The sequence below is a fragment of the Mastigoproctus giganteus genome, chromosome 9 (assembly GCF_048544385.1).
Source record: "Mastigoproctus giganteus isolate SK-2022 chromosome 9, ASM4854438v1, whole genome shotgun sequence".
Lineage (NCBI taxonomy): Eukaryota > Metazoa > Arthropoda > Arachnida > Uropygi > Thelyphonidae > Mastigoproctus > Mastigoproctus giganteus.
In genome coordinates, this window is record NC_143583.1 from 82,240,145 (window position 1) to 82,312,233 (window position 72,089).

Below are 72,089 nucleotides of genomic sequence, written 5' to 3' on the forward strand. Positions count from 1 at the left end.
AACCACAGATGCTCGATGGGATTGATGTTTGCGTAATTTGGGGGCCAGGGACCTGGAAGTCTTCTCATGTTCCGTAAACCAGTCTCGCACAATCCGGGCTGTGTGGCATGGGGCATTATCCTGCTGAAAGAGGCACCGCAGAGGGCAAGTCCGTTGCCACGAAAGGGTGTACCTGGTGAGCAATGATGTTTAGCTATTATTATTATTATTATTATTGTCTTTGGTGGCCCCTAGACATTTGTCCAAATCCACGTAATATCCCAGATTTTATTATCCTTATACAGGATACCCAGCCACCAGAGAGCAGTCATCACCTAGGATAACTGCTACTTGATGCTCGTCCTTATGAACGTGGAGCTGGGCCTAGGTCTACTGTACTGTCTGTGCTGACCGCACAAAATTCCCGCACACTCTGGTAGAAGTGCTAGACCAGAGGGCGCCAGCAATCCCACCCCCAAAGCCGCCCAAGCCTGGGGGCCAGAAAAAAAAAAAAAAACAACTAATAAAAAATAACATTTACAAAAAAATAATAATAATAAATTTTATATTAATAAAATAAACTAATAAATCTCTCCTCCCCGCACAGGTATTCAGGAATCAAAGCTTCCTACTCTTATGGGCAGAGAGAAAAAAAAAACACCTTCCTGGTCCACAACCCGCACTTAGTTACTTTCATAGTACCAGCAAACACAATAGAAAAATAAATAAAATAAAATAAAATAATAATAATAATAAATAAATACTAAAAAAAAAAAAAAGAAGACCAGGGTGGTAGGGAAAAAAAAAAACCTCTACCCCCACCCAAATCTCACCCTGGCAATTTATCCCGCACTATGTTAATTTCCACACTGCCAGCAAACATACAAAAAAAAAAAGTAATAATAAACTAAATAAATAAATAAAATAAAATAAAAAAAAAAAACCAGGATAAGAATAGGATGGGGGAAAGAGAAAAAAAATCCATACAGTAAACAGCTATTAGTCTGCAAATATCCAGGCTGATAACTGTCTTTTTTTTAGAAATACAGAAATAGCAAACCTTTGAAAAGCAACAAACTTATTATAATCTGACAAGTAGTTATTTTCATTTCCATATCTCAAATCACTAATTACATTCTTTAATTGAGCTCTGTAATTCTCATACAAGACATGGCATCAAGTTTCTTCAACACCACATATATAGTAAGGGTTTGACTTTAATCCAAAATAATATAATTTACTATTCAAAGAACCGTGCCCTGTTAACAAAAAAGAAGTCTCATTACTAGAAAAAAAACCATTTGTTCAGTTTAAAACATGAAAAAGAAACATTTGGAATAAAAATGATGTTTAGCTAGGTGGCAGACATCAGAGTGCCCGGCACATGGATGACTGGACCCAGAGTATCCCAAGCATAACATCGCCAAAGCATGCCACCGGCTAAGTTTTCGTCACACGGTGCATCCAGGCGCCATCACTTCCCCAGGTAAACGACACACACACGTACCCGGCCGTCCACATGGTGCAACAGGAAACGTGATTCATCGGACCAGATCACCTTCTTCCAATCAATCAAGATCCAGTTTCGATGCTCGCGTGCCCACTGTAGGCGCTGTCGCCGGTGAATCGTGGTTAGCATGGGCAGTCGGAGCGGTTCGCGACTACGCAGCCCAATTTTTAGCAGGGTTCGATGTACTGTGTGTTGTGAAACATCATTCACCAGCGTTCCAATTACCGGCGAATTGCGCCACAGTTGCCGTTCTGTTGCCCGGTACCATCTGGGAGAGCCTTTGCTCACCTCGGGCATCGATGAGCCGTGGTCGTCCAGCGATTCGTGGGGTTCCCTCCTCTGAGCACTTTCGGTAGGTACTAACGACTGCTGACCATGAGCATCCCACCAGCCGTGCCGTTTCAGATATGCTCAGACCAGTCGTCTGGCCATTTCAATTTGGCCTTTGTCAAACTCGCTTAAGTCCGCTGCCTTTCCCATCTGAAGAACAAGAGTAACACTGATTAACCGAGCTCAGTATCAGGTGTTCTTTATACCGTGTCCTGACCTGTGCACGTGCCGTAGTTCACCTACAGTTGCTTCGATTTGCATTACGACTCGCTGGTCATAATGTTTTGGCTCATGGGTGTATGTTACAAAATTATTAAAAATACGCGCACTTTTTTTTATAATCATTATTTTAATATATTCTTTTGTTGTAGAAATAAATAAATGGAATTCTGAATGAATTTTAAATAGCGGAAAAAGAGAGAGGGAATTTCATCATTTGAATAATTAAAATTAAGAAATCCCCTCTACCATACAATTTTAGTATTGCTGTCATTTAGATCTGTAATAGCTTTCAAAGGTAGCTGACTAGAACGTTGAATAGCGGGTTATGACCTTGGAGGTACTGTCATGCGTTGTCGTAAAGACATTTCATCATGGTTACTGTATGATTACTGTGTCACACTTCAGACTGCTTTCTAGAGGTAAGACCTAATTTTCAAAATCTTTGGTATTCAATATCCTTAAACAAAATTTCGGTTCTAGCCATTCCAAGCTTTGATTTCTCCTTCATTTGACCTCCTTGTTAGATAACGTTCATTTTCAAATTTGATTTTGAAATTCTGCAATATAACAGTAAGAAAATAATCGAGCACTCTGTAAAAACAAATTTAGTAAGCTTGAAATCTCAGGACTATATATTGGATTATCACGTGATTACCGAAAATATAATCTCGCTCTCTCATTTTGATTTTTAATCTTTTTTCGTTGAGGAATTAAACGTTCCACTTGGCGTAATATAGATATTGTCTGTGTACTTAACACTGAAAATCAAAATATAGAGTACAATATTATTATTCAATTACAACGTCAATTATACTTACAGGATTTCCTCTGTGTTAAAGTTTTGTTATTTTAATTACAGTTATTCGTACAAAAAAGGAAAGAACCTTTTCATATCACAATGGAGTACACGAGTATATTGTGGGTGAGCTTAATTTTCATCTGCCCAGTAATAGCAACGCCTCCACCACATATAATTTTTATATTAGCTGACGACTTGGTAAGTTTTCTTGTTTCTTACTTTGTGATATTATCGCGCAGTTTTCATTTTCATAAAAAAAAAGAGAAAAAGTCAAATAAACACAAATGGAATACTGCTCAAGAACGTGAAACAACTCGATAAAATAGTACACATAATGCGGTCCGGTTTGAATTCTCTGTATTTATCAAAATTGGTATTTTTTTCTGTCTCCTTTTTCGCCGTTACTAGAAAGGAGTGCTTTAAAAATAAATTTGTATTTCTCCCAAGGACATAAAACTGTATGAATGAGCTTTCGAGGTTAAAAGTTTGTTTTCTAATTTCGTCTGGACAGAAATTTTTTTTACTGCAGTCTTGTCTACATGATTCTGCAGTACTTCTTTAACCAGTGACTCCAATATTTTTCCCGGAACAGAAGTTAAACTAACAGGTCTGTAATTATATTAATATGACAGAGCGATATCCCAGTTCCTTATAAAACGCGAAGTGAAGAGACGCCATTTCAATAAAGCGTTTCCTGATGAATTAGTGGTATTAACAAGTGCTAGAGATAAATCCACCATGACATATTGAAAAGCCTGTAGTGATTTTAGTTGGAATACACGGTAGTATAAAAGCTTCATACCCATAGTTCCGATCTTAACTCGATTGAACGCTTTTGGTATGAACTGGACAACACTCACGCAATCAATGGCTGAATTGGAAGACAAATTGAAGGAGGAATGTACCAAAATGCCAACTTCTTGTTATCAAAAACTGACTCGGAGAACACTGACGAGGATACAGTGTGTAATTGAAGCCAAAGGTAAGTCGATATTACTTAAACATTGTCATTGTATGAGATATTACATCGTTATTAAATATTGTATTGATGAAGGGTTCTTTGAAACATGCAGGTGCCTTGCCATATTTCAAAGTATAGTGTACATATTTGCTCATTTATGCAAATTAAAAAATTTGTTTTAAAGCAATATTTATTATCTACAAATCAGAATAATATCAGCTAGTTCTACATTAAGCTACGATGTTCAAAAAAGGTCAATTTTTGGAGGGGTTCCCCAAATAGGAAATAAATGATCCATGACGACATTCCGATGATTGCTTTTTTAAATTGACTTAAGGTTTGTTTCATTTTAGCATAAATAACAGAAATGATTCATTGAGGTGAACTGTGTTGAGTTATTAATGGAAAGCGGATTGAGATATAGATTAATGATAAGCCTGTGAAAGGGCCTAAAGGAGGATATGCACGAGGGTTGTTTGAAAAGTAAGATACACAATCTTTTGAGAAAAGACATTTAATCATGAAAAATTCAAATTCTTATTTTAACGGCACCTTCGCTTGTCATTAATATACGTATCGCGCATTTGTCTATAGGAATGTACGTTTAAGGCCGACTTGCGCTGACCCAAAAATCCTGAATAACTTATGGCATAAAACCCTACTTCATACCTGAGATCGGCTAACTACAGCCTCGATTGAAGAGGACTTCTGAAATTCTCCCAGCCATCGACGAGAATCGACCTTCACAGTGGCAGTGGCAGACAGTGATGTGTCATGCTGACAAAGCTGGTACGGAAGACACGTGTTATTGTTAGGGCGGCTCCTAGAACGTCAGTTCAAATCCGCCTCGTATTACTGGTCATCTTTGTGTATTTTATATATGTTGTGTTGTTATTGTTGTGATTTACTGCCCTCTTGTCTATCTAGAAGCAGCGATCACTGGGAAAGCTGCTTCCAGATACTCGTCCACACCACGGGAAGGTGGGCCAGTTCCGGTAGATGGGATGCCTTAGGTCTCAGTTATTGACGAAATAAAATAAAAAATAAATTAATTAATTGAAAAATCATAAATAAAAATGAATAAAATAAAATAAAAAATAACCACACTAGGGATCCCCTCCAGAGTTAAAAAAACAAAACAAAACTCGCCACGTTATTCACAGTTAATTATCCAAAGTTAAGCCAGTTCTTAATTGTGGAAGCATACTTCTTAGATCAAATGCAGCTTTCGCAATGGTTTGTAATAGTTGAACTTTATCTCGTTCCATCAAAAGATGGAACGAGATATCTCGTTTCCTCCTGTCCAGGAATCACATTCATAAGCAGATCAACTAATTATAGATCGCGCACTATCCTACAAACTACTTTCATACAAAATGTGAAAACAATTTTCCTTGGATTCACAAAAACACAATTCAGTATTTGTTAATCCTAGTGCAAATAGTTTGTCATTCAATGAGCCATGGCCTGTTATTATATATAGCAACCCCAACCCAGGCGTAAACCATTCAGCTACTCTTTTTTCTAGAAGTAACGTCACATCAGGAAGAAATAACTTTGTCACCCTTCCCGCAGTTCCAGTGCCCCATCTCGTTTGCCATATGTTAATTATCCCCTGCACACACACACACACACACACACACACACACACACACACACACACACACACACACACACACACACACACACACACACATGGCCTCTTTTCCCTTTTAATATCTACCTCAATATCAATTGTAACGTTATGAAACGTAGTGGGTATCTTCTTCTTAATCCGATAACATAGTCCTCGATATATCAGGAACAAGTCCAAAGGAACAGCCCGGCCAACACATGAATTGCTGCAGTTGATACGATTCTACACACTCTCATCATGCTGAGAAGTATTGATCTTTGTATAGAGTTGAGTTTTTCTTGGAACCTCACTAACACAAGCGCGATGAAACCAAGCACCTACTACATGTGTTGTCATGTGGAGAAATACTGCTTTATAATATAACGATAGAGTCTTGTGGGATAAACCCCAGTCAGACTTAGAAACACAAATTACAGCACCAGAGAGCACTGTTAGTTTATAATCTATTACTGTTCCTAGATATTTAGCTTCAGCTGTTATTGATAGCTGAATATCATTTAAGTTGAGGTCCTTGAGGTTGTCACAGACATTCTTTCATATATGCCAGACAAGCTGCACTTGCTACCTGGGAGTCTAAAATGCTGATGGAACTGATATTCGGGTTACACTCAAGTCAAGTGGACCCAATTTCGGCGACGTCCGGACGGTCTGTGACAGCCAAATCCTCTGCTTGCACCTTCACGATGGTGGGACTGTTAGTAATCCTGGGTATAACCTCCATGCACAAGTACATGGTGGGTGACCACCCAGGTGTGAACCAACGTAAGCAGGGGTCGAGGTGTGGCGCCCACATCACATGGAGGACCGCCGCCCCTCTATGTTACCAGGCAGTACTAGGTGGTAGATGACTCTCATCAACCGGTGCAATACCACCACTTTGCTTATTGGAGGCTTCAAGTGGTGGAACCCAGGTTTAGTCTCTAGAGCTAAGTTCCGGTCAACCCTTCCCTATCTCTTCCATCATGCAGTATGATTGATGACTTTTGAGGTTATGATGAACATCGTGGCGAGATCCAATATTCCTTACATTTCGAGGGTACAGCTCTAAAACGGCGTTCGCAGGCCGGCCGCTAGTTAGTTCACCGGACCGAACCTGTTGGTAACTCTCTATGAGGCTTTCGGATCAGCTAGTGTATAATCTTGCTACCTCTACTCTGCCAGATAGTGACTGGAGCGAGTCCGAGTAGTGTGTATGCGGGGAGCATTGTCGAGGCCACGTTATGTCAAGGATCTCGGAATATTCTTACCACGTGTACGCCATATCCAAAAATTTCATTACTTCATACAGCATGTTTCTTACTATTGAATACACCATGAATTGTCAAACTAATAGAGCAAGCTTATCTGCGAAAAGATAAAAACCACCCAAGCACTTCCTAATTCATTTCACAAATGTACGTGTCTCAATTCTAATCTTAACGATGTCCATTTCCACTTGCAGTCTGCCAAACCCCATGTACTTTTTCTGACAGAATGTCAGTTATCGGTTGATTCAACTACTGCTCATCTCAGTTGCCCAAATTATTGGGGTTATGCTATTAGTTAAGAAACACATAAAAACCAAGGAAGTGAAGCCAGTCGACATCGCTGGACAGTGCAGTGTTGAGTCAGTTTGGTGTGACATAAGCATTGGGAGATCAAAATTGAGAGTAGGAGTGTGCTATAGGCCTAATGACTCTGATGAGTATAATAAGAAACTGTACAGGGAAATAGAGTGGGCCAGTAAATCAGAGAGTCTTATAATGGGGGATTTTAATTTCCCAGATATTGACTGGAATTTGGGGGCTGGTTACTCACGCACTAGCAGGGCTTTTGTGGATTTATTGGATGATTGTTTTCTACATCAGCATGTTCGGGAGGCAACTAGAGGGAGTAATACTCTTGATTTGATTATCAGCAGTGATTCTTCATGCATTAAGAATCTGCAGATAAATGAACCACTAGGTGGCAGTGATCACAGTGTGCTGAAGTGGGATTTATTCAAAGAGGTAACTACCATTAGGGGTAAAGGGAAGGGTTATTGCTTCCGTAAAGGCGACTACGATGGACTGAGACAGTATTTAAATTCTATACAGTGGGACCAACTGATGATGTTACCAACAGCAAATTCAAAATGGGAAGCATTCAAAGAACTTATCTTGGCAGCTACTAGGCTTTACCTACCAACTAAGAAATATTGTTCAACGTTTAGGCCTAAATGGATGTCAGATGAACTAATGAGGCATATGGCAGAGAAGAAAAATGCATGGGATACATACAAATTAACACATGACACAGAAGCCTATGATAGATACAAGTTGATATGCAACCAAGTTACAAAGGAGGTTAGGCAGGCGAAGGCAGATTACGAGAAATCCTTGGCAAGGGATGCAAAGAAAAACAGCAAAGAGTTCTTTACTTATGTAAACTCTAGAAGGAAGGGGATGAATCAGATTGGTCCACTTGATATTGATGGGTCAACTGTTGATGATCCTGCTCAGGTAGCTAACAAACTAAATGAATATTTTGCATCGACATTCACACATGAGGAGTTATTCAGCAAGGGGAATGCCAGAGGTATATTCAACTCTAGCAGTAAGCTACAGAATCTTGAAATAACTGGGAGTAAAGTGGAGGAGAAACTGTTGAAGATAAACACAAGAAAGGCACCCGGGGTGGATGGGATCTATCCAGTTATATTAAAGGAGGCAGCAAAGGAAGTAAGCAAACCCTTAGCCATAATTATGAGAGCTTCCTTGGACTCAGGGGACCCATAGACTGGAAATGTGCAAATGTGACCCCAATTTACAAAGGAGGATCAAAGGCTGACAGAAGTAATTATAGACCTGTGAGCTTAACTTCTGTTCCAGGAAAATTAATGGAGGCACTGGTTAAAGAATCACTGCAGGATCATTTAGACAAGACTTCAGTTATAGCTCAGACACAGCATGGTTTTGTGTCTAAGGGGAAGTCTTGCCTGACCAACTTGATTGGATACTATGATGCAGTCACAAAAGAACTGGATGCAGGGAATAACTTTGATATTATATACTTGGATCTTAGAAAGGATTTTGACACTTTTGCACATGGAAGACTGCTACACAAATTGGAGCAGTGTGACATTGGAGGCAAATTGCTGCTATGGATAAAGGGGTGGTTGAGAGGGAGAAGACAGAGAGTGGTAATCAATGGACACTGCTCATCGTGGACTAATGTTATTAGTGGAGTCCCTCAGGGCTCAGTGTTGGGTCCATTTTTGTTTTCTGTATTTATAAATGATATTGATGATGGTATATCAAGCTTAATGTCCAAGTTTGCAGACGATACAAAGGTTGGCAGGGTTGTCAAGGACACTACTGACACTATGCTGCTGCAACAGGATCTGGAAAGGTTGAGCAGATGGGCTGAGAGGTGGCAAATGAAGTTTAACATTGACAAATGTAAAGTACTACACATGGGAAACAGCAACTCCAGAGCAACGTATCAACTCTGTGGTACTACACTGACAGTGGTAAAGAATTAAAGGGACTTGGGGGTGGTTGTGCAGGCAGATATGAAGTTCTCTGAGCAGTGCAGATGGGCTGCAAGAGTAGCTCATGGAGTATTGTCAATGATATACAGGAATTTTTCCAGCAGGGATAAGGAGGTGATTATTCCATTGTATAAGGCAATGGTCAGGCCACACCTAGAGTACTGTATACAGGTCTGGAGGCCTCATTTCAAGAAGGGTGTAGAGCTGCTGGAACGAGTACAGAGAAGGGCAACAAGATTAGTGAATGGAACAAAGGGGTGCTCTTACGAAGAAAGGCTTAAGTTTTGCAAATTACAGTGTCTGGAGACTAGGCACCAGCGAGGTGATCTGATAGAGGTGTATAAAGCCTTGAATGGTTTGAGCATGCTCAATGCTGATGGGATTCTTCCTCTAGCTCAGAAAAATCACCTGAGAGGGCATAAATTCAAATTGAGGAAAGACAGATGTAGGATAGACGTGCGGAAATTTGCCTTTAGCCAGTGGGTGGTTGGTTGGTTGGTGGAACAGACTTCCATCCCTTGTGGTGGAAGTTGATAGCCTAAATAAGTTTAAGGCTCAGCTGGACAGGTATTTTGAACGAACAGAGGGGTGAAGTGGAAGTGGGTTTTTTTTTCTTTTTTTTTGGCTGATGCTGCATAAGCTTGCTTTCTTGCATCAAATGCCTCTACTAATGCTAATCCTAATTATACAGCCAACACGCTTGATCTTTTTCTTACAAAGAACCCTTCTAAGTACTCGGTCGAAGTGAGAGGTCCTTTAGGCACTTCAGATCACAACTTCGTGATTGTCTCTTCTCCAATGGAACGTTTATCTCATGGCTATTCTCAACCTCGTGTTATTTGGCATTACAAGAATGCAAAATGGGATGACCTGCGAGATTTCTTTTCTTCTTTTCCTTGGTCGGATTACTGTTTCAAAACTGCTGATGTCAACGTTTGCTCAGATCGTGTCAGTGAAATTATTCTTGCAGGAATGGAATCCTTTATCCCACACTCCACTTTAAACTCTCGTCCCTTATCTAAACCATGGTTTTCCAATAAATGTTCTAAGGCTGTTCAAGAGAAGAATGTTGCATATCGTAATTGGCTTGTTTCTAATTCTTCTGTTTCATTTTCTGCCTACACCAAAGCTCGCAACAATTGTAAAGCAGTTATTAATCACTCCAAACTAGAGTTTGAACAGGCTAAGAATAGAAAACTTGCTTCTTGCCCTAATGGTAGCCGAGCATTCTGGTCCCTTGCCAAAGCTATTGGCCGCAACTTTTGCCCATCTCTGCTCCCACCTCTGTCCAAACCAGATGGTTCTGTTGTCACTTCAGCCAAGGATAAAGCTGACCTGCTACCATTCCATTTTTCTACCAACTCATATATTAATGAACTTCGTAAAACACCTCCCACCATTCCCAACACGCTCCATTCCATGCCTCCTGTGGTCTTCCGTCAAAAGGATGTCAGAAGGAATTTGACAAATCTTGATGCTAGGAAAGCTCCAGGTCCCGATGGTATTTCTCCACTTGTTCTCAAAATCTGTGCTCCTGAACTTACTCCTATGCTTTGCCGCCTTTTTTCACTTTCTTATTCGAAAGGTGTTTTTCCTTCTGCTTGGAAATTTGCTCATATCCAGTCAGTTCTTAAAAAGGGTGACAAATCCCTCCCATCCAAATATCATCCCTACTCTTTCTAAAGAAATGGAGAAATCAATTAACCGCAAACTCTTAAACTATCTAGAAACCTTCCTTCTGATTAACGATCGCCAGTATGGATTCCGTCAGTATCGATCCACTGGTGATGTTCTGGCTTATGTTACCCATTTATGGACTAATTCAATGGAAAGGTTCGGTGTAACACAAGTAGTTGCTCTTGACATCTCAAAGGCTTTCGATCGTGTTTGGCATAAAGGTCTTCTAAACAGGCTTTCATTTTATGGTTTGCCAACTGTTTTTAGTAATTGGTTATCCAGTTTTCTCTCTGATCGCTCACTGAGGGTGATGGTAGATGGCTCTCTGTCTTCTAACTTCTAAGATTGACATCATCTTCCTCGACATGAAATCGGCTTATGACAGAATACACCTCCCGGCTCTTTTTACCATTGTGAAACACTACTTCGGCCTGGCGGAAACCTTACTTCAAATTTTGAAGTCTATTTTACTTCCTAGACATCTGTCTGTGACCCACAATGACTTTCAAGAAACTATTGACGTCTCAAGAGGCATCCCACAAGGAAGCGTACTGTCAGCTATCCTGTTTGCAGCAGTTTTGGAGCCTTTCCTTGCTCTGAATCCGAACTTTGTTTCTTATGCCGACGATCTGAAGTTCTACGTGAGCTCAGATCATAATCATCAGATTCATGATATCAACCAACAAGCTTCTAGGCAGATATCGAACTTGGAAAGTTATCTTGCCACAATAGGACTGCATCTGAGCCCTTCCAAATCAGAACAATTGACGATAACCAAGAAGAAAGCCAAAACTGATATCCAAATCTTTGTGAGTGGGGAACCGGTGCAAAAGGTGACCTCTCATACTGATCTTGGCCTCACCTGGGACGTTGGGCTCACATTTCAGCCTCACTTTGCCAGGATGAGGCAGAAGACGTACGCTGCTCTTTGGGCAGTGCGTCAAGAGCTCGTTGGTGTGCATCAGCCAGCGCTGCTTGTTCGGCACATCCTGAGGTGTATTACGCCGATTCCTCTCTATGCTTCAGAAATTTGGTCATCTGCCCCTGCCTCATACCTTCAGAAGTATCTCAGTTTAGAGTACTGGTTGCTTAGATGGATGAACAGGGTTGTAGGCCACCCCCTAACTATCTCCAGATCTATCCTACAAGCGAATCTAGGCACCACTCCCTGGAGACATATCATCATGACAAAAAATGTTCTCACGCTTGCACGGCTTATAACGAGGCGAATTGACGCTCCATCAGTATCCGCATTAATCTCTGGCCCGAAGAGGGCAAGAGGGAAGCACCCCGACTCCTGTCTCCCTATACGTCTTACGCTGTCAAGCATTGATTCCCTGAGGAACATGTTTCCAGCCAATTGTCTTCGGATCTTCAATAAATTTAGGATCCACCCTGATAGGTTCTGTGAAGACAAGCCCTACAGGAAGAAAATCCTCAAGAACTGTTACCAGATTATGAACCTATAATACTCACCTGCTCCTGGACAGACCTTTAATTTTTTTTTTTTTTTTTTTATTTATTATTATTTTTTTTTTAACTTGCCTCTTTGTGTATGACAAAGACTTTCTGTCTTCAAGTAATCATGTATATTACTGTATATTTTGTATATTTTTGTTTATTTAATCTGTTTATTTAATTTTTGTTTATTTAATCTTTTGGTTTATTTAATAAGTCTCGGGTCGAGCACGAATGTACCCTTGTTTATTGTACATTGTGTTCCTCGCACCTTAGTCTGTATTCACACCCTTCTGGCACAGAGCCGTCCCGGGGTGACCCAAGGTTTTTTGGGATATAAACTGATTTTAATAATAATAATAATAACTTTTCCACTAATGCCGGTGTCCCCCAAGGTTCAGTTCTTTCCTCCACTCTTTTCCTCCTGTATATTAATGAACTTCTTCCATTGACTGGAAATCCTATCCATAGTTTTGCCGATGATAGCACATTGCATTCCACTTTCCAATTTAAGAAACCTTGTTCTGCTCAATCAGCTTCAACTTCTCGAAAATCTGCTACCAATTCCTTAAATGCCGATCTTCAGGTAATTCTCCAGTGGGGCAAAGACAACTTAGTTGATTTCAACCCTTCTAAAACTCAGTCTTGTCTTATATCTCGTAAAAAGGGTTCTTCTGCTCCTATGCTTATCTTTAGTGACACTCCGATTTCTAGGCAAAATGATATATCTCTTTTGGGGATTACCCTGACTTCTAATCTCTCTTTTGGCACAAGCACATTACAAATATTGCTTCCTCTGCATCTAAAAAACTTGGTTTTCTCTTTTGCTCTCGGCGTTACTTTTTTTCTAAACAGCTGTTCACTCTGTACAAATCGTAAATCCGCCCTACCATGGAATATTGTCCCCACATCTGGGGTGGTGCCCCCAAAACCTCTCATAGGCTTCTTAATTCCATTCAGAAGAGGACAGTTAGGTTAATTAATGATTCATCTCTAACAGAGTCTCTCCACTCGTTGTCTCATAGCCGTACTGTTTCTGCTGCATGCCTTTTGTTCAGATACATCCATGGGCACTGTTCTTCTGAATTGGCTTCTATAATTCCCGCTCCCTCTTTCAAAACACTCCGAACACGTGCCGCCACCAGCCAACATCCATTTACTGTCCAACTTCAAACTCACAGAACCAACTTTTCATCTTCCTCATTTATTCATTCAACTGCCGTTTTCTGGAACAACCTTCCTTCATCCGTATTTCCTGAAAATTACAATCTACAGAAGTTCAAGTTCAATGTCAACAAATATCTTCTTTCGTCTTCTCAACCTCCAACCCAAGCACGGTACTAAGTACTATAGGTTCTAACACCTCTCGTGTTTGGGGTTTACATAAAAAGAAAAAGAAAAAAAAAAGTTTATTTGTTGAGGTCGACCAGGGTCCAATTTGCTTTTAAACAGTTCATTTTAGTTGTATATGGATCAAAAGGCCACTGTAGCCTAGTGGTCAGGTGCGCGGGTGCATAAGTACAGGTGCTTTGAGTGACTGCGGTTCAAACCCGTGACTGCTGAATACGGTGCTGTTTCTTGTATTCTGTCTATCTTGTGAACTCCTCTGACCGTTTGGTCATCCCGGAGTATAAACAGAAAATTTATTTATATTTTTTAATAGTTAACCTATAGTTTTGTGCCCAGAGATGCAAATCAGTCAATACAATATCAGCATTACGTTCAAGACTACTCCTAGAATTCCCAGCCACTGTAATTGTTAAATCATCAGCAAAAGCTATTGTCCTACAGTTGGAAAAAGAGCGAGCTAACCAATTTTGCAAGACAAGGTTCCATATGACAGGACCCAAGCACTGGTGTAGCAACCCTTTTTCGGGCCCGGAGGCAAAGAACATGTTCGGACCCCCACTTAATGAAAATTGTAAAAACAGGAGACAGTCAAAGATGCCGGGCCCCTAAAGGGCCCGGGCCCGGAGGAAATTGCCTTGCCTGCCTTCATGGTAGCTACGCCACTGAACTCAAGACTGAACCTTGGGGACAACCACGATAAACCTGCTTTTACGAAAGACGCATTTAATCACAGAAAAAATAAAATGGCACATAGCGTAGTGCATTCCTTTTCCACTTAGTCGCTTACCACATTCAGACAGTTGGCTCGCCGTGTCGCGAATGCAGTCTTAGTGCGGTTGTAAAACTCAGGGACATTGCCTTTTAATCTAGTTTCAACACTTCATTACCGAATCAATTCCCGGCCAATCATTTATTTTTTCAAAGCCCAAACAGATAAATATCTGAAGGAAAATGGTCGAGACTGTGTTGTGGGATGGAAAACAGCTATCATCGGGAACGCTGTAATTATTATCGTGTGCAAAGAACAGTTTGAGGTATCTTATTACACCAAAAATAGAATTATTTTTTTGCACATGCTTGTTTGACTGTGCACATCTTGAAGTTGTCGACGAAAAGGGTTTAGTGCCTTTGGATGAAGAAATCGGATAACTGCACGCACATCTTCATTCATCCTTTCAAATAGAGCAGCTGTTTTGGTCATGTAATTTCAACAGAGAGGTATAGCATCCTGGAACAAGTAGACAACAAACGTTACACAAGTGCAATGTTTTCTTACCGGAGAAGGTACGGTTTCTCCCACAAAAAAAAAAATGTTACTTTAATTTCATCTTACTTTAACTGATGTGTAAAGTGGTAGCAACATTTGAAAATTTATGAAATGGATTTTCTGTTTATACTCTAGACGGTTATAGAAGGTACAAGATATTATTCGAAACCTGTGTGGCCATCAGTTAGTTAATGTAGGGGGTTTACTATACAACTTATGCAGCGTGAGTAATATAGTGAATGTCCTTGTTAACTCATTAGCAACACACTCCTTTCATAAGTACATAAATTTCTTCACGAAAATTCCCAGTGGAGTTGTGTGACCAAAACCAAAACTGTACAGTCATAGAGACATGAGGTGAATGATAAGTACGCCTAATTATCTCATAGGAAATTATGCCCATTATTAACTGATGTCCTTAACATATACATGTACATATACATGTACATTGTACATTTGATATTTTTCCTACTCGTGTTGATATTCTCATTGGTATAAAATCTCAATATCTTTATCAATTATCTCTATATAATACATTCCCGCATAAAAGTTTGGAATTACACCGCATGACATCAGCTTTCGTTAAATTTTTGAAATTAGCTATGACTATGATAATGTAAGATTTAATGTAAAAAACAACTTATTACACAGCATTTTACGATTTTTTATTAAGCCTTATAAAATTTGAAGTGATTAATTTTAACAACTATATTGATTTTTCATTAAAATAACCTCCACGAACCATACGCAGACGTGACATTCTAGCCATTAATTTATTAAAAGAGCCTCTTGACTAACATTAATCTAAGACTTCTAAGCGATATGCAAAGTTTCCCATAAATTTTGTGAAGCCGGGCAGACTTCATGGACTTGACTGTCCAGATCGGTGTTTCCCAACCTCTTTTTTTACCATGCCCCACCTAAGTCTTTCTAAAATTTTGATGCCCCCTATGTAACATATTTTTTATATTCAAAAATTGAATTATTCCCTAAATGAAGCCTAATTACAACTTGTTCAGGACACAAAACTTAGGTTTTAGGAAGAAATCATTAGGAAATTATTAAGAAAAAAACAGTAAGTAAATTTTCAAAACATATAATAGACAACTAAAATTCAAGTACAAAATAATGTATATGAAAGATTTTTCTATAATATTTTAATTTTTAGTAATTATTATTTAATTGTTTAATAATTTCAACATTCCACGTGAAGTCACTTCTAGATGAGTGCACTAAATTTAGTGAGACCCTTGTGCTTGATGCTTGCCGCAGAGAGATTTTATATTGGGCTCCAATTTAGTCAGCTTCAGTCTCAAGTCTCCCCGTTCTGTGATATCCAGTCGATTTCTTTTCTTTTGTAACAAATCATTTATGGCACTAAATCCACATTCAGCTAAATATGAAGATGGAAACGGTAACAATAGCTCTCTTGCAAAGTTGGTTGAATTTGGGTATTTAATTTCCGTTTCATCACAAAGCCATGCCATCGCTCCTTTTATATTGAATAAAGTTTTAACCGACTCATCATTTTGCATTTCTGAGAGTTCTTCTTGGTACTGCATTGATACATCAGACAAATCCACTAACATTGGTTGCATCATCCAGGTTGGAAAACCAATTTGTTTTAAATCAGAAAACCTTTCTTTTAAATCAGCGGACAGAATTTTCAGATGATCGACAATAACAAGTACAGCGGTATCAGTCACTTCACATTTTTGCAGCCAACGAAAATGTTCAAAATTTTTGTTACAAATATATTTTTGACATAATTCAATAAATGTAATGAAATCAAATATCTTCGCTTTTGCATCGACGAGAGTTTTATTTGTTCCTGGAAGTTGTTTATTTAATATATTTAGTTTTTCAAAGATATCGGCTAAATAACTCACAAATGCTTTACCATCGACCGTTGACAGATGCTTCATTTCAGGTTTGTCACTTAAAAAGTCACTAATAGTATCAAATAGTTCCATAAATCTTTTCAAGTAGTTCCCTTTCGAGAGCCACCTTACTTCAGTGTGAAGTAAAAGTCTCACATGGTCTGCATTTTGTTCTTCACAAAAAAGCTTGAAGAGACGCTCACATTTGGCATTAGCTTTAATAGCATTGACACACTTTATAACTGATTTTAGTACTTCATTAAGAACAGGCGAAATATTTTTAGCTACCAAGTTTTCCCTATGAATAACATAATGCACAAGAAGCATTTCTGGATTCTCATCTTTCATCAATTTTAAGCAACCATTTTTCTTGCCCATCATATTAGGAGCACCATCTGCAGCACAAGATGTTATATTTTTCATTGGTATATTATTGTAGGTAGTGGTGCTCTTTGGAGGTAGTGGTGATCTCTAATGATTTACAAAATAACATTTCTTCAGCAAAATTATCTTTATCAATATATCTCACATAAGTTATCAGTACGGCTTCACTGTCTCTCAAAGTTGATTCATCCATTTGCACTGAGAATTTTCTTGTTTTCAGCTTTCCAACAAGTTGTATTTCAATATCTTCACTCATTTCATCTATTCTTTTGCTAACAGTATTGTTATTGAGTGCATAGCTTTCACGTCTTTGTCATCTTTTTCCAGAACTGTTTTAAGAAATGTTGATATTGATGGTTTGATTAAATTCTCTTCTATAGTATGATTTTTCCCAGATTTAGTAATGAGTAAAGAAATTTCATAACTAGCCTCAAGAGTACGATTGACAGTTGCAGTATGAGCAATAAACAGAGACTTTAATGTTGCTCTTTTTTCAAAATTCTTCTTTAAAGTTTGAAAGTAATTTAAATCTGAATTTACACGAGCATTATGTTTCGCCTCAAAATGACCTCGCTTCATTGATTCGTTGGTTAAGCATTGTTGGCATAAAAGACAAAAAGGTGACCTTTGATTGTGGACAGCGGGTATGAAACCAAATTTTAAGTATTCCTCTGACTACTGACGAACTTTTTTTTTACTTGCACTACTCATTTTTCTGTGCAACTGAAAGAAATAAATATAAGATAAATCAAAAACTAAAAATAAACTATGTATTAAAGCTAATTTAATTTTATTTTAATATATCAAAATTAATTATTAGTACGCTTTTTAAATGAATAAATCACACAAATTACTGAATTCGGGCTATTAAATCTGTGGTCTCTGTGAACAAGCAGATTAGTCTAATTTGTCAAAAATGAGATAAGTTCACTATAATAAAGTACTGTATTTATTATTTACTATTACGTGACACGCAGATATTTTCGTTATTGTAGTTTTAGTGTGAGAAATAAATATTTGTATATTCGAATATATGCATGTTTATATGAGAGTATTATACGAGTCGTTGTCTTGTGGAAATATAAAATTTCTTCATCAAAGTCAAAGTATTGCATTATGTTCAAGAATGTTTTTATAGCCTACTTTTCTTAAAATTCCTTCAATTCTAATGATGTCACCCACTCCAGAAAAGCAGGAGCAATTCCCGACCATGATGGAACCACCACCACCACGCTTGACTGTAAGCACTAAACAATTGGCACCATGTTTTCTTCAGTTTATTGTCGAATGTTGATGGCCCTTAGCCCAAGCCAACCATTTCTTTCGATTTTACAGCTTTAATAAGGGTTTTCAGTTGCTACAAGACCTTAAAGTCCTGCTTGTTTAAGACGAAGTTTTAAAGTGGATGCAGACGTAGGAGTTACTCAGTTCCTACGGAACTCAGCTCGGGTTTCAGGCGCACAAAGTCTCGATTGCGTTAAGAAATCGGTGTTATCGTCTTATCTTGTACTTCCGTTGTTAGGCGCGGTTGTTCCTGATCCTGATTTGTCCTTTAAACTGCCATTCTCCATGAATCATCGAATGGTAGTTTTTATGGGCCTTTTTTTAACCACGTGGCTGAGTTAGTCGTTTCCAGGCGAGAGTAGCATGGTTTTTTCTCTCCCACTCTTGGGTTTTTCGTCCAGCAAACAGAAACTCGACCTCAAAACACACACAGTTTTCAGACAATATATACGGCAATATGGCCGTAGTCGCTGATGCTCCTACAATCCTACTACAACTACAACAATCCTTATTTCTTGAGATGTTTATCACGAAATACACAAAGCAAGGTGTCGCGGAATTTAAGTCCGTGCTCTGGGTTATAATAGAAAGAACATGTGCATGTATACTTTCATGTACACTAATGCCAGGAGCATTGTAAATAAATTTGATGAATTCGAAGTAACGATTAAGTCATAAAACGCAAACATTGTAGCGACATCAGAGAAATGGTGTCACTCAGACATAAGTGTTGCTGAATTTGAATATGGGGAGTACAATGTATACAGGAAGGACAAACAGGACCGCAGGGATGAAGGCATACCAAACAGCTATACCGAAAAATAGAGTGGTTCAAGGAACTGGATGCAAAAAATAATTTTGATATCATATACTTGGATTAGGGGCCAAGCGGATGTGCAAGCGGAATACACGAACCCACCAACGGCTTCACCGAGCCTTTCCATCCCAGTTCCACTCTCAACTCCATGTGGTGGCCTCTGGGACCTGAGCAACCTAGAGGAAGGTTGGGTTTCAACCCCAGCGGGATTCTAGGTCAGGTGCAGACGAGAGAAGGAAGGGCCTTCCCTTCAAAATGCTATGAAGGCAGGGCCTATATTTATAGTTACCAGTAGGTAGGCTGGTAATCCCAATTTTGGTGGCGGAGGTACCTAAACAGGTCAGCGGCAGCAAACGCAGCTTCAGCTAGAAGAAGCTACTACCATCAGGGAAAGCAACGGGAAAATATCCTGTAAAGTAAACATATCCCAAAAAATCCAATGATGAAGACTGAACGAACTGGGAAAGACAAAGGTGGAGACATCAAAGGAAGCAACCAGTCACTATACTGAATTACTGGATGATGATGATACTTGGATTTCAGGAAGGCTTTTAATACTGTTCTACATAAAAGACTGCTGTATATATTGGAGCAATGCAGCATTAAGGGCACGCTACTGCTTTGATAAAGGGATGGTTAAGTGGAAGAAGACACAGAGTGGTTATCAATGGGCACTGCTCTTCGTGGACTAATGTTATCAGTGAAGTGCCGGCCCCAATATTTATTAATGATATTGATGAAGGTATATTAGGCCTAATATCAAAGTTGGCAGATGATACAAAGGTTGGTAGGGCGGTTAGCAACAGTAATCAGGTGAGCTACTGCAACAAGATCTTGGAAAATTGTGCCAATGGGCTGAGAAATGACAGTTGAATTTACAAATGCAATTTACTGCATATGGGTAGCAGTAATCTCATAGTAACTTATCAACTGTATGGTACTACACTCAGGGTAGTGGAAAATGAAAAAGACCTGGTGGTATTTGTGCAGACAGATATAAAATTCTTTGAGCAGTGCAAACATGCTGCCAGAACAGCTCATTGCGCTTTTGTCAATGATATACTGAAACTTTGTAAGCAAGGATAAGGAGGTGATTATCCTTTTGTACAAGGCCATGGTTTGGCCCCCATCTTGAGTATTGTATACAGGTCTGGAGGCCTTACTTTAGGAAGAATGTAGAAATATGTGCTGGAACCGGTGCAAAGAAGGGCAACCAGATTGGTGAAGGGAACAAAAGGGTGCTCTTACTTACAAATACTTCAGTTCTGCAAATTGCGGCTTCTGGAAACTAGGCACCTGCACAATGATCTGATTGAGTGTTTAATGCCTTGAATGGATTGAGTAAGCTGAAGGTGGATGACATTCTTCCTCTTGCTGAGTCTACACGCACGACATGAATTTAAGTTGAGGAAAGATGGTTGCAGGATAGAAGAGCGGAACTTTGCCTTCAGCAAGCCTTGATTGTTGTAATACGCTTCCACCTGTTGTTGTAGAAGTGGATTGTTTGAATAAATTAAAGAAGAATTAGACAAATTCTTGGATGGTATGGATGGGAGAAGTGTGTAGTGTTTTTTTTTTTTTTTGTTGATGCTATATAAACTTGCTTTCTTGCATCATTTTTCACCCTTTTACTACTAGTACTACTGCTAACTTACACCAAACTCTTTCTGAATGATGACCTTTCGATTTTATAAGTTACACCTCCATACTCCTCAATCCTCAATTTATATACTGAAAAACATTCTAGAATCATCTACAATATTCTATAATATTGAAACAACGCTCCCGATTTCTAAAATATTCTAGAAGCAGCTGCAACTTTCTACCGCATTAAGTATTCTATACCTTTCTGGAATATTTTCGAAATTTCTTAAAACATAAATATAAAAACTTAAACAAAAAAACTTAAATATAATTAATTTTATTTTTATTTTTATACATAATAGAAAATATTTTAATAAAAATTGATAAGTTGTTACTATTTAAAACAAAAAAACTTTGAATATTAAGAAAAATGAAACGCGATTCCAAACTTTTAGGCCAGTTTGTATACGTTTATAAATTAGTATACTTTTGAGTTACACAGAATCATTACAGTTTTTGGTATTTGCTGCTTAACTTTTCAACAGAAATTTAGATCAATATGAACTGTAATTTTAATTCGTGTCAAGTTGAAAACTCAACTTTTAAAATTTGAATCACACTGATGTTCGTGTGTATTAATATGTATTTGGTGAGTTGGTATATTTCAGGGATGGAATGATATCAGTTTTCATGGATCACCAGAAATTCCAACGCCAAATATAGATGCTCTAGCAGCTGATGGTATATTACTAAATAACTATTACGTCATGCACACTTGCACTCCGTCTCGGGCTGCTCTCATGACAGGCAGATATCCTATTCGAGTTGGTAAGCTAAAAGCTTATAATTAGATCTGTGTTAATTTAACTACACTGAGTGGACAGAACTCAAGTAACGTGTAGGCCTACCTTTCGCCCGAACAAGGGCAGTCACATGGCAAGGCATTGAGTCCACTAGTTCATGAAAGCGTTCCACAGGTATTTCCATCCATGCTTGCTGCATCGCTGTCCATAATTTCGTCGAATTCCTGAGTGGAGGATCCAAAGCTCGAAAGGGCCTTTCCACAGCATGCCAAAGATGCTCTACAGGGTTCATGTCCGGTGAACGGGGAGGTAAATTTTGCGGTATGCTGTTCGAACCATGTTCTAATCACCACGGCTCTGTGGGGAGGCTCAATATCCTGCTGGAAGAGTTCATTGCCCTGTGGGTGCACGATGACCATGAAGAGATGCAAATGGTCTGCAAGGATAGACACTTAACTTGGACTGTTCAGAGATGCATCTAGACGTACAAGCGGTCCTAACGTGTACAGTTAAACACGCCCCAGATCATTACCAACCGTTCACCTGCCTGAAAAGTTCCTTGTTGACATGACAGGTGCATAGCTTCATGTGGTTTCCACCAGATACGCACCCTCCTGTCCACTCGAAATAACTGGAAACGGGACTGATCGGACCACGAGACCCATCTCCAATCATCCAAGGTCCAGTGCGGATGTTCTTTCGCCCAGTTGAGGAGTAGAATCCTGTGTCGTGGTGTTAGCAATAATGGGACTCTGGTGAGTCGGAGGCTCTCATAACCTATTGTGGCCAGTGATGCCTGATGGTCTTGGTGGAGACGTTTCTGGTACCTCCATCGTTGAAGTCGGAGGTGGTTTGTGCCACCGCCTTCCGGTTGGCTGAAACAATGTGAGACAGACATCGACGGCCACGTTCATCCGCCACCTTTCTCCGCCCACAGCGCTGTCCACGATGAGATGTTATTCTGGAAATGACGTATTTCCGATACTCTTGATACTGTCGAACGGACGGGAATAGTGCAATTTGTGTACCACCTCCCCGATAGAGTGACCCATGCGTCGGGCACCCACTATCATCCCTCTTTCAAAGTTGGTTACCATACTGATATCGAATTACCGTCTACGTGAATGCAGTGTACTTATATACTTGCCAAGCTGTGGATTCGTCCACTACCGAGAGGGATGACAGCGCCGCATTGCACAGGAACCACGTATCCCATGAATTCTGTCCTTTCAGTGTACAGCCCAATTAATATAATTTATCGATTTAATATAAGTATTTGAGAGTTGACTGAAAAGTTTGATCTATTTAATTTCTCCTGTCGAGACGAAATTCGTCTGGACAGGAAGCACTTTGATGGACTTTTTTCACACTGTGACCGAAGTAGTAGTCAGTCTCGTGCGAGAGTTGTACGTTTTTTCCTACCAGAAACTCGTCTGCATGAATAAAATCAGGCGAAACGACTGTAGACTTCACACAACTTATTACTATTCTGTCTCCTCATGGCCTTGGTTAACTTGGCACAATTTCAGATTAACCAAAAAAGTTTAGCCATTAATTGTATTTTGTGCCAAAGGAGATTGCAAAAGTCACTTTTTGTCACTGATGTTTGTAGTGTTCATGTTGCGACATGACATCTCTAGTTCGCCTGAATTCAATCAAGAACCCTGTTATTTCAGAAGAGGTTAGCCTCAAAAGAAATGAAAAAAATGTGCGCATTCCTTTTACAGTATCTATAATTAACTTCTCGAGATACCGACCTTCCTATACTTTTCGTTGGTAGGTAACTTTTTGGTCAGTTCTTTTTAATTCACAATATTACATAAACATGCATAAATTTGGACTTTAAATGATTTGAATATTATTTATTTTCAACTTAATCTTTCTAATTTTAGATGATCTCGATTTTCAGATCTTGGATGATGTAAATGGTATAAACTTTCAGCCTTCATTAAGTGTTATTAGTATTAACATCAGCATTGGAAAATAATGCAAGGAAGCAAGCTTATAGAGCATCAGCCAAAAAAAAAAAAAAAAATACCTACCTCATCCCCTTCAAGAATATCTCTAGTTCTTCCTTTAACTTATTTAAAAGATCCAACTCTACAACAACAGATGGAAGTTTGCTCCAACAATCAACCACTCTCTGGCTGAAGTTAAATCTCTGCATATCTATCTTGCAACCACTCTTCATCAATTTGAATTTATGCCCCCCCCCCTCATGTGTATAGTATCAGCAAGAGGAAGAATAGAATGCCATCAACATCGAACTTACTCAATCCATTAAACGCGTTAAACACTTCAATCAGATCTCTTCGCAGAGCCTGGTCTCCAGATGCAGCAATTTGCAGAACTGAAATGAAGTCTTTTTTGGAAAGAGCACGCTTTTGTTTTCTTCACTAATCTGGTTGTCCTTTTCTGCACTCGTTCTAACAGAGCTACATCTTTTGTAATCTAAAATAAGGTCTCCAGGCCTGTATGCAGTACTCAGGATGCTGCCTGGCTATTGCTTTATATAATGCGTTAATCACCTCATTCACATTCTGCTAGTAAAGTTCTTATATATCATTCACAAAATCCCATGATCTGGCCTGGCAGCCTGTTTGCACTACTCAAAAAACGTCATATCTGACTGCATTACCCTGAGTGTAGTACCACACAGATGGTATGCTGCTCTGGGATTACTGCTACCCGTGTGCAGAACCTTGCATTTGTCAATGTTGAACTTCAGCTACCATTTCTCAGCCCATCTGCCTAATTTTTCCAGATCTTGTTGCAGTAGCATACCTTGATTACTGTGATTAACCATCATGCCAACCTTTGTGTCATCTGCAAACTTAGGCATTAAGCCTGATATACCTTCATCAATATCATTATTATCTCATTAGTGGAAGAAGATAAAGCCAACTACTATAGCACTCAGAGAACGGCCAGAGAGAAAAACTGGATAAACAATTGTCAAAATCAGTTGGCAATAAATAAGATGGAAGCTTGACGTTTATGCCAAACCCGATCAAAAGCCTTTGAAATGTCAAGAGAAACTGCTTGAGTTCCACCGAATTTTTCCACTGTATTTGTCCACAGTTAGGTAACATAAGCCAATATATCATCATAGGATCGACACTGATGGCATCCATATTGGCGATTATTGTTCGGATGGAAGGTTTTAAGATAGTTTTGGAGTTGGCGGTTAATGGATTGTTCCATTACTTTGGAAAGACTAGAGGTAATTGCAGTAGGATGATAATTGAGTGGGAGGAATTTGTCACCCGTTTCAGGAACTGGCTGGATATGATCAAATTTCCAAGAAGAAGAGAACAATACCAGTGGAATAAAAAGTGTAAAACGGCGAAATAGAACAAGAATAAGCTCCAGAGCACATCTTTTGAGAACAAGTGGACAAATATCATTATGATCTGCAGCCTACTTCGCATCAAGATTGTACAAAATTCTTCCTTCTTACATCCTTTTGAAGGAAGACCATAGGCGGCATTGAGTAGCATGTACTAGGAACAGTAGGAAGTAGCTTACCAAGATCGTCAATACAAGAGTTAGAAGAAAAAGGATGCTAGTAAATTGGCTTTATCTTTAGCTGAGATGACTTGAACCAACAGATTTTTAACAAAGGTGGGATTGGCAAAAGTTGCGGTCAGTAGCTTCGGCAAGAGACCAGAATACTCGATTATCGTTTGGACACGATGCAACTTTTCTGCTCTTAGTCTTTTCAAAATCTACTTTGAACTGATTAATAACTGCTTCAAATTTGTTGGTAGCAGAAAATGAACCTGGAGATTTTCACAAACCAGTTGTGATATGTAATCTTCTTATCTTGAACAGCTTTAGCACGTTTAAACCACATAAAATTTAATTTAAACTACACGACTTGTACACTATAGGAAACAACTTGATCTACTTAAATAACCCAGGACACTTACTTTTTAAAATGGCGAGTAATTTGCACCTTTGGGCGGCAGCTGTTAACTACTGTAGGTCTTTCCTACAGTAGTTAACAGCTGGGTAAAAGGAAGGATTTACCGAGGCGCAGTTGTTCAGGGCCCCTTTGCATATAGGCCGACCGGGCTAGCCGGGTGGGTGAAGTGCCTGCCTGGCAACCCAAAGGTCGCGGGTTCGAATCCTGTCTCGGGCTTGGATCAGAGTAGTGCAAAAAACCTTGGGTCCATTAAGGCCACAGAAGCCGATGCGTCAACAACTAACAAAGAAAAAAAAATTGCATATAGATTTAGGTAGTTTGGGAGCCCTGGAGCATTTCCTCAGAGCTCCACAAAATAAGTTCGCGAGCAGCCTGGAACAATGCAATTACTGTTGGTCTAAATCTCCGGGATCTTATTTTGTGGGCCTCTAAGGGACTGTGCTTCAGTACCACAAACAACCTAAATCTATTTGCATATACTCTATTGAGTTTTCTTCAGCGACAAAATTGTTGTGTTTTTGATGGACAGGACATAAGAGTTGTCAATTTTGTCGATTCCTTTTCTTACAGTAAAGGTACAGAAAGGTAAATAATATAATTAAGCTATTTTTGATAATGATATTTTGATTTAGGCGACGGTTAATATATGTCTTTAAGGAACATGATCATATGAAACTTCAACCATGCCCTCTGAGAAAAGCTATCACATCTATATAATGTGACGTGATGCCGAAGAGAATTAGATAAAGAAATAAAATAATGTATTGTACTCTAAAACGCAAGTTTTAGATTAAAATTGTAATTAGGGACTGCATTGTCCCTGATTACAATTTTATTTTGCGCTTTATGGGATTGTCTATAATTATTGAACATATATTCACCATTTAGTTTATCTTTTAAAATGTGATTTCTCATAAGGTACCAGACTGATTTAAATGGAGAAAAAACCCTTTCTTCCATATTCTCGAAAAATGTAAGCTAAATATAAAATAAAGTAAATTGAGCAAAATAAAAACATTTTCAGCAGATGCTGGTATTTTCATCTCTAATGAATTATTGTATTTGTTCCTTTAAGGATTGCAGCATCTTGTGTTGAGGTCTGCTGAGCCATCCGGCTTACCTTTGGAATTCAAACTCCTGCCACAATACCTGAAGGAGAGAGGATACTCTACACATGGAATTGGAAAGGTATTGTAAATTTTGAGATTCCTTTTGTGGAAAGACTGCTTCCCCACCTCCTTTTGGTTGTTTCTTGTATCAAAAGTAACCTAACTTTTTCCTGTTTCCTGTTTCTTGTTTTTCCTTTTCCTCCAGAGTCTGATTTTTCATTATCGGAAATGAGGAGATCAAAGAAGACTGTAGATTTCAAGAAATTTTGATCAAGAATTGATATTTGAGAGTAGGCTGAGAGGGTTTGTTTTCCCTTTGTCAATATACGCGAGTCACAAACGCCCAAGTTTCTTGCCTCCCCCCCCCCCGTTGCTGGACATTGTTTCTGTAACAGGGTGCATACTCAGTCTTTTTGAAATTTTGAGGGATGAAGACTTAATTTTTTTGGAGAAAAATCCATCCACTTGCAGTCCAAATCTGACTAACTTCTGCCATTCACAAGAGGAAGTAACTTCGATTCGATTTGAGCCAGTGGCCGTGGCCACTACATTATTGGCTACAGCTAGCGGAGTAGTAGAAGATAGCCACTACCTGAAAGATGGTACTGCACCTCTGAATAGTAGTTATCTGATTTACGTGTTAAGCACCATAGCATCTAAAATTGCATGATATCAGTATATTGTATCTGCAATTGCATATATTTTCGGGTCGGCTTGCTGTTTGCTGACGTGCTTCTGGGCGGATTTTGGGAGGGAGGGTAAACTATGCAGACTTACCTGAGACTAACTCAGCCACGTTGTGCAAACCTCACATTTAGAAGTTGAAACTTCAGTTGATATTTTTCAGACAATATCTGCAACTGATCCAGTACATTTTGAAGCAACATGTTTAGTTCTGGTTTTGGTCGTAAACTCACCTAACTTTAAAACTTCCCCGGTATCCATTGTCTATGTCACTAAGCAAATTAGAAACAAGAGAGGCCCCAAAACTGATCTTGAGGTGCTCCAATTACTTCTCTAATCCGTACTGAATAATGTCTTTTGGTTTGTGAGCTGCACACACTAATGCATCATGGATCCCAAACACCTCTTCTTTAAATGTCAACCTTCATCTCGATATCAGAAAGCTAATTTGGGTTCCTAGTTTTAATTCTTTTAATATTTTAATTTCATAACTTTCACAAAACGATGCGGAAAGTATGTACTTTTATCAAAGAGAAACTTAGCTATTTTAATTTTCATTTCTTTTTAATTCTTCTTCAAGTTCATCAAACCATTCAGATTAAGAGGTGAGTCTCAAAACGTATAATATTTTGTTATTGCACTTATTTAGTTTTCAGATTTCTCTTTTAATAATAGTATTAATAAATACTAGGGGGGGATTCGACCCTTGCTCGTTTTGCTCGCCCACCCCCGCGCACCCTTTTCTACGTAAAATGTAGAAGTAAACGTAGTAAGTCAAATCTTTTCTACGTAAAAGACACACCTGTCGAAACGCTGATCGATATCTAATCAGGTAATGACTATGTAATTATTTACCTGTGCATTTGTACTGCACGGCATTCTCAAGGTCGAATAAATATCACTGTAAAACTCCAGAACGATGTATACCCTCCAACATGGCGGCAAGCAAAACATTGGGAAAACAGTGATTGACAAGTTGACTCCCATATTTCGACAAACGGACAGGAACAAAGCAGTGATTGGCATCTGCCAATCACTGCTTTGTCCGCCCACTGCCCTCCTAGTTGATATGCCTAGGGTCTTTTTCCCCACATTTGCTGCTGTTTTTAAATCAAGAACTCGTTTTCCCATTTTAAAACAGCGGGATGGAGCTATAAACACTCTACCTAAGCCAACTCCCCCTCTCCTGGATGACACAAAACAATCAGAAAAGGGAGTTGCCTTCACCTGTAAATTATCGTAGTCTTCCTCACTTCCATCGAAGTACCTGCTGGAGTATACTATACTGGACTTCAGCCAATATATCACTATGTAATTATATACCTGCGTTTACATAGGGATGAGGAATACATGAGGAATATTTTTGCATCCGAAAGAGCAGGACTAAAATATTTAACTGAAATATTTACAAAATACTAAACCTCGGTAATTACAAATATACAATATACATTGATATACAAAAAATGTTGCAATGGAACATCCAATGTTAGACAGTGAATTAGTGCACAAGGTTGGTGAACGTTATAGAGGCAGTTGTCAATAATTAATTGCATTTGTAGTGACGTAATTGCCTCGCCCACTTCTCCCATTGGCTCGAATAAATATCACTATGAGGAAAACTATTTTAATGTATAGATAGATATAGGTGAGATCCTAATGATATTTAAGTTACAAGTGTCTAGCTTGAAAAGTTTAGGTAACATTTAAGTTGCTATTATAATAAATTACTCTGTATAATTTATATTCTGACTCGATAATGATTTAATTTCAGTGGCATCTTGGTTTCTTCAAAAAGGAGTATACACCAACTTATCGAGGATTCGATTCATTTTTTGGTCAGTGGGCCGGACTTGGGGATTACTATGATCACACCTGCCTTGAGCTCGCATGCGATAATCAGGACGAAATTAAGGTAGATATCGTTATAATGACTTCACTACAGAAACCTTTTCTTCGCAGTGGTTATATTTCTATCATAATTGTAAAATAAGCACGTGTGCAAAACTTATTGTATATTTTTGTATGCGACTAATTATGGTGCTCATTGCATCACTTGCAAAATTCACCGGATTTCTGTGAAGTTTCTCAATATATCATATATGTTTTGTAATAGCATTACTCTATTGCATCATCCGTCTCTTGCAAGCTCTGCTAGGATCACACAATCATGTGTGATCCTAGCGGCAGTATGTGTATGTGCCACGAGCCCAGTATTCTTTCCTATCACAATGGCTAAATTTCCACAATTAATACCGCGTAGGAAAACTGTTGTTGCTGAGTTGAATGCAGAGGGACATTCTACGCATGAAATAGCTAAAAGGATTCAGTGTAATCAGTCACCAATTGCAGGTTTATTACGAAAATTATCAGAAACTGGTAGTCTAAACAAAAAGAAAGGACGCGGACGTCCGCGAATATCTTCTGCAGCGCAGAACAGATTTCTGGTCTGCTGCGTGTCCGAAGCAGAAGATCCTCATCGACAGATCTCAAAACATCATGGAAGAAGGATATAGGAGTAAAGGCAACTGCTACATTTACCGATGGGAAAAAGCGTCTAAAGTGCATAGATACCTTTTCTCATCGGGATTAACAGCACATGGCCTAAGAAAAAAGCCACTTTTGACGCAAAAAATGAAAGTCCAGCGTCTAAAGTGGGAAAAAGAGTAAGCTAGTTGGTCTGAAGGTCAGTGGAAATCTGTTATTTTCTCTGACGAATCAAAATTCGGCTTGTTTGGTTCGGACAGCCAGCAGACTGTTAAACAAAGAAGAGTTTGGTTGAATGGTTGTTGTTGGGTTTTAGGAGCATCGGCAACTAAGGCCATGTTGCTCCGTAATTATTGTCTGTAAATTTCTTGTGTTCTGAGGTCGATTTTCTGGACAAAAACCCGAGTTTCCGCGAGAAAAAACCATGCTACCCTCGTCTGAAACCGACTAACTCAGCCATGTTGTGAAAAATACCCATAAAAATTCCTGCCGTCATCGCCGGAACCCGAACTCAGGTCTTTTCCATCCGTTGTGGGGAAGACGGCGATCCTACCAACTGTGCTACCCACGAGGGCCGAGGAAAAGTAGAAGAATTCGTCCTGACTGTATCGTTTCCACTATGAAACATTCTGCATATCGAGTGATATGGGGCTGTATTTCACATAGAGGAGTTAGTCGTCTTGAATTTGTGAAGGGCACTTTGAATACTGATATGTACAAGGACATTCTTGAGACAAAATTACTTCCCACAATTAGAGATCACTATGGGGATGTTGCCAATTGCATTTTTCAGGAAGACTCTGCTTCATGTCATAATCCTTCAATCACAGGGGGTTGAAGGAAGTCTTTTGGGATCATAGATCGGACCAACAACGAGCTGGAGGATATTATAAATTCGACCAGGATAATTACTTCCAGGAAAACACAACACCAATCTACCAAGCCATAAGAAAGATCAACAAACGGCACACAACAATCCACCTCAACAAAGGGACCACACTCATACAGAAAGAAGAAACAAAGACAGAAAGATCGTCGAAGATGGCACTCCATGGCAGACAGTACAATGACCTCCGTCAAGACTACATAGACAAAATTTCTTCCAATGCTTGGCTAACGAACGGAAGGCTTGTCTCCAAGATCGAAGTATCATGCTCGTCATTCAAGACCAGGCAGTCAACACTACGAACTGCGTGAAATATATTGCCAAGGACCCTGGAGTAACAGATAACACATGTCGATGGACATGTGTTATCTGTTACTCCAGGCCCTAGAAACAATCCAGCACATCACCGCATCCAGATGATGTGCTGGGTTGTCACCCAGACGGATTACATTCACAGACATGACCAGACGGCCAGGATAATACATCAGAAGCTAGCGCAAAAATACCAGCTGATCAAAGAAAGTTTACTGTATTACAAGTACGAGCCTCAGGCCGTACTAGCGACTTCTGTTCACAGACTATACTGGAACCGTGCGATAATAACGGACAATACGATCTCGCACAACAGACCAGATATAATTTTCATCAATATAAAGGAAATTGCAACCAGCCTAATCGACACAGCCGTACCCAACACCAGCGACTTTGAGAAAAGATATCAGGAAGTACTCAGACCTAAGATAGGATGTAAAAAATTATGTGGCATATGGAACAAGTAACGACCATCCCATGTCAGCCACCGGCATGATGCCAAAGAGCCTACATACGAACCTATCAACAATAGGTCTCCTAGAGAACACCTTCAGAGAACTCCAAGAAAATCGCGATCTTGAACACCTATAGGATAGTAAGAGAGTTCCTCCATCAATAACAGTAAGCGGGCGTAACAATCACCCTGAGCACTTGGTACCAGTACCCGTCACGGGGCGAAAAAACCCCAATAAAGGAGAAAAAGGTTTTTTTTTATTATAATAAATAATAAAATAATTATAATAAATTATAATAATAATAAACTGGCAATCCATGGATTCACTGAGGGCTACTGAAACCAATTCTGTACAACTTTGGCTTTGTACTCTGTAAACATTTCTGAACAACATAGCATATTATCCTGTTAGAATAACCACATGAATACTGCAGCCATGAAGGGATACGTCTTGGCAGAAACAATTTACAGATAAGCTGTGGCATCCAAATGTTACTCGACTGATATCAGAAATCCCAGTGTGAGCTGCGAAGACATTTCTCATATTATTATACCACTACTACCGACAGGACGATCCATGAACTCGTGTTGATTTTACAATATTCTGATCCTCCCATCAGCTTCGAACACCAGGAACTGGGATTCATCATACCAGACGCGTTTTTTTTAATAATCCTCCACTGTCTAAGTGTGGGTGTTCCTGAGCCTACTATAACTATACCTTCGTGTTTTTTGCTGACAGGAGTTTGGTTCTCGTCTGCGTACTCCACCGGTGACAAAGTAGGAGTTGTGCATTCTGGAATGCCTCTTTGGTTACCACTGGTTTGTTATTTGACTGACTGTAGCCTTTCTATTTCCCTGCACAATCTTCGTTCACCTCTTGCATCAACGAACTGTATCTGACCACATTATCACCATTGGTTGCATGTTATTTGGTTGTTGCACCAATCTCCATACACTTGAGAAAGTCGTGTGAAAATCCCAGATGGGTTGCAGTTTCCGAGGTATTCATACCGATGCGTCTGGCACCGCATTCAAAATCGCTTCAGTTTTTCTTCTTGCCCATTCTCACACTGAATTGCATACATACAACCTTCCTAGACATCTGTCCATCTGCGATGTGACGCAAGTAGATTGGCGCGAAGACGTGATACTATTACTGAAGGAACTCCAGACTTTTATTTTTTCCAAATGAGCCAATAGCGAATCCACAGCGTTGCTACGGAGGCACCATTAACACAACAGTTTTGTGTACATTAGATGTAAGTTCTAAATAATGGACGCATATCCTCTTATAGATAAAGTTACTTGTGCAGCCAGGCTTGAAGCTATTAGTAGCTCAAATTTGGAAATATTAGAACACAGCAAATTAGATGTCTATATAAGTCAGCTTAACATCGTCTATGTACGAAAATGAGTATATCTCAATAAAGTTCTTGTTTCAGGTCATGTGGGGTCGCGATCTACATGATGGACTCGACGCTGTTTATGGCATGCAGGGACGTTATTTAACCGATGTGTACACAGAAAAAGCGTTAAATGTTATTCAACAACACAATAAATCTCAGGTAAGATTGCACCAGTTAATTATATGTAATAACTTTCTAAGTTATTCGTTACCAACTGTTGAAATTCTCACCAAATTTTCCTTAAAACTATTATTTGGATTTTTCAACCTTAAAAGATTTAGCTAAAATCATAATAAAATAATAAATCTTAGATTCCAAAAGAGTAGTATTCTAAAAGAATATTGTGTACAATACATGTGTGTTGTGATACACAGTACTTCTCTATATCCACAAACTGGTACATGGTACTGATACATCTACTTCTCTGTAGAGAATGTTATGATGCGCTGGTACTCGGAATGAACCAGAACCCATTGGAACATCATTCCGGTTCGTTATACGCTCACTCAATGTCATGTATATAAATGATGTTAAGAATAATATATTTTATTAATGAGTGTTCTGTTTCGTAAAATTCCATTTCGATCCCTGGACTGGTGTCCGAAAGTTAAATTGCAATCATAAAATCTGAAATATCGGATCCACGGCGCTGCTATGGTTCTATTGTTACTGGTATTATACGGTATGCTATTATTGAAGGAAACTCCAGATTTTTTTCCAAATGAGCGAATGGACACCAATCCCCAAATCTATTAGAACCTATAGTACTTAGTACCGTGCGGGGGTTTAAAGTTGGGAAGATAAAAGGAGGTCGTTTACCAAGATCATCAATACACGAGTTAGAAGAAATGTGGGATGCTAGCAGATCGGCTTTATCTTTAGCTGAGGTGGCAATAGAACCATCTGGTTTAAACAGAGGTGCGAGTAGAGATGAACGGACAAAAGTTGCGGCCAATAGCTTTGGCAAGAGACCGACATTCTCGACTACCATTTGGACAAAAAACAAGTTATCTACTCTTAGCTTGTTCGAAATCTAGTTTGGACTGATTAAAAATTGCTTTATAATTGTTGGGATTTTGGTGTAGGCAGAAAACGAACGTGGAGATTTGGATACAAACTAATTGCGATATGAAACATTCTTGTCATGAACAGCCTTAGCACATTTATTGGAAAATCAAGATTTAGGTAAAGGACGAGATTTTACGGTGGAATGTGGAATAAAAAATTTCTTCCTTACAAGACTAATTTCACTGACATGATTTGAGCAAACACTGACACCAGAAAATTTAAAACAGCAAAAAAAAAAAAAAAAAATAATAATAAATAATAATAAATAAGTCTGACCCAGGAAAAGAAGAATTGAGATCTCGCATATCTCTTTTTTTCTTTTCAAGAAGGTAGAGGCAGTGAGATTATACACTAGCTGAGCCGGGAGCTTCCTGTGAGAGTTACTAATTGGTTCGGCCCGGTGGACCATCTAGCGGCCGGCCTGCTAATACCGTTTTTGAACTGTACCCTCGAAATGTAAGGACGATTGGAACTCACCACAGTGACCATCATAGCTTCAAAAGACATCAATCATACTGCATGATGAAAGAAATGGGGGGGGGGGGGTTCCGGAGTTTGCTCTTGAGATTACACATGGGTTTCATCACTTCAAGCCAACAATAAGTGGTCGTATTGCAAAGTGGTGGTATTGCACCGGTTGATGAGCATCAACTATCACATAGCATCGCCTAGTAACAGAGAGGGGCGGCATGCCCCTGTGTAGTGTGGACACCATATCTTGAACCCTGCTTACGTTTCACACGGTATAATTCAGTCTCAGTGAGTGGATTATCATGAAGTTATGTTTAACACTTTCAGAAAGAGCTGTCAAGCCGTTCCAAATTTATTAAAATCGAATGCATAGAATTCTTCTGATTTTGATAAATTTCTTATTTCTTTTTTTCATACATATCACTTTTATTATTTATGAAAACTCTGTTAGAACTTATAGTACTTTTAATACCATGTATGGATTGAAGGGTAAGAAGATAGAAGATACGTACATATTTAATTATTTTTAGGAAATCAATTAGTAATTGATTGTAGCAAGTTAATTAGTATTTACTTTTCACTAATATTAAAAATGAAAATCGAACTAATTTAAGAAAAACATTGAATGTGCCTGAAACGTAACGCAGTACGTGCGTTTAACTAACTAGTTTATTACTTAATAATTTTCTAATGTAAGATTTGTGGATGCGCTGCACCAGCGAAACACATAATGATAACATTTTTAACTGGCAATCATACATTAGTGTTTAGTAGAGTTTCTTATTATTTGCTCTTATTTCTTATTTGTTCACTGTAGCCCCTATTCCTCTACGTCGCTCATATAGCTCCACACGTCGGAAACAGTTACCAGCGTCTGCAAGCTCCCCCAACCTATGTGAATAGGTTTCCATACATAGAGGACATCGAAAGAAGAACTGTAGCAGGTAAGGTATATTAGAAAAGATTTATGATTAATTCTATCTTTATTAGAATGCTCGTAGATATAAACAGAATAAAATTGAATTTCCTACGTATGGACATTAGATAATTATTAACTGATTTTGTCTCTAACTCATACGTTTTTTATAAATTAATGTATTAAATGGAATTAATTTAATGGCTTTTTTAATGAACATAATCAGTTTAAAATTAAAACAGGCATGATGGCGGCCCTAGATGATTCTGTAGGAAAGATATTTGAAGCGCTGGATGCAGAAGGAATGTTGGACAATTCTGTTGTGATCTTCTCTACAGACAACGGAGGAGCAGTGAATCGTAGTTGGGGATCTGCTAATTCCAACTGGCCGTTGCGAGGAGGAAAATATACCTTATGGGAAGGAGGTGTTAGGGGAAGTGCCGCTCTTTGGAGTCCTTTGTTGGGAAACAAAGAGGGCAGAATTTCCATGCAAATGATGCATGTCACTGACTGGCTGCCAACTTTCTTCCACCTAGCAGGTAGGTGGAAATTTCGTAGTGAATGTATTGAATTAGCATTACTCTTTTTTTTAGCTGCTTGCGTTACTAAATAGGATTCCACTTTCTCTATCTGTAGGCTTTTGTCGAAATAGTTTATTGTATTAGGTATTAGAATAAATCAGAAAAAGAGTAGAAAGCAGTTAATTCTTAGTAATTTTGCAAAAAAAAAAACCTAAATTGTTTTCCTTCTTTATGTTTAAGAAGTTTAATTGAATTGAACTGACATCAGATTTCAGGTTGATTATTGTTAACTGAATGTGCCCTGGTTCAGGATCCGAAGGCTTTGATCAAGAAGGCTTTCTTGATCTAGACCCCACGACCAGATTCAAGTCGACATTGTGTTATCGATGTAACTGCCTCCTTTCGCTGTTGTTTCAAAACTTCCAATTCTTTTTGTACAAATGTTTATTAATTTTATCACAAAGTAGGATCCAGACCGCTACATGTTGCACATTTTCTGATGCGGACCGTGAACGATTTCAATGCGTTTGCTTAAATAATCAATCTATATACGTGGCAGAGGCTGGACGGAAGACAGATTGCAGCGCGTTTGTTGGTCTCTTTGCTATTCAAATTTTTTTTAATATAAATTGCCTTGTTAAACATTGTTTTTCTTGTAACGCAGTTTTGTAACTTATAATTTGATTTACAGTCTGCTTGCTGCTGGGTAAGTGGACCGTGCAACTGTCCTTTTTAGTGAATTATTTTTAAAATAAGACGGATGCACGGGATGGTCAGTGTTTCAAAAATACAGCAAAAAAGTTTCAAGTGAGTGCTTCTAACAACTTACAAACTCAGCTTCTTTTAATAGCAAAATTGATAATATTGCGGATGAATATAACATTACACTTCTCTTAGGAGAAGTGTTGGTTATTTATAGGTGTGGTAGCTGCATGATTTGAGAGATCACTACCTTTGTAAAAGGTGTGCCAACAAACTTTTGTTTGATTAAACATTATCAATAGTTTCTGACAAATCCATGTTTACAACTGTATTATTTTCTATAGTCACACTCATTAAAGACTTTAATCTTTCTGACATACTGTAAAAATAAAAACATTTTCAGTGTTGTGTGTGAATTTTTGCTATTTCTTTTACGATTAAAAAAGGAAGTAGTAGTAGAAATTTTACTATTTCTTTTTTTCTCTTTCGTTTCGCAGGTGGAAACCTATCTGATCTCGGAAAAATTGATGGCTTAAATATGTGGGAAAGTTTAGTTGACGGACTTCCATCTCCAAGAGAAGAACTGCTGGTTAATATAGATCCACTTATTGGAATATCTGCACTCAGACATAAAAATTATAAAGTGGTCAATGGAACTCTAAATAATGGTGATGTTTATGACTACTGGTACGATTATTCTGGTAGGAACTTTACATTTCCAGAATCCAGTCTTTCTACGAACATGGGGGGTTGGGTATGGAATGGCAGCAGTTCCGCTGTTGGCGATGTGTTAGTTCGCAGGGGTAGACCCTTTCCACCTACAGACAATAGCTGGCACCAGAAATCCGAAATTAAATGTGACGAAATTCCAGAATTTTCCATGGAAAACTGCAAACCAGCAAACGCTCCATGTCTGTTCGACATCGACACTGATCCCTGTGAACATCATAATTTAGCTGATATATATCCACAAGTAAGTCTATGTTCGTATTGTTAATATCTTTAATGAAACTTATATAAAACAGATCTTATTTTGTGCTCCTCACATTCTGGTAAAAAGTAAAGTTTGTGATCTTCAAGATATCGCACAACTTGGAAATTATGGCTGCCAAAAAGTAAATTAACTCTTATTCACACACGCATTGCCTTATGAATACATACTACTGGAAAATTTAGTATACAAAGTAAATTTCAGAAGTTCTCAGAAATATATCATAATCAGTCTCTCGCAAATAGAGAGAGAGCATCACCTGTGTAACCGAAGTTTGGTCCAATCATTGATAAAAGCAAAATGTTGGGAAGTTCCCTTTCAGCTCCATCTAAATTCCCAGTTCTTTTTAGGCTTTCCGTAGACTTCCAGGCAGCATTCTACTATTCCTCCTAGTCTTGACTTACCTTGTAGGGATTTTTACTTGTTTCTGTATTAAAAGAAACACGTCGTCTCGTTTAATATTAATGTGCCTTGATCAGTTGAATTGTTTGAAGCCCAATCTCTGAATGTTTTCTAGACTTATCTGTCTTAAAATCGAAGCCTACTTATTAGTAAGTGATAAGTGCACTGATATAAAGGGATTATAAGAAAAATAATTAATTTTGTATAATTTCATCCCACGAATTTCATTTGGTCATTTACATTTCATTTAAATTAATGTAAATAAATAAAATAATTTAATTTTTTATCATAAATTGTTATAAAAATGTTTAAATATTGTCATAATAATAATTTTTGAATTATTGTTATATAAATTATATGAATTTCGTTATTTATATTAAAATAATTATAAAAGCATGGAAATACAAAAAAGGAGAGCAGAATAATGTCAGTTATCACATAAATCAATCTTCTTCATACAAAATTTAAATTTTTTTATTTTCTATTACATTGTACTTTCGTTTGGAAGAAAATAATCCTGGTTGTTCCTCTGAAAAAGAAGCTTAAATCTAGGTTATTTCAAGTTCTGTAAATTACAGAACACTGTGATTGTGTAATTTACATTTCATGTTTTTTTATGAATTTATTGCAAATATTCATATATGAAATATTTTAATTGCAGATAGTGGAATCGTTAATGAAACGTATAGAAGAATTCGTAAATAGTTCAGCGCCAATTTTAACAAAGCCTTGTGATCCACTAGCTAATCCTGAGAGACACAATTTCTCATTTACCAACTGGATGGACAAATAATGAATAAAGGAAGGAACTCTCTGTCACGCATACAATTCAGAAGAAATAATCGCTGACAAAAAAGGAATCAGATACAAAATACTTTTATGTATGTATGTGATTCAGAATGTCAGATTAAACTCTTTCAGGAAAGAAAGAGACACGTTCCTTACGTAGAAAAATTTGTATTACTTTTGTAGAGAAGTTTTTTTAAACTTTTGTATCTTAATTCATCTAGTTCGTTCTAATAGGATTGCATTGTGTATCCGACAAGCGGGAAATATAAAAAATAAAAAAAATTGGAATTACTATAGATCATTTGTCAAATTATGTGTAGAAAATCTGAGTAATGGTTAAACATCTTTATGATGCTAAAAAAAAACACCATTCAGGAAAATGCAGTTCCAGTGATTGCTAGACAAACTGACATATTCTATGGCCCATTTAAACTAATGTTCAAATGCCTTTTCGCTGCAAGTGGCATTTTGGCGATAAAGGATGTTGTAGGAGGAATGCGCTCCTAAAATAATATAAAGAGTGAATTAACAGAAGTAGTACCAAGTACATAATATAAATTTATAAAAATTCAACTTTAGCGGTATCCTCTTGTTGTCACCAGGTCCAAATTGCGTAAAATTTCACTGTAAACGGAGATGAAAGCCAACCACAACGACGTGATCGATAGTGTGAAACAAAAATGTATATAATAGATAAATTAGACTGCCATTGTGCCCCATGTGGTTGGAAGGCCACAAGATTAACAATGGCTGAAATCACTGCATTTAGAACAATAAACAAATCAATGAATCGCCGATGTGACAGATACAATAGTCAACTCACAAATGCAATAGAATGGAATAACAGTGGCTCTTACAGAGTGAAAATTTATACTGCCAGTATAACAGATTAGAGCACTTCTAAGGCAAGACCAGAAGAATAACAATTATTTTTGTGTTACATGAACCAGGACGAGGAACTGTTGTTCCTCGTCCTGCTTCATGTCCTGGAAAGGTTGCACATCCCTTTTTTTTCCTAATATAGGGATGTGCAACCTTTCCAGAACATTTAAGTTAATGATGACAGTGTAAGAGCGTTTATTTAAGCAATATTATCTAAGAACAACAAGATTATATCGCTTAAAGTCGGGTTCAGCAGACAGCATTGGCATTCCTTTGAATTTTATATAATGCAATCCTATTGTAGGATTACGTATAATATTAAGGCACATGTAGAAAAAGAAAAGCGTGTTTCAAATAATATAAAAAGATCGAAGATGCCTTACATTTGTTAGAATCTAAGAATGGTACGCCAATAAAGCACGTTTATTTAATTTAAAAGTGGCCTTGATTGTTTTGCGTTACAAGTAAGTGTGAAGACTAAAATGGGGTTTAGGGCTGAAAGCCTCAGATTACGAGAAATTTAGTTCGTAATAAATCACCGAACCATCTACTTCGGTGATTTACTACGAACTAAAATGATGCTTTGCACTAACCTGTTCGTCTAGTAAGTGTAAATTGTACCTTAAAATATTTATTTAGAAACAATGTAATTTTATAATTTGGAATAAAGTTTAGAATTCAACGAATAGAAAGTGTTTTTTACTCGTATATATACTAAAGAGCAACGATACTGAAATAAGCATAAAAAACACTTGTATGCAACTATATTATTATTTAGTGTATGTGCTTGAGGATTTAAAAAAAAACAAACTCCAAATACATAAAAAATATAGACGTCCAAAACCATTTGCGTCTTTACTTGATGATAGTATATCCTCTGTGTTTCTAATAAAGAATTCATTGCTGACTCTCGTGTGGACGTTATCAAACTGGCCCTTTTCAGTTCAGAGTTGAAGCATATTTGCACTCCCACATTATGCTGTAGGAGAGGCAATTTCAGACCTGCGTTCTTTTAAATAACAGTTTACACACTGCCACTATATGTGGCTGACTCAACCTTTACACGAAAGAGAATAAATTAAAAAAAAAGATAAACTAAGAGAGGAGTAATACTCGATTACGTATTTAGAAAAGTGCTCCGTCTTCATCAGGCACTCTTGGGTAGCACAGTTGGTAAAACCGTCGTCCTCCTCACACCAGGTGGAAAAGACCTCAGTTCCAGTCTTGTCGATGATGCGAGGAATTTTATGGGCCTTTTTCACAACGTGGCTGAGTTGGGCGGTCTCAGGCGAGGTAGCATTGTTTTTTCTCCCGGAAACTAGGGTTTTTTTTAGTCCAGCATACTGCAAAGCTGTGAATTTGCTGTATGCTGGACTGAAAACCACAGAACATACGCAATTAACAGACAGCACATACGGAGCAATATGCCCTTAGTCTCTGATGCTCCTAAAAAGCTACTGCAAGAAACAGCGTCTTCATCACGAAAATTATACAATATCACGAAATCCGAAAGCATTTCTGAAAAATAGCTAATAGTTCCGAAATCCCTTTGCACATCAATCTAAGAGAACCCTAGAATAAGATTTATGGAGAAATAGTTTCAGTATTTTGGAAGTGCATCAGCCAATAAATGTTCTTTGTTGATAGGAAAAACTCTTAAACTATGGATGTTAATCTCATCAATATTTTCTATGATGTTCAGTCTTCAGTCGCTGCTATTTTTTCAGTAGACAGACACTGGTTACAGACTTGTGGTGTATCTATATACATGTCACCTCTGCTGTTGACCTTTGGACTCCTCGCATTATAGACTCAGACGCTGACGTGCCATTAAACCCTGAAACAAACAACAACAAAAAAAGCTGTTGACCTTAAGGATACTCCAACAAGAGGTCTCTTTGCAAGTGAACTGCGAAATTTCTTTATTGGACTTTGAAATGTCATTTCAATAATGAGGATATATTCTGAAGAGGAGAATGTATCCAACACATTACGCTTTGAGGATTATACTCTTATATGTACAATCACTTTAAATAAATAATTAACAAGGTACTGACCGATAACTGTCTTTTGCCCTCATAAGCAACTCAGGTGATGTGTAATAGAGCCACAGAAAAGGTTCGACAGGCAAAGGCAGTTTATGAGAAATCACTAGCAAACAGAGCAAAGAGGGGGGATAAAGAATTCTTCACATATATAAATGCCAAGAAGAGCAGGACAAACCAGATCGGACCTTTACGTAAGGGAAAGGGGATAGTAATAAATACACCAGCTGCCGTTGCAGATGAACTCAACAGTTATTTTGCATCGATATTTACAAATGAAAAGCCTTTTGTGGCAATGGGAAATTGTGGGAGCGAAGTTAAAAAATATGTAATTAATGATATTGAAATTTCGCAAGATTATTTAATGAAAAAACTTTCAAGCCTACAGACTAGTAAGGCTCCTGGAGTTGATGGAATATACCCTATAATCTTGAGAGAGGCGGCAAGCGAGTGCATTGAACCACTGAGGCTGGTTATGCGAGCATCACTAGACTCTGGGGAGATTCCCTTGGATTGGAAAAGTGCAAATGTATCTCCCATACATAAGGGTGGCTCTAAAAGTGAAGTGGGAAATTATCGACCTGTCAGTCTGACTTCAGTAGTAGGGAAAATCATGGAGGCATTGATCAAGGGTGGAATTCAGGATCATTTGGATCGAATTGAAATTCTCAAGGATACTCAGCATGGTTTTGTAAAGGGAAAATCATGTTTAACAAATCTGGTTCGCTATTTCGAAAGGGTCACTCACGAGCTGGATTTAGGGAATAATTTCGACATTGTTTATTTAGATTTCAGCAAAGCTTTTGACTCAGTCCCACATGAGCGGTTGCTTTATAAGCTGGAACAGGTTGGAATCACTGGAAAAATCCTTAGATGGATAGAAGGATGGCTTCAGGGCAGGAGGCAGAGGGTTGTGATAAATGGCTATTCCTCAGATTGGGTTGATGTAAGAAGTGGGGTTCCCCAAGGATCAGTATTAGGACCACTGTTGTTTTTAATTTTCATAAACGACATTGATGAAGGGATAGAGGGCGTGATGTCTAAATTTGCAGATGATGTTAAAATTGGTAGAGTAGTTAATGATCACTGTCAAGCTGAGCTTCTTCAGAGAGACCTAGATAGACTTCAAGAATGGTCAGAAAAATGGCAGCTGTGCTTTAATCCAACAAAGTGTAAGGTATTACACCTGGGAAACAGTAATCCCAAAATAACTTATTCACTTGGTGGAGTTCAACTAAACCCAGTACTGGAGGAAAGGGACTTGGGTGTTACGATACGGTCAGACATGAAATTCTCTGAGCATTGTAAACAGGTTGCAAGGAAGGCCCATGGTGTCCTATCGATGATCTATCGAACTTTTGCAAGTAGAGATAGGGACGTGATAATCCCATTATATAAGGCCTATGTTAGACCACACTTGGAATACTGTGTTCAAGTATGAAGACCGCACCTAAAGAAAGACATCGAGCTTCTTGAAAGGGTGCAAAGAAGGGTAACTCGCCTGGTGAGATCGGCAAAAGGGCGTCCTTATGAAGAAAGACTTCGAATATGTGGGTTGCAGAGTTTGGAAACTAGACACCTTAGAGGAGATTTGATTGAGGTGTTTAAGGCTCTGAGAGGCATCAGTAAAATGAATGAGGACAAAATTTTCAAGATTATAAATGATGCTAGAACTAGGGGACATAAATTCAAGTTACGCGGGGAAATGTTTAGATTGGACTGCAGGAAGTTTTATTTTAGCCAGCGAGTTATAAATTACTGGAATAAGTTGCCTTCATGGGTGGTAGAGGCCGACAGTTTGGGGAAATTCAAAGGTCATCTGGATAGTACTTTCGGGTAAGGGAAGCGCATAGGATGATAGGATTAATTTCCTTTTTATTTAATTTTTAATTTCATTTTATTATTTTTATTTATTTATTAATTATTATTATTTATTTATTTATTTAATTTTTGTTTTTATCATTGTTTTGTTCGGATTTTTTTTTTTTTTTTTTGGCTGGTGCAGCATAAGCCATAGGCTTTCTTGCACCATGCGGCCGTTACTAATACTAATACTAATACTAATATGGTTCTACGAATGAAAAATCATTCAATATATTGAAATTTAAATTGGAAAACCGTGTGCAATGTGCTTCATTGTTTATGCATTTCAAATAAAAGAGGTTTCATACTGAATTGTGCACAAGAAAAAATTTTACTTGTGATTATTACATTTGAAGAAAACATAATATATTAACTAATAATTTTCAAAACTTTGATCTTTAAAAATAAAATAAAATCCATTTGAACTGGGCCATTATACAAATGCGGATAAATTCACCATTAAAATGATCGGCGCGATTAAGGGCATAAGAGTAGGACACATAAATGTTATTTTTTAATTTTCTGGCGATGACATCTTCAGAAAATTAAGAAATTAATCAAAATTATTTATAAAACAATCTTTAAAATATGACTTTTAATGACTTCGACAGCGAGTTATTATTACACACTCATTTTAAAAATGAACGTGTAAATTGAGTGTGTCATTCCTGCCGGTTCTACTCGTTCATAAACGAGTAGATCCGGTAGGAATTTAATAGAATTTCAAGTTCGGCTAGTAAAACATTTTTAGGTTATTTTTCTCCGCCAAATTCAGGACGGATTATAGCGAAAAACGGTATTCATAATGTTTTCGCCGTAATGTGTAGTATGCGCCATTTTTCACTTGAATTCGTCCTGAATTTGGTGGCTTAAACTAACCTGATCTTTTTTCTCTAGTAGAAATAAACCTCCTACTACAAACGAAGATGAGGTTTTCGGGCCGGTCTATTGTATTCCTACCGGCTTTACTCGCTTGCAGAACAGCGTTTACTCTAACACAAAATCATGGTTAATCGTCGTGAAGATTAGCAACCGAAGCAGTGGGCAGAGCAAGATATGGCCATCGTTTGCTGTCGCAAAGATCCAAGGGTAAGAGTCTTGCTCTAAAGTTTAACCTTCCCCTCTATTACATTTTACAGTTTTCTTGTGGTTTCCGCTAACTGAAATTTCGAAGGAACCAGTTTTTACTAAAAAGAACTAGTTTTTACTCAAAATTTAAGTAAAACTACGAGTTAACTTTGGATTCAGGAGTTTACCAGCCGGCGCAGTGATTTCTACTTCTTACTAGTAAAAACTAGTTTTGTCGAATACATTAGAAGCTGTTTGTTTGTACGAGAAATGGTAGTAACGGATTTTGGATTTTTACTATAAAATATATACTATATTCCATATTGTATATTTAGTCTATTATTTTGACTCTTATGAGCGTATATTTCATAAACGTAGAGAATCAGCAGCATTTTGATGTACAGTGCAGCCCCCGAAGTAGAATAAAAATATGGTTCTAATCATACACAGTATATACAGGTGTGTTGTAAGGTTTTAGGAGCATCATCGACTTAGATCCTATTCAGTAGTTGTATATCATGTTTATACAACTACATTACTCTATTCCTCAGAAAGTGTCACAGCTGGAGATTTGTGCAATAGACCGGATGCACACAGTTATATCCAACATATGGTTCAGATAACGTTTCGTTCCTATTCGAAAAATCCAACTAATGCCATAATATTCTAGCTTTGTTTCTACTGATTCACACTTCAAGCTGTACGTTCAATTAGCATTTTGCGTAATTTATATGTGTACTTTATTATAAAAAAAGTCGTAACTTGTTTTATGTGTGATTATTAAAGAAATATCATGTATTGCGTAAAAATCTTTTTTTTTTTCTTGAAAAGAAGATGTCCATCATGGTGAAAGAGCCCTTAAAATTTTTAGTGCAAGTTTTCCCCTTCTATAATGCAGTATTACACGAGCATTGGTTCTCAAATTACTCCAAACTTATAAAACTATGTTTCAACTTCAAAACAATGTAATAATATGAAATATAAATTAATGTCAGTGATTCAAATTGTGCTTTCAGTGTGCTCAAATTTTCCTCTTAATGGAATGAAAGACAGCTGAGATAATTGTTATAAAATTAAAATTATGCTACAATAGTAGGAAAGGATACGCAAACAGGGAAATAAATACCGTATCTGAAACAAAATACACGAATTTTTTCCATCAAATTTTATTCCTCTATTGCAAATACATTTCAAGAGTGCTCATAACAACAGCAAATAAATGCACTGTTGAAAATATTAGCAAAGTTGTCCTTATAGAATATAAAGTAGCAAACGTAAATGTAGTTATTCATTTTATGCGAGCTATACATGTTTCTGCATTCCTTTTAGTGTTGTAGAATGAGAAATATCTTAAATATATACATAAACATATCCAGACACCTCTCTCGATTCAATTAATTATTCTCTCTTTTTTACAACATTGACTTAGATTTCGAAGTGTGACGATAAGAAAGGAACCCAATGCGTAGAACGACCACGAAATTGAGTATTATGTGCCAAGTAAATATCGTTGTCGTTAGCATAATGTGCTCGTGGCTTGCATCATCCCATGCTATTCCACCAAAACTGGGAACGTGGAGAATGAAAGCAATTTGAACAAACCAGGATCCTTGGAAGAGCAAAAGAAACGCACGCAATATAGCCGAGTGGATATGCCGAGTTGGGTATGTCGTTTCAATCAAGATGACTGCAGTCGTAGCTAAAATTATAAAAACAAGTAAGGAATGCACGTGCATTTCGAGAAGCGATTTCCAATGCGAGTGCCCAGCAAACATAAAAGGCTTCGACTATAAACGACAGTAAACATGTTACGTACTCTGGCTTGGGTGGAAGTGGAATTCGTTTAGAAACAAATATTTCGATTACTGAATACATCCAGAAGCAGAAATACATGGATACGTGTTGAAGATTACCTGTGAGGTACCACGGGTATAGACATATTCCAGTAATTTCCACTATTGTTCCTATAGTCGAAGCGATGAGAACTAACCAGATTTCTACTGGAACATCTTTACAACGAGGAGCCAAAGATGTCAAGGTAACCAGGAATTCATCTTCAGGTTTTTCAGATCTGTTCACATATCTGGCGTAACGATTGCAGAATGTGATTGATCACCACAAGCCAAGGATGAAAAACGATATTCCAGGTACGCAGTGGCCAAAAAATATGATCGGTTTGTTGTATCTGGTGGTGAAATGGAAGGTAGCTCTTGCAAATGTTCTAAAAATTAAATTTAAAAAAAAATAGTAAATTAAAAACTTTTTGTAAAATATAAATTATTAGGGAAAAATAAGACAATGTACCAGAATAAAAGAGCCGGCAGTCATCGCCTGCCAACAATAAATTTGCCACGGTGTTGGAAAAAGTGAACAAATGTTTCTCATATTTATTCAACTGGTTTACAGTTTCAGCTGTTGTAGTTGAAGTCCTGGTTAGCAGCTGAGTCCGCACGATATATCTCCATCTGCCTTTCATTTGGAGAGGTCTGGGTTCGATTTCCGTTCATAATTAGTGGAATTACTAAAGTCTCTTCTGTCGCGGCTATAACAGTTGATCTCAGGCGGTGGTGTATGGTTTTCCCTGTAAGTTATTTCGAGATTTTTAACCCACGTAACATGGAAATCAGCCCAGAGCACATATTTATATGATCAAAATCAAACGACAAATTCCGGTACTGTGTTAAATTTGAATTTGATTGATCACGAGAGTGAGAGTGGGAAGGTTTCGTAGGAGCTCTAAGAGAAAAATTATTTTAAAAAATAGATGAATAAGTAGAATAATTATTGTGCTCATAAATAAAAAGTATTGAACAAAGTGGTGGTAAAAAGAATGTAGATCAAAATTAATAGACGGTAGACCTAGTGATAAGGCTACGGTGCATTAAGGTGACAAGAAGTTATATAATCTCATATAAATCGAAAAATTACCAAATAGGGGAGTAATTTGCTAACGTATAAAGAAAGAAGGAAATATGTGAAGAATCACAAAATGTTCTGAGATAGAGAAACGTTAGATTAATAATTATAATCTTTAGTGCAAAATGGAGTTAACCAATATCGAAGTGATATCAGTAATCATTATTATGATTTATAGAATATCTTAAATCCCAAGGTAGTTTCAGGTATATATATTCAAAGGTGAAAGAGTGTAGTAAGAATCTAATGTTGAAAGAATAGTAAATAAATTCGAGGATAAAGAACTAGTTTAAATCCATTGATGAAAGAATATTACATGATTCCAAGGATATAAATAACTTGGTGACTTTAGATTCAATGGTGGTGTAGTTAAGAATCCAATGGTGAAAGAACAGGAAATAAGTCCATGGATATAAAACCAGTTGAATCCAAAGATGGAAGATCATAAAATAATTTCAAGGAAACAAATAACTGGACGTCTCAAGACCTAATAGTGGTGTAGTTTGGAGACTGCAGAAAGTAACTTATACAAAGATTATGTAAAAGCGTTCACCAACCTCGTGCATGTGCTTCGCTGTCTAACATTTAATGTTCCAATAGTGACAAATGGGCCTGGAGTACTGGGGTCCATAGTTTAACAGATATTTATTTAAAGTATACCCAGTATAAAATAAAATAAAATAAAATATTTCCAGTAGCTTTCGGAACTCGTCTCCCTTCGTCAACTGACAAATTTGAATACATTACAAGCAAAGTGTGGCACGTTACTCATTCGTCATTGTTGTAGCACGGACGTGTGCTGCCTTGCGCCAGTGATCATCCATCAATAAAACGGTTGTCTCCAGGATTGGATGTATACGCATGCCTTTCTGGCGATTTAATGCCTTAGGGTTGTTCATTATGTTTACTGACTCTAGCCATAGGCGGTGGCGAAAGTGTCGCGCGTGGTCCACTATCTCAAAGTCGCGCTTGGGGTCAAGATCGTGGTTGGTAGCCCAAAAATGTTCTGCAAGCGCGGACTGGTCAGTTTCGGCAAGCCGGATTGCTCTGTCGTGTTCCGTGAGGCGATCCTGGAGACGTCTCGATGTCTCACCTACGTAGCAACTGTTACAGGCCCTACAGGTGATACGGTACACTACATTGCTGCGTAAGACAGGTGTGACAGGGGTCTTCACACTGGAGACAAGTGAACGTAGGTTCCTACCTGGTAATTGTACACATTTTATGTTGTAACTTCTCAGGATCTTCGAGATACGTCCTGACACTCCTGGATAGTACGGAATGTAGGCGGATGATATGCCGACTTGCTTCGGAGGTCTTGGGTTGGAAGTAAGTTCTTGTGCCTGTAACAAGCATCTGTTTAGTACATGGGATGGATAACCGCATCTGGTTAAGTCCGCCTTCACACGGGAGATCTCGTTACGTCTAATTGTGTCGGTGCTGGAATGGCTCCAGGCCCTGGAGAACAGGGTGCGGGCAGTGCTATTGAGATGGCTTGGAGCGTGGCCGGACCCGTAGTTGGTGAATTGACCGCACCACATGGGTTTGCGGTATACTGAGGTCTCTAGATGTGGGCCTACGCGATGCATTAGCACGTCCAGAAACGGGAGCGAACCGTCCACCTCTGATTCTACGGTAAACTTGATGAAATTGGATAGAGAGTTGAGGTATTCTAGTAGTACGGTTTCAGAACCACGTGGTATTATGGTAAAAATATCGTCGACATATCTACACCACGTTGTAATAGGTGTAGGTGGGTTCTGGTGTATCTGCTTCTCCAGATCTTCCATGGCGATGTTAGCTACTACGGAACTGACAGGGGCACCCATAGCAGTGCCATGTACTTGTTTGTAGAGTGAGTCTTCAAAGGTGAAGATGCTGCTAGAGAGGCATAGGTTGAGGGCGGTACAGATGTCATCAGTGGATAGTGACGTCCTGGATTGGAGGCTTAAGTCGCTCTCAAGGAGCCTTCTGGCGCAGTGCACGGCCTGTTGGACGGGAATCGAGGTGAATAAGGAAACCACGTCAAATGATGCCATGACAGAGTTATCAGGGATTGAAATGTCCTTAATGGTGTTAATGAATTCACTGCTGTTTTTAACGGTGTGAGATGTATTACCTATAAGAGGCGAGAGGAGGCTCGCGATGTGTTTGGACAGTTCATACGTTGGGGCACTGCAGCAAGACACTATAGGTCTGAGAGGAATACCCGGTTTATGGATCTTTGGTAATCCGTAGAATTGTGGTAGTTGGCAGCCAGTAGCACGCAGAAGATGGTGAGTCGCGGTCGGGATCTTCTTATCTTTAAGCCATGCGTGGACAAGTTTATTAACATTTGCTTCCAGACGTTTCAAGACTTTAACGGGAGGATCAGGTAGAGGTTCATATACGTTAGGATCGAGTAATAGGGCCAAGGCTTTCTCTCGGTAGGCTGATCGGTCCAGCACAACAGTCCGGCGCCCTTTATCCGCAGGAAGTACAACGATGGAGTTGTCTTTTCTTATAGATGACAGGGCGGCTGTCATCTATAAGAAAAGACAACGGTGGTTGAGGTTTGAGCACGTTTTTCGAGTGTTGCGGAGGACTGCGGCAGTCTTGAATCGGATCTCGTTGGCAGTTTCTTCGGGAAGGTTGGTAATACTGGCTTCTATGCCCATAGCGAGCTGTGTGATGGGAGGTTTCGATGGTATAACGGCGAATTTCATACCGTTTGATAAAACACTCAGCTGCTCGTTGGACAGTTGTTTGTTACTTAGATTCAAGACGAAAGAAGTCGTGTCGTCTGAACGAGTGTTCGTCTTTAAGGAGTTAGTTTCTATGCTCAAGTTTATGAACTTGCGCTGTTGGCGTAAACGGTAGGTATCCGAGGTCTGACTAGCCCGATGGCAGATGGTATGTATAAGGTTTGTAAATACAATAGGCGAGACCTTACCTTGTATATGTTGTAACAGTCTGGACTTGTTGTAGTCAGCGTTCCTGATTTCACGGTGGAGATGGGATATCCATAAATTTAACGTGCGTAGGCTGAAGTTAAAGCAGGCACGATCCATATGAGAGTTGTGGAACGGGGCTTTGTATCGGAACCCTTTAGGTATAATTCGATTGCTTTTGCATCTGTGGGCGAAGCGTAAATGTTGCCTGTAGCGAGCTATTGAGAGGAAGCACTTTTGCAACTGTGCACAATCGTTGTAGGTATTATGGCCATAAAGTGATCGAATAGTGACAAATGGGCCTGGAGTACTGGGGTCCATAGTTTAACAGATATTTATTTAAAGTATACCCAGTATAAAATAAAATAAAATAAAATATTTCCAGTAGCTTTCGGAACTCGTGTCCCTTTCTCAACTGACAGAATTTTTGAATACATTACAAGCAAAGTGTGGCACGTTACTCATTCGTCATTGTTGTAGCACGGACGTGTGCTGCCTTGCGCCAGTGATCATCCATCAATAAAACGGTTGTCTCCAGGATTGGATGTATACGCATGCCTTTCTGGCGATTTAATGCCTTAGGGTTGTTCATTATGTTTAGTGACTCTAGCCATAGGCGGTGGCGAAAGTGTCGCGCGTGGTCCACTATCTCAAAGTCGCGCTTGGGGTCAAGATCGTGGTTGGTAGCCCAAAAATGTTCTGCAAGCGCGGACTGGTCAGTTTCGGCAAGCCGGATTGCTCTGTCGTGTTCCGTGAGGCGATCCTGGAGACGTCTCGATGTCTCACCTACGTAGCAACTGTTACAGGCCCTACAGGTGATACGGTACACTACATTGCTGCGTAAGACAGGTGTGACAGGGGTCTTCACACTGGAGACAAGTGAACGTAGGTTCCTACCTGGTAATTGTACACATTTTATGTTGTAACTTCTCAGGATCTTCGAGATACGTCCTGACACTCCTGGATAGTACGGAATGTAGGCGGATGATATGCCGACTTGCTTCGGAGGTCTTGGGTTGGAAGTAAGTTCTTGTGCCTGTAACAAGCATCTGTTTAGTACATGGGATGGATAACCGCATCTGGTTAAGTCCGCCTTCACACGGGAGATCTCGTTACGTCTAATTGTGTCGGTGCTGGAATGGCTCCAGGCCCTGGAGAACAGGGTGCGGGCAGTGCTATTGAGATGGCTTGGAGCGTGGCCGGACCCGTACTAGAATACCTCAACTCTCTATCCAATTTCATCAAGTTTACCGTAGAATCAGAGGTGGACGGTTCGCTCCCGTTTCTGGACGTGCTAGTGCATCGCGTAGGCCCACATCTAGAGACCTCAGTATACTGCAAACCCATGTGGCGCGGTCAATTCACCAACTACGGGTCCGGCCACGCTCCAAGCCATCTCAATAGCACTGCCCGCACCCTGTTCTCCAGGGCCTGGAGCCATTCCAGCACCGACACAATTAGACGTAACGAGATCTCCCGTGTGAAGGCGGACTTAACCAGATGCGGTTATCCATCCCATGTACTAAACAGATGCTTGTTACAGGCACAAGAACTTACTTCCAACCCAAGACCTCCGAAGCAAGTCGGCATATCATCCGCCTACATTCCGTACTATCCAGGAGTGTCAGGACGTATCTCGAAGATCCTGAGAAGTTACAACATAAAATGTGTACAATTACCAGGTAGGAACCTACGTTCACTTGTCTCCAGTGTGAAGACCCCTGTCACACCTGTCTTACGCAGCAATGTAGTGTACCGTATCACCTGTAGGGCCTGTAACAGTTGCTACGTAGGTGAGACATCGAGACGTCTCCAGGATCGCCTCACGGAACACGACAGAGCAATCCGGCTTGCCGAAACTGACCAGTCCGCGCTTTCGGATGCAACAATATTCCTCATGCATTATGGGAACCCGAAGCAAAAGGCCTTTTGCTAAGTGGCCTCTGTGAACCCAGGTAAATAATTACGTAATGATATTTATTCGACCTTGAAAATGCCACGCACTACAAATGCACAGGTAAATAATTGCATAAGTCATTTCCCGATTAGATATCGATCATAGTGACATAGTTATTTTTTTGTGTGAAGGCACCAAGGCCCCCACAAATCCGCGTTTTTACTCTGTGTAGAATACAATACTCTGTTGAAGGCCAAGGTGTGTGTTTTGTGAAGTGTGGGTTACGTTGTTCCTCTGGCCACTTAGCCTGAGGGGACTGTGGAGAGCCGCTAACAACCCCAGTTTCTGTCACTGCCACGGGGAGGCGGGCCAGGACACATTAGGAGAGAAGAAAGCTCTGGTGGGGTGAACCTTGCGGTAGCGTAGGCATCCAAGGAAAGCCCAAAAAAAAAAAAAAAAAAAAGAAATTATTGGAAATGAGATAATGGGGAGATTGGAAGAGGGTGGAATAAAAGGGGTAGAGAACAGAGGGAGCAGTGTTGAGGCACTCGCCTGATTTAGAAGGCGAAACAGTAAGGGAACCCCTGGTACAGGACGCCCATCTTGTCGCCTCACGGAACACGACAGAGCAATCCGGCTTGCCGAAACTGACCAGTACGCGCTTGCAGAACATTTTTGGGCTACCAACCACGATCTTGACCCCAAGCGCGACTTTGAGATAGTGGACCACGCGCGACACTTTCGCCACCGCCTATGGCTAGAGTCACTAAACATAATGAACAACCCTAAGGCATTAAATCCCAGAGTGTGGGAGTTTAAATTGCGTGGTGGGGTGAGCCACCAGGCAAAAGGGGGTAGGGGCCATACAGGGAAAGGGGATTGGAGGAATGAGACTCAACCACCCCAGGTGGTAGGAATAAAATAACCTAGGGAAAGAGATTCCTATGGTGGAGTGTTCTTTTTGCAGTTCTGCCCCACACTGCCCTGGGGGTTACCCAAATGGCTAGTGTCAGCACCCACAACATGCCAGCTAGGAAAGCTACAGCATGGCGTCAGCTTGGATAACCATGAGCCCCCTGAGGGCCTGCACAGCCATCAGTCTGTCCGATGAAGAGGCTAAGATAGAACATGCAATTAATAATAACTTTCATTCACATAATATTCGCACAATTTTACTTTTTATAGTTTTTTCTTACACTTTCTATTTTCTTTTATATATTAGATTAGATATCGATCAGTGCATTACGACAGGTGTGTCTTTTACTTAGAAAAGAATTGACTTACTCCGTCATACCTCTATATATTACGTAGAAAAGCGTGCACGGGAGTTGGCGAGCAAAGCGAGCGGAGCCTCCCCTAGTATTAATTTAAATAATAAATGTAAGGAATAAGGCATATCTACCGTATCCAATACACGATGTAGTAACAACAGTAGTCGTTATGAAGGAAATGCAAATCCCTCTAGTGAGAGTTAATGTGCATGTGGTAACCCTATGTGATGGAAGTGGTAAAATGCCTGTAAATAGCCAATTAGTTAAAATTAAGTAAACGAAAAGAGAAACAGGCGGTTAGTAAGATGAATAAAAACTAATAGAGTAGAAATAATAGTACCTGAACTCCATTAAATCGAAAATATAGTAGTACAAATAAGAAGTAGTTTCTCTTACATCCTCAGATTACTCTAATAATTTTGGAGAAATAAGAACAAAGTGTGTAGGGCAGCTTAAAGACGATGCAAGATATAAGTTGTAGCTCAGGTAAGCTGGGATCCTATTATAGGACCCTGAGCTGAATTTGCAAGTAACCTTAGCGTGATCTTAAGTATATACACTGTTATTATAAAATGAAATAAGATAAAATAAATGATACAATATAATTTGTAGGCCGGTGGGTACAAGTTTTCTAAGCCGTAAGTCATCAAGAAAGCAAAGCGTATCCTATGTACATAATATACATGGCTCTAAATCCGTAAATATGGTAATTATATTGGAGCAATGGGTTTTGGAAATAATTTTTTTGAAATTAATTATATTTTTCGCCTTCCTGAAGTGATATTTCAGGTAAGCGATAGGAAAATTATTATTTATCAACTTATTGTACAATACTATTATGTTTGCTGCACAGGTTGTATTTTTATTGCAAATAGAGACAATCCTAAGACAATGGGTTAAAATGATATTAGCATGCACTAATTTCGATATATTAGATCTCCAGTTTGTAAGGCAGACTACATTGAAATTAAATGCGTCTCTTTTATTATATGCGTTTACATCTATATTATTATGGAATATTTCTATATGAAGATCCAGGTAATTTGCTATAGTATCAGAACTATTAGTTTTTTCCAATACAGGTTCATCTCGATATAATCTGCTGTAATCCAAAATGAAATGTGGGCGATTAAACACACAGAGGTCATCTACGTATCTGAACATAAGTAGGTTATCTTGGAATGTTCTTTCTGTTGAATATAGATAGAGGTTTGCAATTATGCAGGATGCTGGACTTCCCATAGGGGTGCCATTCACTTGTAAGTATAACGAAGTTCCATCATATACATAATTATTAAAAATACATAAGTTTATTAAAGTATCCCGGTAGGTTGAATCAAAGTTTATGGCATTTTATGTTCCAAATATAGCTTGTGGAGAACATCTTTTAAATTGTTGAGATTGATATTGGTGAATAAACTGTTAAAGTCAAATGTTTGTATTTGCTGAATAATGTTATTTTTTATTGCATTTATAATCGGTAAGTTGTTATTTATGATAATAGTTTTATTTACGTTATTTAATATAGTGTTAATTAACTTTTCTACTGTTTTACTTGGAATTTTAGCATAACTATCTCTACATGATGTTATGAATCTAAATGCAATAGCTGATTTATGAAATTTAGGTAAAAAAAAAAAAGTATACAATATATAAATGGATATTTTAGGTTACTGTAGTTTAGCTTTAATTTTTTATGCGCTATTAAGTTTTCTGATTATTACATTTAGGGAAGATATAATAATCAAAAATTACTATTATCGCATGTTTCTCTTTGCGTTTACTTAATTTTAACTAATTGGCTATTTACAGGCGTTTTACCACTTCCATCACATAGGGGTCACCACATGCACATTAACTCTCACTAGAGGGATTTGCATTTCTTTCAATGACAACTATTGTTGTAACTACATCGCGTATTGGATACGGTAGATATGCCTTACATTTATTTATTCTTATTTTAATCAATAAATTACTTTCTCTGTCGGGTCAACGATGTTCAATATGTGCTTGCATTATTACTTTATATTATCTTTCTTTTGATTCTAAATGTTAACTACCTTTTATGGTTTAGATTCAATTTACTTAATCTATAAATTTATTACTATTATTATTTTATATAACTTAGCAGATATTGATCATTACAGAAACCGAACTCCTTGTCGTTTTTTGCCTTCAGTCTGGGTGGTTGGCCATAGACGAAGTCACCTAGATTGTGGGTAAATAGCGATAAGTTTTGTGTATATATTTAATTTATATTCTCTTTTTTTTTTGTATATTTTTCCTTCCTTCTACTAACCTTACATTATCCCTTGCGTTTCAGACTGTCTTCCATATTAATTGCTATATACAACATATTATATATATATTATTTTAATAATAATATTATTATTATTTATATCCTTTTGCTTCCTTTACTGCTGCGCTGCGCGTTTCGGAGCATTAGACATATGATAACTTCTGTTATTTTCCCTTTTCTGCTTATTTTGCTTCTTCAAGAGTTTAATATTACTAATATATATAAATATATATACACCGTGCTGTCACTTTATTAGGTACACCCCCGCTATGCAACCAAATGGTTTGTCCCACAGCGTTGCAAGTCACATGACCACAGTTGTGGATATAAATGCAGCAGAACAACCTTTCTAGTATCAGTTAAGCATACAAACCGTAGCAAGAATGGGGGAAAAGGAGTAATCTAACGGACTTCGAACGTGGCATGGTAGTAAGTGCGAGACGTGCTGCACAAAGCATCCCTGAAACTGCAGTTCTCCTGAACGTTTCACGCACCACAGTTTCAAGGGTGTATCGGGAATGGTGCAACGAACAGAAAACATGCTCTCAACGGCACTCCTGTGGAAGAAAACCTCTTGTTGATGAGAGAGGTCAGAGAAGGATGGCTAGAATTATGCAAGCAAACAGACGGGCCACAATGTCACACACGTCAGAATGCAATCTTGGTGCGCAGAACAAAATATCGCAACGGACCACTAGTCGCACTTTGTCGCGAATGGGCTACAACAGCCGACGGCCACATCGCATACTTTTGTTATCAATGAAGAACAAGAGAGCACGCCTCCTGTGGGCACAGTAACACCAGCACTGGACTATCGAGGACTGGAAAACAGTTGCTTGGTCTGACGAGTTCCTGGTGCACACGTTGATGGAAGTCTCAGAACTTGGCGAAAACAACATGAATCCATGGACCCGTCAAGTCTGACGACTTCTGTGCAAGATGGTGGGGGCCGTGGTATGGTGTGGGGAATGTTTTCTTAGCACACGTTGGGTCCATTGATACCCGGAGATTCACGTCTGAATGCCACATCGTACCTAAACATCGTTGCTGACCAAGTGCATCCGTTCATGTTGACAGTTTATCCTCAGTCAGATGGTTATTTCTAGCAGGATAATGCGCCGGTGCACAAAGCCCAAATCACTATGGAATGGTTCCAGGAACATGACAATGGCTTTTCTTTGCTGCAGTGGCCCGCTCAATCCCTGGATCTTAATCCTATTAAACATCTTTGGAATAAGCTGGAAAAGGGCTGTTCACTTCACTGCAGGCTTACACTTCTGTCGAATCTCAAGGAACTGCGTGACACATTCATGTCTGGATGGTTCTCCATTTCTGCACAACGTTTTCAGCATCTCGTTCAATCCATGCCTAGACGACTTCAGGCTGTTTTGAAGGCTAAAGGAGGTAGGCGTACCAAATAAAGTGGTAGCACAATGTGTGTGTGTGTGTATATATATATATATATATATATATATATATATATATATATGCATATACAGTGTGTATATATATTTATTTATTCTACAAACCACACATTATTTATATATATATAATTCAGTTGAAATCCTTCGGAATGAAGAAACACTGAACAACAAATCAGTTACAGAAAATTTCGCTTAGCCATGGAGACTGGGTCCAGAGTTTATAACCGAGCCTAACCATAAGTGGAATAGCGTCCTAGAGATTTCGAGCAAGTATAAAAGCTAAAGTAAAGCGTGTTCCAATTTTATTTCAAACACTGGACGCTTATAAGGTAAGACATGAAGAACATCGGAATAGGAGGGCATTAAAATTACATTTACAAATGATATATGTAATTGTATATCTGAATTTTTGCATGCAGAAATTTTATTAAGAATTATAAATGAGAAAAAGGACTGTAGGTTTAAGCATAAAGCTATACAATGTACTTGATTATGCAATTATGTTGAAGTTTAGGTGTATGGTCAGTTGTTGATTATAATGGTACAGCACAAAGTATTCAAAGTATTTTATTATTTTCTGCGGGCTCCAGGGTTTCCCATATCCGCCACTGAAGAGTAACTATACATTATTTATAATTTATAGTTCAGCAAATCATCTTGAGTCACCAACTTAACAGCAATGATTACAATCAAATAAGTCTCTTGCCTGAGACCAATGTGGTATAGTTTGTAGTTTGTAGTTTAGTTAGTTAAATGAATCCCGTAGTTCGTAATTTAGTTAAATGTTTGAGTTCTGCTCTTTCGGATGTAACAATAACAATATTCCTCATGCATTATGGGAACCCGAAGCAAAAGGCCTTTTGCTAAGTGGCAGTGTTGAGGCACTCGCCTGATTTAGAAGGGGAAACAGTAAGGGAACCCTTGGTACAGGACGCCCATCTTGGTCCAGAGTGTGGGAGTTGAAATTGGGTGGTGGGGTGAGCCACCAGGCAAAAGGGGGTAGGGGCCACACAGGGAAAGGGGATTGGAGGAATGAGACTCAACCACCCCAGGTGGTAGGAATAATATATAGTCACATTTGACTATATATTAAGACTTCCATCAGCTGAGAGCTGATTATACATCATTATTTCACCTAGTCAGAAATTACCTGTAAACTAATCAACCTATAGTGTTATACATTGTATATCAGTCGTCCATAATACTAGGAACTCAGTAATCACAATATGTTGAAGGCACCAATTTCTACATTAACCTTCACATTCACAACTTATACAGATAGCTAAAACCTACCAGTTTGGTTATAATGAGGTCAGACATTATATCTTACAATTTATAGAGTTTAGGATTTACAAGTTATACACCTTATTAGAGGCTCAAGTCTCTGGACACTGCCCAACCAACAGTGAACCTTGCACATCGATATTTATACAAAACGCTAACAGCACGGCCAAGCAAACGAGACTATAGCAATTTATTTGTACTGCTATTTACTATTACCAATAGCTCACAGTTAGCTAGTCAGACAGATTTTACAACTTCAGTCAGCAGACATCACTGTTTTGATGTTGCTAGCATCAGAAGTACACAATTTCGACAGTACTTTGCAGCTTGTTGAAAATTGAAAGACTTACCAAACGTCCCCGAGAGGGCGTTTCTGCCAGTGAATACATGTAATTATCGAATCTACTAGTCTTCAATACGATAGTAACCAATTTAGTTTAGACAAGTCATTTATAATCTGAGGAATCCGACAGGTATTAGTGCAATTTTGGTATTTAATGCATCTATTCAATACAATGACAAAAATATCAACATTAATACGGTTCATGACAAATATCAACATTAATATGGTTCATGACAAATATCATCAATCAATACAGTTCATCCAACAATATGACCGTCCAGCAATAAATACAAATGAATTTCCAATCCATCGGGACTAAATGTATTTAAGACCAGGGGGTCTAGGTGTTCTAGTAAGAATGGAATTTCCTTTGTGCATTAGCATATACGGTATAAAGACCCAGTACCACTGCTACAAGCCTTGTGAGAGCCTAGTCGTTATTCTTTTGCTACTTAGGTTAACGGCACGTCTTCTGTTTATCCAGAAGCCTTTAGCATCCTTTTGATTTCCGGAATTTGGAAACCAGACCCGATACCCTATATTAGCTATATAACAATACGATTAATACCAAGGCAACTATATACAGTGATGGTACACTAATAACATAATTATACTCAGTCTTCAAGTCCTTTCCTTCTGCGGAAGGCCTTGTCGGCAAAGTTAGCCAGTGCCTGATAATTTTCTTCACATTCTGAAAACTTGAAGTTATTTGCATCATAAACTTCCGTCAGTGTCTGAAGTTCAAATCGAATATCTACATAATATCAGCATTCTAAGATTACAGGTCGTACTGTCTCATGTGAGCCATATTTACATAGAGGAGACGCAGCCAAACTCAGAGTAAATAACTTTGAGTTTCGGCTGCCATGCCCGGATAGAAGTAAAGTTAAGTGAAGACCAGGGCCAATGTTCTTTGTCAAATTCAGCAACTTGAGGTATAAAATGGGTAGTAATTCTTCCAGTATTTGCATTAGTCCGTTCGTTTTGCCATTCCTGAAAGAACTGGTTTCTTAATCTAGTGTTGTCTTCTTTCACTGGGCATGTCCAGGTTAACAGAAAACTGGTTGAACTGTGCTGCAATACCGTTCCTTCTACAATACTGAAAGTAATTGTACAGTACATCGTATTTAATTGACCGTTTGCCGTTGATTACCTGTAGTGCCGACGTTAAAATCGTGCGACAAGCTCTTGAAGTTGCAATCAGAAAGAAGCGCTGGGCTTCAGTTAAGATTTTTTCCACCATGACTGTGCATATAATGGAGCCCCCAAGCGCCCGCAGGCAATAGGAATAAATATGCATTTGTAGTTCAGCTTGAGAGTGGAGAGTTTGATACCCCAAGAACCTTTGGTAATTCTAATTATTTTACTGTCAGTATTGATTTTGCTTAGTACATATTTAGCATGGGTAATGAATTGGAGTTTGGTATCTAACATAATTCCTAGGTATCTAACATAATTCCTAGGTATTTGTACGAGTTAACTAATTTTATTGATTTTTCTTTAATCTTAATACTTGTAGGTCTAATTTTCCTTTGATAAAAATTTGTTTTGGGAACAGAAATAATTAGTTTATGTGTATTACACCGTTCATCTAGGTGTGATAGGACTTCATTAGCGCGGGTTTCAAGTTGTAGTCTGGAGTTACCAGAAACAAGGTACAGCACATTAATTAGTTTCTGAACAGGTAGAGCCGGCAGTATTTTTTTGGATTTCATGTTCGGCTAGTAAAAAAAGGTTATGTTAGTTTTCGCCAACAATTTCGGGAGGATTCTAGGAAAAACGGTGTCTCATGTTTAGTATGCACCGTTTTTCACTTGAATTCGTCCTTAATTTGATGAAATAAACTAATCTGACCTTTTTACAGTAGTGGAAACGAAAGTCTGTTAAGAAAACTCTACTAAGGTGAGGTCTCTCCCTGCTTGTCTGTTATATTCCTGCCAGTTCTACTCGCGTGCAGAAGGAAAAATCATAGCCATCTGGCCATCATTTGCCGTCACAAAGATCCAAGGGTAAGAGTCTTGTTCTAAAATTTAGCCTTCCCCTCTATTACATTTTCCGCTAACTGAAATTTCTAAGGAAGTAGTTTTTACTAAAACGTACGCCGTAAGAACTAGATTTTACTAAAAAATGTTATTAAATACTACTAGTTACACTTTGGATTCTGGATTTTACCAGCAGGTGTAGTGGTTTATAGTTCTTACTAGTAAAATCTAGTTTTGTCGACTGCGTGCTTCTTTAGGTGCTTGTTGTTTTTACGTGAACTGTTAGTATTTGATTTTAGGTTTTTACAATAACATATATACATACTATATTTCATATTGTATATTTAGTCAATTATTTTGCCTCTTCTGAGCGTACATATCATAAATTTAGAGAATCAGCAGTATTTGATGTACAGTGTAGACCCCGGAGTCTACACTGTACGTGTACTGTAACTAAAATATAAACTACACTGTAACTAAAATATGGTTAAAATCATATATAGTTTATAAATGTATGTTGTAAAGATTTTAGAGCCCATTACTGATTTAGAACCATTTGAGTAGACGTGTATCACGTTTGTAAATTGCATTACTCAATTCCTCAGATGGTATTACAGTTGAAGATTTGTGCAACAGACCGGATGTATACAGTTATATTGAACATGATTCTGATAACGTTTCTTCCCTATTCAAGAAATCAAAGTAATCCCATAATATTCTAGTTTTGTTTCTACTGATTCACTGTATGTTCAATTAGTCTTTTATATAATTTATATGTGCACTTTATTATATAAAAAAAGTGGTAACTTTGTTATGTGTTAAAGTGCGATTATTAAACAAATAATATGTATTGTGTATAAACATTTTTCTTAAAAAGACGAGATCCGTTATGGTGAAAAGGCCATAAACATTTTTCACAATAAATTTTAGTGCAAATCTTCCCCTGCTATAATGCAGTATTATATGAGCACTGGTTCTCAGATTATTCCAATTCTATAAAACTACGTTTCAACTTTAGTCTTCAAAACAATGTAATAACATGAAATATAAATTATACAATAAGACTTAATGTCAGTGATTCTAATTGTGATTTCATTGTGCTCAATTTTTCCTCTTAAGGGAATCATGATTAACAGCTGAGATAATTGTTACAAGGTTAAAGTTATGCTCAATAGTAGAGAAGGACAAGCAAAAGGGTAAATAAGTAGTGCATTTGAAACAAAAAAACACGAATTTATTCCATCAAATTTTAATACTCTATTGCAAATACATTTCAAGAATGCTCATATCAAGAGCGAATAAATGTACTATTGAAAATATTAGCAAAGTTGCCCTTATAGGTATACAAGTAGCAAATCAATGTATCTATTCATTTTATGCGAGCTATGCAAGTTTCTGCATTCCTTTCAGTGTTGTAGAATGTAAAAAATGTTAAACATACACATCTCTCGATTTAATTAGTTTTTTTTTTTTTTAGAACGTTGGCTTAGGTTTCGAAGTGTGACGATAAGAAAGGAGCCCAACGAGTAGAATGACCATGAAATTGAGTATTATGTGCCAAGTAAATATCGTTGTCGTTAGCATAATGTGCTCGTGGCTTGCATCATCCCATGATATTCCGCCAAAACTGAGAACGGAGAGAATGAAACCAATTTGAACAAACCAGGATCCTTGGAAGAGCAAAAGAAACGAACGCAATATAGCTGAGTGGACAGTTGGGTATGCCATTTCAATGAAGATGACTGCAATCGTAGCTAAAATTATGAAAACAAGTAAGGAATGCACGTGCATTTCGATTGGCGATTTCCCATGCGAGTGTCCAGCAAACACAAGGGCTTCGACTATAAACGACAGTAAACATGTTACGTACTCTGTCTTGGGTGGAAGTGGAATTCGTTTAGAAACAAATATTTCGATTACTGAATACATCCAGAAGCAGAAATACATGGATAGGTGTTGAAGATTATTTGCGAGGTATGATGGGTATAGACATATTCCAGTAATTTCCACTATCATTCCTATAGTCGAAGCGAAGAGAAACAACCAGGTGTCTACTGGAGCATCTTTATAACGAGGAGCCAAAGATGTCAAGGTAACCAGGAATTCATCTTCAGGTTTCCCAGATCTGTTCACGTATCTGGCGTAACGATAGCAGAATGTGATTGATCACCACAAGCCAATGATGATTAACATTATTCCAGGTACGCAGTGGCCAAAAAATATCATCGTTTGTTGTATCTGGTGGTGAAGTGGAAGGCAGCTCTTGCAAATGTTCTGAAAATTAAATAAAAAAAAAAAAAAACATTAGTAAATTATAAAACTTTTCCTAAAATATAAATTATCAGGAAAAAAAAAAGAAAATTCCTAAAGAAAAGACCCGGCAATCATCTCCCGCCAACAATAAATCTGCCACGCGTGGAAAAATTGCATAAAAGTTTTCCCATATTTATTCAACTGTTATACAGTTTACGCTATTCTAGTTGCGAAGCCATTGTTAGCAGCTGATTCAGAGCGATATATCTCCATCTGCCGCTCATTTGAAAAGATCTGGGTTTGATTTCCGTCGCCGATATTCTTCCTGATGAGGTAGAACAGGAGTTGAAGAAAATGAAGAATCAGAAAGCCGCAGGGGAAGATGAAGTTACTGTACAGTTGTTAAAATTGGGAGGAAGAGACATAACACAAAAACGGTCAAGGCTCTTCACAAAGGGCATTAGAAAAGGTGTGACGCCTAAGCAGTGGAATAATGCAATCATAGTTTTGCTGATAAGAAAGGAGATAAATCAGAAATTGGAAACTATAGTAGTAGTAGTAGTAGTGGCATGTGATGCAAGAAAGAAAGTGTATGAGCTTATGCAGCATCAGCCAAAAAAAAAAAAAAAAACCACACCATTCCCTCCAGATGCCTGTCCAGTTCCCCCTTAAATTTAACTTATCAACTTCCACAACGACAGATGGAAGTTTGTTCCAGCAATTAACCACCCGCTAGCTAAAGGCAAATTTCCTCATAATCTATTCTACATCTGTCCTTTCTTAATTTGAATTTATGCCCCCTTAGGTTCGTAATCTGAACAAGTGGAAGGATCCCATCAGAATTCAGCGTGCTCAATCCATTCAAGGCCTTATACATCTCAATCAGATCACCGCGCAGGTGCCTAGTCTCCAACCGCTGCAATTTGCTGAACTTAAGCCTAACTTGGTAAGAGAAGCCCTTCATTTCCCTCACCAATCTTGTTGCCCTTCTCTGTACACGCTCAATCAAATCTACATCCTTCCTAAAATGAGGCCACAAGACCTGTACGCAGTACTCAAGGCGTGGCCTGACCATTGCCTTATACAGACGGACAATCACCTCCTTTTCCCTGCTAGCAAAATTCCTATATATCATTGACAAAACCCCATGACCTGCCCTGGCAGCCTATCTGCATTGCTCAGAAAACTTCATATCTGACTGCACAATTACTCCCAGGTCTCTTTCATTTTCTACCACCTTAAGTGTAGTACCACACAGTTGGTACGTTTCTCTGGGGTTACTTCTACCCATATGCAGTACTTTGCATTTGTCAAGGTTAAACTTCAGTTGCCACTTCTTAGCCCATCTGCCCAAATAATCTAGATCCTGTTGCAGTAGCACACTGCCATTACTGTCATTAACAACCCTGCCAACCTTTGTATCATCTGCAAACTTCGACATTAAGCCTGATATACCTTCATCAATATCATTGATAAATATACAAAACAACAGAGGACCCAACACCGAACCCTGTGGGACTCCACTTATAACATTAGTCCACGAAGAGCAGCACCCATTAATTACCACCCTCTGTCTTCTCCCACTCAACCATCCTTTTATCCATTGCAGCAACTTACCCTTAATACCATTCTGCTCCAATTTTTACAATAGTCTTCCATGCGCAAAAGTGCCAAACGCTTTCCTGAAATCCAAATATATGATATCAAAATTATTTTTTGCATCCAATTCCTTTGTAACCACATCATAATAACCTATTAAATTTGTAAGACAAGACTTTCCCTTTACAAACCCATGCTGTGTCTGAATTATTGCTGCAGTCTTGTCTAGATGATCCTGCAATGCATCTTTAACCAGTGATTCCATTATTTTATCCGGAACAGAAGTTAAACTAACTGGTCTGTAATTACTCGTGTCACCCTTCGATCGCCCTTTGTGAATTGGGGATACATTTGCACATCTCCAGTCCGTGGGGAACTCCCCTGAGTCCAAGGATGCTCTCATAATTATGGCTAAGAGTTTGCTTAGTTGCTTTGCCGCCTCCTTTAATATAACTGGATAGATCCCATCCACCCCAGGTTCCTTTCTTATGTTTAACTTCAGCAATTTCTCCTCCACTTTGCTCTCAGTTATTACAAAATCATTATGCACCCTGCCACAATTTGATAACCTTCTGCCATTTTTAAACCTTAAAAACTCCTCATGTGTGAATGTTGATGCAAAATACTCATTCAGTTTGTTTTCTATCTGAGCAGGATCATCAACAGTCGAACCATCGATATCAAGTGGAACAATCAGATTCATCCCCTTCCTTTTAGTGTTTATATAAGTAAAGAAATCCTTGCTGTTTTTCTTAGCATCTTTTGCCAAGGATTTCTCGTAATCTGCCTTCGCCTGCCGAACCTCCTTTGTGACCTGATTACAGATTAACTTATATCTGCCATAGGCTTCTGAGTCGCTTGATAATTTATATGCATCCCATGCATTTTTCTTCTCTGTTACGAGTCTCATTAGTTCATTGGATAAACATTTAGGCCTAAGCCTTGAACAATATTTCTTAATAGGTATGAAACTTTTAGTAGTTTCCACGATTAATTCCTTGAATGCTTCCCACTTAGAATTTACTGTTGGTAACATCGTCAGTTGATCCCAATGTACAGAATTTAAAAATTGTCTGAGACCTCTGTAGTCACCTTTATGGAAGCAAAAACCCTTTCCTTTACCCCTGATGGTAATTATATCTTTAAGTAAATCCAACATCAGTACACTGTAATCACTGCCACCTAGTGGTTCCTTTATCTGCAAATTCTTAATACACGAATGATTGCTGCTGCTAACCAGATCAAGAGTATTACCCTCTCTGGTCGCCTCTCAAACATGCTGCTGCAGAAAACAATCATCCAATAAATCCACAAAAGTCTTACTAGCGTGTGAGTGACCAATCCACAAGTTTCAATCAATATCTGGGAAGTTGAAATCCCCCATTATAAGACATTCTGATTTACTAGCCAACTCTATTTCTCTGTACAATTGTTCATTGTACTTATTCGAGTCATTAGGCCTATAACACACTTCTACTCTTATTTTTGCTTTCGCAGTGCTTATGTCACACCAAACTGACTCAATAGTGCACTGTTCATCTATATCAACTGGATGCACTTCTTTTGATTTTATGTTTTTCTTATTTAACAGCATAACACCTCCTCCCTTCCTCTCCTGCCTATCCTGTCTGTACACATTGTACTCCCCAAATTCCAATTCTGCATTCCTAATATCAGTGTGAAACCACGTCTCTGATATCCCAACAATATCCGCCTTTGATGTCTTGACCAACACCTCAAATTCATCAAATTTATTTACTATACTTCTAGCATTGGTATACATGCAAACATACAAGCACTTATTCAAATTCCTAGTTACCCTAACACATCCCATATACTCACCTGTTTCACCATGACTGCCATCAGTCCTTGAAATACCCAGCACCCCTCGCTCCAGGTTGCTACTTCTTATTCTAATAGAATAAGCAGCGACCAATTAGTTTGTTATCCCACATCTACAAGTTGTTCGCAAGGGTCATTACTAACAGATTAGAAAGAATACTTGATGAGAATCAACCGAAAGAGCAAGCTGGCTTTAGGACAAGATTCTCAACTATGGATCATCTTCACGTAATGTCACAGCTAATGGAGAAAGAAAATGAATATAAAACACCATTATGCCTGGCAGTTGTGGATTATGAAAATGCATTTGACTCCATACAGCATAAGGCAATGTTTCGTGCACTGGAAAGACAAGACATAGATACCCCATATATTATGATTTTGAAGAAAATATACGAGAACGCTTCCTCCTTTATTAGACTAGACAAAGACAGTAGGAAATTTAAAATCGAGAAAGGAGTTCGACATGGAGACACTATATCTCCGAAATTGTTTACTGCTGCCCTTGAGGAAGTTTTAGGTGGTAGATGACTTTCATCAACCGGTGAAATACCACCACTTTGCTTATTGGAGGCTTGAAGTGGTGAAACCCATGTTTAGTCTCTAGAGCAAAGTTTCCGGCATCCCCCTCCCCCCATACTTCTCCTTCAACCCATGCACGGTACTAAGTACTATAGGTTTTGATACCTTTCGTGTTTGGGGTTTTCATAAAAAAAAAAAAAAAAAAAAAAAAGCTTTCAGAAGATTAGACTGGTCGCAGAAAGGAGTCAATGTGAATGAAGAGTACCTAAATCATTTACGATTTGCAGATGATATTTTGGTCATAAGCCATGATCCCAAAGAATTATAGGAAAATCTTAATCAGTTATGCACAGTTAGTAAGGATTTTGGACTAAAGATGAATATGGCTAAAACAAAAGTAATGATGAACAAGTATGCCACAGAAAGGGACATAATGATTGAAGGAGCAGTAATTGAAAAGGTGGAGTCATATACTTATCTGGGACAAATTATTAGCTGTAATAATGATAAATGGCTGGAAGTCAAGAGAAGAATAAATTTTGGATGGATAGCATTCAGGAAATATAGTCACATACTGAAGAGCAATAACACAGTTTGTCTGAAACGTAAAATAATGAACCAATGTATACTCCCCACCATGACTTGTGGAAGTGAAACTTGGGCACTCACCAAAAGAACGGAATAGAAGCTGAGAACTACACAGCGAAGAATGGAACGAATTATATTGGGAATCAGACTGTTAGATAAGAAGAGAAACACATGGATTAGGCAGCAAACTCAAGTAAAGGACATTCTTATCAAAACTAAAGAACTAAAATGGTCTTGGGCAGGACACTAGCTCGAAGACATGATGACAGATGGACTAAGAAAACAACAGCATGGTACCCAAGAGGAGCTAGAAGAAAACCTGGAAGCAACGGCGAAGATGGATAGATGGAATTCATGAGTTTGTGGGTAGTAAATGGATGGCCATTGCACAAAACAGAAGGAACTGGAAAGTTGCTGCAGATGCCTTCATCCTGCAGTGGATTTAAAATGGCTGATGATGATGATGATGACGACATGGAAATTAGGAAATAACAATTGGAAATAATAATATATATATTAATACGGAAGCTGTTTTCTTGAGACGGCCATTTGAACGATAGGCATAACCGATCGGGCTGAAAGTTGTCTCAAATTGAAGATATTTCTTCATAATTGTGCAGAAAAATGGAAAAATATAAAAGGCACAAACCGTGCACATTTTGAATAATCGGAAAGATGGTGAAACCAAATAAAATTTATAAGCTTCCTGAGATACAAGAAATGAGAAAGGATTGAACGCGTACTGGCTTACCTGCTCACGACAAAACACGGACTACATTTCTTTAGGACAGCTAGAGAAAAACTCTGCTACCAATTGCGAAATTTTCTCAACGGGTACAGCTAATAAATAATAAATAAATAAAATCAAGATATTTTGAATTTGGTCGATCGCAAGTCGGAAGGTTTCGTAGGAGATATAAATAAGACCAAAATAATTTAAAAAATAAATAAATAAACAGAATAATTATTGTTCTCTCAATAAATAACAGAAATTACTCTTTTTATATCGTGCTTTATCATGATACAAACCAATCTTCATTCAATTATTTTGCTATCTTACTTGATCGGAACCTATCAAGTAATTTATATAGAAATGCTACATTCGAGGACCAGAAGCAATTCCTCTCCCCTGTTCTTTCAATATCTAACATCATTTCCAGCATGAACCGATACATCAAACATGGTTTTTTAAACACCATTTTCAGGATGAGAAACCTTGTAACTTTCGCCCAAAATAGGTTAACTCACAACCGCACTACGCAAATAACGTACAAAGTTCATCAGTCTCGATTAGATGTGTACCTAGGCCTTCTTTCCACGTAGTGTAGAAAAGAAAGTGCGATTATAACACCAATATATACTAACCGCGATGGCTTTAAGGGGCAAGCCCTATACAGTGGAGATTTTCAAATGTCTCTCCTATTTACAATGGGGGTGAGAGAACGAAAGGGAGAGGGGAGTCATTACCAAACTGTATGCTTGACTGCTATTCAAGGAAATATAATGAATTCAGTAGGTAACAGAAATGGAGTTATACTGAAATCAGAGCATGGATTTGTTAAAGGGAGACCAGGTCTGATGAATCTGAGAAGCTACTATGACACAGTAACTGCTGGATGCAATTGTGACTTCATATATTAGACTTCAATAAAGCTTTTAACATTGTTCCGGACGAAATATTGCTGTACAAATGGGATTAGCGTGGCACTGATAATGCCGATAGCAAGGTACTGCTGTGGTCGTTCGGGGTTCGGCACTGGGCTTCTTACTATTTATAATATTTATTCATGATATTGAAGGCATATTAGTTTAATATCTAATTTGCAAGGTTGGTAGGGCGGTTAATAACAGTAATCAGGAATGCTACTACAATAAAATATAGTAATATTGGACAGAAAAATGAAACATGAGGTTACCATTGAAAATTAAAGGTACTGCACATTGACAGAATATCATACTAATTCGGTGGTATCGCATTCAAGATGGTGGAAGACGAAAATGACTTAGGGTTAATTGTTCAGTCCGACAAATTCTCTGAGCAGTGCAGATAGGCTGCTAGAAAACATAAGAATAATGCCTAACAAGATTGCATCTATAAGGTAATGGTTAGGCGCATCGTGAGTACTGCATACGGCTCTGGAAGCCTCATTTTAAGAAGGATATGGATCTGTTGAAACGGGTAACAAGACTAGTCAGGGACATAAAACGGTAGTACTTTTACCATAAAAGGCGAAGCCTTTTACGTTCTGCAAATTGTACCGCTTGGAAATTGGCCACATACGAGGAGAACCCTATTGAAGGGTTTAAGGCTTTAAATGGATTGAGTAAAGTAAATGCCGATGGATGGCATCTTTAAGCGTACTCAGAACTTTAAATTGCATTGTAACTGAAAGTAAGAGATTAGTCACTTAAGCAATTTACAATTCACCATAAGTTAACTCACCTGATGTGAAACGCAGCGGTTGATTCATAAATGAAAGAGATCAAACTGTAAAATTGACAATATAAATAGTGAAATCTGAAGCTTCAATATGTAACAGTTAACTGTAGTCACTTCCAAAGTTAGAACACGCCTCCTATAAATGGCTGCTAATTTGAGGCGGGACAGGATCTGCAGAAAGCACATGTGCTAGCTGCAACTCCACCTTCGGATAATCTTTACGTAAAATTTTCACTAGGACCATCTTTCCGTGCTATTTACAGATGTTCTCGTTTATACTCCAGCACGACTACCAGGTCAGACGAGCTTACAATAAATCATGAATACAATCGCTAAACAAGTTTAGCAGTCACGGGCTTGAACCACGATCTACTCAAAGAGCGTGTGCTACTGCACTCGCGTACCTGACTACTCGGCTACGTCAGGCCTATGTTCCACCGAGAGTGAGTTCTTGCCTAAGCATTAATGTTTCCTTTAAAAAAAGGAGACAAAATTACCTTTATAGTCACATTCGTACTAATTATGATGATGCTAACTGGTGAGGCAGAATTTACACAATGGCAAAACGGAAAGGAAATGCAAAATTCCGCAAAACAGATCCGAAAAGTACAAACGGTTGAGTGCCGGATATTGCAACGTTTACATATACAGTATATGCCTTGGTTTCGTTCAAACAAAAGTAATTCGATGGTTGATGAAATACATTGTATTTCAAAACTTCATGGAACAAATGCAGGAGAATATTCTACAAATAAAAATAGAAAAAACGTTATCATAAACATGTCTTTAAAAGTCTTTACTTCATAGATGCTTACTAAGCTTTAATACAAATCCGTGTAAGACTGCAAAACATTTTCTTGTTCATTATTGAAGAATAACGCTGCTAATAATGTGATGTTAATCTACTACATTAATCATACCAATTACAAAGATACGAGTAACCAGAATATACAGGGTGTCTCAAAAATACTGCATAACTTCAGGAATGAGTTCCTCATATGTAGACAATAAAAATATTTTATATCAACATAGTTCCGGAAATGCTTGGTTCCCGAGTTATTAACAGGAACGTCTTATCTCCCGCAGGTGATTTCCTTCATCACAAGGTACTGACAGAATCTGGTGGTTTTCCATTCCGACCATGTACTCAAATCAGGAGCAAGCGGATATGTACTTTATGTACAGTTTGGCAGAGGCAATGCTCTGGAGGCTCGTCGTTTGTACCATGAAAGGTTCCCAGAACGAAGATGTCTAGACAGGAAAACGTTTGAAGGTATCCATCGCCGCCTTTGTGAACATGGGACCTTTAATAAAACTTCTTTATTGCTGTTAAGTACGGTACAGATACTAGTGACAATAATTCTCATCACGGCGACATGGCCAGGAGTTGTACATTATATATATGATTAAATTGGAAAAAAATTATGAGTTACACAAAATTAAACATGTAAAAATTAAATTATAATAATAGGAAAATATAGAGGAACTGAACGTCGTAACCCAATTTGGAGTAATTTATTCCAGTTTAACAGATGCAATCCACTCGAGAAACATGTGATGGTATTTATAGTGGGTAGCCATTTTCTGTAGGTTGACTCCAATACGGAGCAGTGCTTGAATTTTGGGGAGTGCCTGGGTAGGTAGGAAACGACTACACAATTTCAACCGGTTGTATTTGAGGATTAGTGTGGGCTCTGACCTCAAGGACGACAGAGGATTGTGCCACTGACAGAAATTCCAGATGTTTGGGGCGTTTATGACTCCTATGTACATTTTTAATGTAGTCATTAAACGCCTGCTGTCAATTAACCTCAGGAGCCTGGGTACATTTAGCTGCTCAGCCATGTCAGTTGTTCTCAACTGAGGGGGTCGACGATGCTTACACCTCATGCTGCCGACAGCGGACGACCAAGATCTACGACTCCTGAAGTAGAGGGGGTGGACCAACTGCCTAGCCTCCATGCTCTTCTGATTTAAACCCACTAGATTTCTTCTTGTGGGGCCATATAAAGTCATTTGTGTATTAGACTCCGGTAGCTGATGTGGAAACTCTCCGCAATCGA

At 38.4% G+C, this 72,089-nt stretch overlaps 1 protein-coding gene and 1 long non-coding RNA gene across 2 annotated transcripts; one reads left to right on the forward strand and one right to left on the reverse strand.

The window, feature by feature from the left end:
* Positions 1-2,939: 2,939 nt before the first annotated feature.
* On the forward strand, positions 2,940-38,582 carry LOC150080492 (arylsulfatase B-like). Its single transcript, XM_090380712.1, has 9 exons — positions 2,940-3,038; positions 21,318-21,477; positions 26,456-26,568; positions 28,945-29,085; positions 32,755-32,877; positions 35,075-35,201; positions 35,416-35,712; positions 36,894-37,369; positions 38,451-38,582. The coding sequence occupies exons 1-9, from the start codon at positions 2,940-2,942 to the stop codon at positions 38,580-38,582; spliced, it is 1,668 nt and encodes a 555-aa protein (XP_090236838.1).
* Positions 38,583-62,765: 24,183 nt separating this feature from the next.
* On the reverse strand, positions 62,766-70,124 carry LOC150080493 (uncharacterized). The gene is made up of 2 exons (XR_016547422.1): positions 70,030-70,124; positions 62,766-63,056 (listed from the first exon to the last, which is right to left on the reverse strand). It is a non-coding gene; the product is annotated as an uncharacterized LOC150080493 (long non-coding RNA).
* Positions 70,125-72,089: the final 1,965 nt, after the last annotated feature.

What these genes read in the sequence shown, in the direction of transcription:
- LOC150080492 (XM_090380712.1), top strand. Translation starts at nt 2,940, where the DNA reads ATGGAGTACACGAGTATATTGTGGGTGAGCTTAATTTTCATCTGCCCA. An exon ending in TTATATTAGCTGACGACTTG is followed by an intron (nt 3,039 to 21,317) that starts GTAAGTTTTCTT and finishes GGTATATTTCAG; the next exon opens with GGATGGAATGATATCAGTTT. An exon ending in CAGATATCCTATTCGAGTTG is followed by an intron (nt 21,478 to 26,455) that starts GTAAGCTAAAAG and finishes TGTTCCTTTAAG; the next exon opens with GATTGCAGCATCTTGTGTTG.